Source organism: Physella acuta, unplaced genomic scaffold (assembly GCF_028476545.2).
Source record: "Physella acuta isolate Inbredline_101_S28 unplaced genomic scaffold, ASM2847654v3 ptg001669l, whole genome shotgun sequence".
Lineage (NCBI taxonomy): Eukaryota > Metazoa > Mollusca > Gastropoda > Physidae > Physella > Physella acuta.
In genome coordinates this window covers 148,508-220,596 of record NW_026733182.1, presented here as the reverse complement: position 1 = coordinate 220,596, position 72,089 = coordinate 148,508, and the positions used below count along the sequence as shown (strand labels likewise).

The 72,089-nt window shown below is 33.1% G+C and overlaps 4 protein-coding genes across 4 annotated transcripts; all 4 read right to left on the bottom strand.

The window, feature by feature from the left end:
• Positions 1-23,859: 23,859 nt before the first annotated feature.
• On the bottom strand, positions 23,860-25,603 carry LOC131929751 (uncharacterized). The gene is made up of 2 exons (XM_059286099.1): positions 25,418-25,603; positions 23,860-24,511 (listed from the first exon to the last, which is right to left on the bottom strand). The coding sequence occupies exons 1-2, from the start codon at positions 25,549-25,551 to the stop codon at positions 23,860-23,862; spliced, it is 786 nt and encodes a 261-aa protein (XP_059142082.1). The 5' UTR covers positions 25,552-25,603.
• A 17,276-nt stretch (positions 25,604-42,879) lies between these two features.
• Positions 42,880-49,148, bottom strand: LOC131929750 (putative ankyrin repeat protein RF_0381). Its single transcript, XM_059286098.1, has 4 exons — positions 47,823-49,148; positions 44,084-44,500; positions 43,554-43,617; positions 42,880-43,181 (listed from the first exon to the last, which is right to left on the bottom strand). The coding sequence occupies exons 1-4, from the start codon at positions 49,146-49,148 to the stop codon at positions 42,880-42,882; spliced, it is 2,109 nt and encodes a 702-aa protein (XP_059142081.1).
• Positions 49,149-50,198: 1,050 nt separating this feature from the next.
• Positions 50,199-50,969, bottom strand: LOC131929749 (putative ankyrin repeat protein RF_0381). Its single transcript, XM_059286097.1, has one exon. It carries the CDS (start codon positions 50,967-50,969, stop codon positions 50,199-50,201), a length of 771 nt encoding a protein of 256 aa, XP_059142080.1.
• Positions 50,970-63,596: 12,627 nt separating this feature from the next.
• LOC131929748 (ankycorbin-like) lies at positions 63,597-68,416 on the bottom strand. Its single transcript, XM_059286096.1, has 3 exons — positions 67,676-68,416; positions 65,448-65,864; positions 63,597-63,791 (listed from the first exon to the last, which is right to left on the bottom strand). Exons 1-3 carry the CDS (start codon positions 68,414-68,416, stop codon positions 63,597-63,599), a joined length of 1,353 nt encoding a protein of 450 aa, XP_059142079.1.
• Between the last annotated feature and the right edge of the window lie 3,673 nt (positions 68,417-72,089).

Genomic DNA, 72,089 nt, shown 5'->3' with positions numbered 1-72,089 from the left:
TTTGTGACGATGTGTGATGAGGGGGAGGGGGGGGGGTTCAGATGGTGCGACGTCACATTTTTGCATTATAAAAAAGCAATGTTAGAAAACGAATTTTAGACGTTATTTTGCGTTTTAGATAACTGTTTTAATAAATTGTAAAAGTTTAGACAAGATTTTTGAAAAATATCGATGTTTAAAAAAAATCAACTGCAATTTTGAGGGGGGTTATAGGTTGAGGTGTGACGTCATTTTTGGGGGGGGGGGGGGTCTGGCTTTTTGTGACGACGTGTGACGGAGGGGAGGGAGGGAGGAAAAATTGCCAAAAAAAGCGTGACGTCATTTATGGATGACCCCAAAAGCTAGAGTTCCACCTTATGCAATGAGGGATAAAATTGAAAATGAGCTAAGTAGATTGGAATCTAATGGCATCATAAAGAAGGTAGACTATTCCGATTGGGCAACGCCCATTGTGCCAGTGTTAAAGAAGGATGGTTCTGTAAGAATTTGTGGAGACTATAAAGCTACACTGAATAAACAAATAGAGCTAAATAGGTACCCTATTCCTAACATTGAGGAAATTCTTTGAATTTGGCAGGAGGAGACAAATTCACTGAATTAGACTTTAGTCATGCTTACACTCAACTAGAACTGCATCCAGATTCAAAAGTCTATACAACAATAAACACATATAAAGACTCTACCAATATGAAAGACTATGTTTTGGTATATCATCTAGCCCTAGAATTTTCCAGGCTGTCATGGACAGTATTTTTCAGGACATTCCAAATGTTTGTGTTTACTTTGACAATGTGTACATAACTGGTAAGATTGACACTGAACATCTTAAAACACTTGATACAGTCTTGAAAATAGTTGGTGAAAAGGGTTTAAAGATTAACAAAGATAAATGTCAATTCATACTGACAGATATTAGTTTTCTTGGTTATATTTTGAGCAAGCAAGGTCTCAGACCTCAACCTGAGAAAACAAAAGCCATTAAAGAAGCACCCAAACCTGAAAATACCCAACAGCTAAGAGCTTTTTTGGGCTTGATAAATTACTATGCGAAGTTCATAGGGAATCTGTCTGGTAAACTATCACCACTGTACAAACTGCTGCAGAAAAATGCAACTTGGCACTGGGGTAAACAACAAGATGCTGCTTTTAATGCAGCAAAAGAAGCTTTGTCTTCTGACACCTTACTAACTCACTATGACCCAGGGAAAAGACTTACCTTAACATGTGATGCTTCACCAGATGGTGTAGGAGCAGTGTTATCCCACATAGATGAAAATGGTGACAGACCCATTGCTTTTGCCAGTAGATCTTTGAACCAGGCTGAGAAAAATTATTCTCAGTTAGATAGGGAAGGCTTAGGCATCATTTTTGGTATTAAGAAATTTCACAAGTTTCTGTTTGGTAGGGAGTTCATCATCTTTACAGATCATAAGCCATTGCTGGGTTTATTTGGGGAAAACAAACCCCTGCCTGAGCACGCCTCACCAAGGATTCAAAAATGGGCTATCACACTAGCCGCATACAATTATGAATTGAAATACAAACCTGGATCTGAGAATAGTGCAGATAGTCTTAGTCGTTTACCTTTAAAGAACCAAAGCCTTAGTTATGTACCAGAAGATGTATTTGTTCTTTTCACTATCATGGATAACTCCAATATAAATGTGAATGATGTTAAAAGAGAAACACAAAAAGATGAGTGCTTGATAAAAGTACATGAGTACTGTAAGAAGGAAAGAGTAAACAGGTTCTTAGCCAAATACAGCACAACTCCTCATATAACAACAGGTGTTGCACCATGCGAATTTTTATGTGGTAGGAAAATTAAAACTCACCTTGACCTACTACATCCAACTGTTCAAAGGTCTGTTTCCCAACATCAACATACACAAAAAGTAAATCATGACAAAACATCCATTGAGAGAGAATTTGGAGTTAATGATAATGTGTATCTGAGAAATTATGGGAGAGGGGAATAATGGATGCCAGGTCAAATTGTTCAATGTACAGGACCTGTGTCTTATAAAGTAAAAACAAATGATGGACTTATTGTCCGTAGACATGCAGACCAGTTAAAAATAACTTGTGCAGATAATAAGTGTGAATCTATCAATCCCACCAAATCTGACCGGTTCACACCAACTCAGTTTGTTCCACAACCAAGTTCTGTTGATATGAGTGAACCAAGTAGTCTAGAGTCAGAGAATGTAAATTCTGGAATTAATGATTTAGATCCTGGACTTCCTGAGCTAGAGAGTCCAGATGGTCAGAATCTTGAGTCACCAAATCAAAAGCCACTGAGAAGGTCAAACAGGACAATCAAAGTCCCAGATAAGTTAGACCTATGATTTTAAAGGTCAAGGGGACTTTGACATCATTGTTTTGTATTTTAATTATGTTGTAGCATATTTTGCATTTGTTGGTTAGGGTGTAATCTACCAAATGATTCAAATCATATAATGTTCATGTTACAATATATTTGGTGATTTTAGGTTACTATCATTTGTTCTATTGAGAGCTGTGTTGTTGTTTACTAAGGGTAAAGGGATGTAATATATTGAAAATTGTGAAGTCAAGGGAACTCACTCTTCTTGTATTAGTCTTATATTTATAATGTTGTTTTGAGTGATGTCCCTTGTATGTTATGCCATGTGTCTTCCAGTTTCGAATAAAGCTAGATATACATCAACGTGGCTCTATCGTCCAGTGTATCATAATAAAAAAACATCAATCTATTACAGAATGAACATTTTAAATTCCTGTAATAAAAGACATTAATGGCGCCTAATGTTTAGAACTTTTATTTATTTCCCAGTCTAGAGCTATCTCGGTGAAGCCTATTAAAACGTTTTGTGTTTTTAATTTTACGGACGACCATGCAAATTATTCATTACAGACTCGGGCAGATGAGGCTAGTTAGCTGGGGACAACCACTCTTCTAGGAGAGAAAACTCCAAAATCAAATCAAACAACTGCTGCTTTGTAGCTTGTTCTTGGTTGTACAAAGGTTATCGAAGCAAATCCAAAAAGAAAAGCAGGCTGAAATTGGAGTAAATGGCCTCAATGGCGAAAAACCATTTGACACGTATAATTAATTGTGTTGGAGGGGATCCCTTCCAAAACTAAAATTATGAACGAAGAAGGAGAAATTCATTATTGAAATACTGCAGCACTGTAAGAAGCATTTGGACTTTTTTGGTTGTGGGAGGATAAAACTCGTCTGGGCATCTCTGTCTATAATCTTTATCCAAGGAATATCTAATCAGTTCGTAGTGGAGCAATATTTTTTTTTAAAACGCCATTGCTCTTCAGTGTTTGAAGTACATTTTTTGCACATAAAAAAGAAAACCAAAAAGTATAACAAATCAAATTTCTTTGTGTGTTATGAATCAAATGGCAATTTCTATCGACTTGTGCATACACATACATCTATTTTTCCCATTCAAAACTACAATTAACTATTTTCTTGCATAGTTTAATGTTCTTTAACAATTTTAAACGCGTAAAATGTCTAGATGAAAGAAAAAACGCAGACATTTTGGTTTATAAAGTTTATTTTAAACAGAATACAATTTAATGCATACATTTTTACGTAAGAACTACTTAATTTCCTCTGTAAGAGTCGTCCATTAATTATACATTGTTACAAACGTAGGGCAAGCGAGAAGTAAAGACAGGGGGAGGGGGAGTGTGTGGGTGTGGAAGGGGCAGTGTGTGGGTGTGGGTGTGGGCGTGGGAGAGGATGGTAACTGGACTTTTGTAGCACTGTCTACGAAATGATTGTAGACGGGTGATTCTGTTCCTTTTCTTTTGTTATGTCCTTGATTGTTCTTAGTTAAGTCACACAACTTCAACTCTAACTTTAATATAAATATAAATGTTAAACTACTACTTTTGTAGAAATGAATCCTAATTAGAACCAGATAACCGACACATGCAAACTACAACTGGCCAGCAAATCGGTTATGCTGAACAAAGATTTGATTATTCCATCCCTTGTGTTGTCTGATGATGTGACCTCTGATCACTTGACTTTTTCGTGATCACCGATTGGTTGGTGGGGTTGTTCTAAAACGCCAACAAGGACTTTCATGTTGGCCTGGGGTCGCGTTACGTTGTGAAATCATAAGGGGTTGAAATGGCCCCTAAAAGTCCCCCCCCCCACTTTCTAAATCCTCCAGTGAACCTAAGATAATGATACAGATGATAACATATGTACTTAAATGGTTTCATATAGATTTCTTAGTATTACACATGCAAAAAAATTGTACGCTTGTTAACAATGAGAGGGTAACTCTACATTGCTGGTTTCACTTATCGCAGGAGGTTCAGGTCCATATTAACCACGATATATGAGGGATGACTATATATATATATATATATATATATATATATATATATATATATATATATATATATATATATATATATATATATATATATATATATATATATATATATATAAATTATATATATTTGGCAACTTTTGTAACTTTCGTTATATTGTTGCTTACTATGGAGGAGTGTTTACGGTTTGATAGGACTTTGTGAAGTCAGTTCATGTAGGTGGATTGGGAAGGTTCGCATTTTCGTCTTTGTGTTAAGATACGCATGACTGGGAAAAATTGGCTAAGTAATGTGACGTCAATCACGAGACACTTATCAAAGTAATATATGAATAATGTAATAATTTAAATTTAAAACTGTTAATATAAATATAAATGTGAAACTACTACTAATAAAACAATAATCTTACTAAATTACGAATTAATTACTCTTATCGTATAAATTTAATATTTAGTTTTATCAATCTTACAAGACAATATAGATTTAGAATTGCTTAAATATATGTGTAGTAATTAGTTCCTTCGAAATTCTTTTTCAGAATGTAACAGTATTTGACATTTTAGTTTAAAAAAGAAGACATTACATATTGTATACTGAAGTACTGTTTATCCCTTTAAACCAACTTCAACGTATTTAACTACAAACTATAAACAGCAAGCTAATAAAGTGCATAATATACAATTAAGTTAAAATATAAAAGCATTTATGTATTGAAAAACGTACAGTAAATACATTACTACAAAATCTACTTTTGTATAAATATTCAAAACAAATGAATTAATTAAAAACGGGTTAAAGTAATTTTTGTTAAGAAACATACAAATATTTAAGAAAGAAAAATTTACATTATATTTTTAGCAAATTTTTAATTGACTAAAATTAACTTTACCAAAATGTACAAAAAGAATTTTAAAATTTAAATATAAAAAAAAAATTGAAATAAATGTTGTTACGTCCGGCTTTGGTTGTATTGTAGGTTCTTTGTGACTGCATGGTAAGTTGGTAGAGCTTACGACCACTAACCCAAAGGTTTAGAGTTCGGATCTCGGGTTTTGGTCCGTAGGAAGTCCCATATTCCACACACCTCAAGTCAGGGAAAATAATTACAATTGGTCCTAAAGGTATCCACTTTAATTTTTTCTCAGTTTACATAACAAGTGAACTCTACATCATTTGCCATATGGATCGGAAGTTCAATAGGGGATGTGTAGGTTCGGCATATAAAATGTAACATCACAAAGAAAAATTTAATTAAAGTTTAATATTATAAACTTATAGTTAGTAATCACACAAAAATATATTTATCTTTATAACGTTATTCGAATTTTAACAAATTAATGAGTTAAATTGTGATTTTATTCTTTCTAAATACAAATTGTCCAAAATCCCACTGTATCATAGTACGGAAAGTTTAAAGTAAAACACTGTAGGAAAAACTCAATTTTATGTGTATAAAACACAGAGCGAAAAAACACTTCTAAAATTCAACATCATCATATAAAAAATATGCATTAAGATACAACTATCTTAAAAAGTAATAACAAAGTGTGCTGAGATTGAACCACATTATACTAAATAGTATCGCTTCACAATATTGTGACTTATGTATCTGAAACAACTTCATCTTATACTTACATTTTTACTAAAAATCTACGATCTCCCATATAGGCAGGTAACAGCAACTAATCAAATTGAATGAGTTCATTAACCCTCAATATACGCTCATTAAAACATCACCCTAATCGGGATAAACATCGCATCCCATTCAGAACTGACCCAATTACTACAAGAACTAGTATCTTCAAGAGTTACGATAAACGAGAATAGTTTTCATACAGTAAAAAATATTACATAATAAACAAAGAAAAAACTAAAAGTTATGACCAGATAATATTCAACTATACATTTTAACAATATAGAAAGTTGTACTTTTAATTTTATTATTAATCACTATTTTTATCTTTATATTTTATCGTCATACTTTTGTAACCTATCCACCACCTGTGGATAATCTTTCCTTAGAGAATTTATAAACTCGGGAAACGCCCGTCTGGGTCCCGCACGAAGAATTAAATAAAGCAGAGCTTCGGTCCGCTCTGTACGTGTCGGTTTTGAATTCACTTGCTGCATATCATCTTCAGAGATTATGTTCTTAGAAAACAAATAACCAGTTAAAAACTTCCCATCAATTTCATCAACTAAATAAGGGTAGTTTTGTTGAAGGATTTTGTAGTGTCTCTCTTGTAGTCGCCCACGTATCGGTGCTGTTTGGTCTGTGAAGTTACACAATAAATGGAAAGATAAAGTTTAGTGAATATGTTTATAATCGCTTTGTACTATTCTCTGGATGACGTGTTCGTAAATAAATGCGACATTCTTGTGTGAAGCCTGATAATATTATAATTTTTCGAATTGTATTTGAGCCAAACAAAGTGTACATCATGTTCATGTAATTTCCATCGTTATATCATCATAGATAACTATAGTACATTTTCATTTTAACAACCTATCAAAGATAATACTGCTTAAACTACGCACACACAAATCTATAATTGTAAAACAAAGAACACACACACAACAAAAACAACCCATTTTAACTAAGGTAAGCAGATTACTTATTGTATTAAAAAAATACTTATTGTATTAGGAATAGATAATGTAACCACAGATCACACGTTTTAGTCACCACTTGGTATAAGATAAATGTATCAAAAACAAAGACCGAAATGTGTATCAAATCAAATAAACCGAAGGCTTTACAACGACAAGTTACTTAAATTAATGATTTTAAAAAAATCAAATAAAAATACTTTCTAAAGCTAAAACTTTCTACTATCTTACACTCATTAGGCAACAATCTGTCTGAGTCCCTCACTCTAGCTCAGTTGAATGCTGCCTTTTGTTGGATAAAGTAAAGACAGCAGGACAAAGCGCTGACCACCTAATCGTTCTACTTTCTGAGAATATACTCTATTATGCATTTTAGACAGTATGCTTAAAATTATAAGTTATGTTCGTAATGGCCAAATAAACTACTAAACAATCGAATACTATTACCTTCAATTCCTTGAGATTTTGGTGTGGTAGGATATTTCTTTGTATCTTCAGTTTTTACCTAAATAGCCGAAAAGTTAACTAATTACTTATTAGGTTGGACGAGGTATTAGTTATTAGTATACAGTTGATCAGCAGTCATTAATCTAAAATAAAAGTCATGAATAGCGAGTAATAAGCGAATTGTCTACTGATATGAAATATTATTTGTAAAGATAATTTAAAATGTTGACCTAGAGAGAAATTATGTCTTAACTACAAACAAATAAATTATTCGTGGTTTCATCACGTTTGATTTAGCAATAAAATCGCTATTAGCTTTCCTGTTAATTTTCATTTAAAATTAAAGTTATCAATTTTTAAAATTAAGCCATTATTGGTAAAACACATTGGATGATAATTCAATATTTAAAAGTATTTTTTTTTACTCGTAATCGATTTCCATGTTCACCACAGTATGAAAATCTATATTTGCATTATACGAATAAAATGTATAACTATATTGAACATAATATAAACTTTTAACTATGTGCAATGAATTTCCTTAAGACCTTTACTAAACTAAGAAGGTAATAGTTTAAGCGAATGCGAAGGATGCTTATAAATGAAACAAGCTGTTGAGATTAGCTTGATTAAAAACAATATCTAAAACCAACAGATAACTATGATATGCGTCTATAAACATCTATGAGTTGGCTTTCAACAAAATACAAACGACTGACGACTTTTGTAATCCTATCCATTTTAAAACAACTTAAAGAACACACCTTGAAGCCAGCCTTACTTTATAACTATAGGAATTTGTTAAAATGGTTTATTTAATTGATATTTATTTAAAATCTTGACACATTTTTGTTTAGTTTTAACAATATTCTATTTAACTTGATTCATCCGTCGTCCATGAAGCAGAAATTGCGAGCAATAGTTCGATAAATTATACAACACCGATTTTTGCAAACTCGGCACGTGGGTCAAGACCTAACGGCAATGCAATGTGACAAAAGTTTTAATTATGATAGGCTGCAAAGCTGATATTTAAGCATTGAAATTATATATATATATATATATATGAGTATGCGTATATATGAGTATGCGTATATATATATATATATATATATATATATATATATATATATATATATATATATATATATATATATACGCAAACTCATACGCATTCATATACATACCTTGATAATAACAGCTAATATTACTATGTAAGAAAGATTTTTTTTTGCTTTAATTGGAGATTTGCAGATCGGACAAACGTCAACATCAAAACCACAGTTGCTACACGACAGATGGCCACAAGGTTTAAATTGTGTGTCCACATCCTCATTAAAGCATTTTCTACACCGTAGCAGCTCCTTCACCTCAGTATCCCCCTTCTTTAATTGAGTTGAGACCAGGGGGTCACCATATAAGGACGCGCTGGGCCTTCTTATGTTGTCTTTTAGTATGGACTCAATCAGGGCTTCTGCACTCTCAAACTGTGTGCCTTTAGCTTCCAGCCTTTTCTGTAGAGTTTTCTTGACCAGGTCTTCTGATATGTCAAGGCTAAGCACCTGCTTGACTATATCATCTTCTTTCGATGGTTTGGGTTTCACCTGCGAGTGTTAAGAATAGTTTTAAGTTTTAGACACACAGAGACAGTGGGTATGTTAGTAAATTGTGACTTGCAAATTCTAATTATGTTTATAACTTTTTTTAATGCATCCAATCTTGACTTATATATATATATATATATATATATATATATATATATATATATATATATATATATATATATATACATTGCAGCCATTGCGTTCCAGATACATTAATGTCTTCTTCTTCGTTTGTAATTGCTATTTTTGATGTTTTCCTCACCATTACACAACTCGACAATGTATTAATAAAGTATTTTATGTCTTGTTATGCGCCATTTGACCGTTGACTCATACTTCAGCCTGCTTAACTTTTTCCCACGTTTTCCTTTTAACTTGCTTTCGCGTCTGTTTGTTTGTTTGATAGGTTCTCCAATCAAATCTTGCAATCGAAATTTCGGGCACTTCCCAGTTAGCTAGCGCGCTGAAATTTTCAGGGAAGCTTTGTTTCCGATGACAATAAAATATTCAATTGTTATTATTACTAAATTGATCCATGGAAACATTTTATTGATCATTTTAGACCCCTATATATTTGTAAAAAAAACGTGGGGAAAAAGGGACATAACCCAGTAATTGTAATTTGATGAAAACAAGATTCGGTACTCTCCCTCTTTTGGCGTACTGAGTAGTGGTCACGCGGTGTTTGTGTACAAACAACGGTGAAAGAAACGGCAACACAGAAGAAACGTCGTTTGGAAAAGGCACGTGTTTTTTACGAGTTGTCTTCGTTTACCCAAAAAAAAAAAATATGAATGCGAGAAGATAAAATCGATAGCAAGATTTGAATGCAAACAAACAGACAAAGACTAAAAAGTGGAAAATAATTATCATTAAAAAAGTTTTTAAAATCCACGTTTTCTGATTGAACTAAAAAAAAAAGAAAATAAATGCTATACATCACAATAATGCAAGCGATCACTCTACTATAAGCGATGAAAAACGTGGGGCGCCGTGATTTTCTTACAGTTTCTAATACTGTTGACTCTCTACAAGCTCCCCAATAAAACTCAATAGTATTATCTAATCAATAGTAAAATAACTTTTAAATCTTATATTAACAATGACCGATAAAAAACTTTTACTTCGGCGCCCCACGTTTTTCATCGCTTATAGTAGAGTGATCGCTTGCATTATTGTGATGTATAGCATTTATTTATTTTTTTTAGTTCAATCAGAAAACGTGGGTTTTTAAAAACTTTTTTAATGATAATTATTTCTGGGTTTGCTTTCCGTGGCTTTTGTTCACTAAAAAAACAAAATACTACGCAAGAATCTTTGTTGTTATTTTGTGCGTTTTCTCTCCTACATGGCGTGCTGTCCCTATCTATCAAGCCCGAGAGTTTGGACTAGGAGATTTTCACTTTACCGACCCGACCACACTGACCTCTTACATATATATATATATATATATATATATATATATATATATATATATATATATATATATATATATATATATATATATCTGATTTTATAACTCTGACATAGTAATCATATACACAATATGAGTGACCTATTTATAAATATATATAAATATAATTATTAATTAATTAATTAATTAATTAAATATATAATTTGTAATTATTAAAATTATTTTTCCATAACCAATCTAAAACTGATTCAAGGTATTTAATACGTGTGTTTGGCGAGGGGTGGGAGGGGGGGTTGTAAAGCTAATATTCTCTGTATTCGTTGGACGTATTTTAATAATCTATTTTAGCATTTATATTATTAATTAGCAGTGTTTCTTCAAGACTTTTTTCCCCGGGGGGCGGTAGACTTTCTTCGGAGAGGGGGGGGGGGGGCCGGACACTGTTAAAAGTATATATTTTCTATATAAATTATATAAATTTCATTTCGTTCCCCGCAGAGATACCTGGAAGAAACTCTGTTAATTAGTCGTTATAACTCGTTAAATTTCATTTCCCCTTTACATAAAAGATGTGCTGTTTTCGTTAGGTGACTTCCATGACAGACTATGAAAGATACGGAATTTTATAAAATGTGATGTACGACAAACTTAGCGTCGCGATGACCGCTGTCGTTAAAATAAGCCACCTGATCACTTAGGTGTGATCGACGTATAACTATTGACTTTAGATGCTAGTTGTATTGTCCATGGAGGGCGGATGTCTTTTCCTTAAGGCATGCCTCTGCCATCCAGGCGGGCGGCCACTTTGATACTAAGATGTTGTTATTTCATTCCCTTCCATCTAGTTTCGTCCACCTGACGTGGTAGGATTGTCTCATGTTTGGCAAGCCCACCTACGCTGTGTATTGAAGAAATTTCTTTAATCTTCGCCTACTATATTAGAAATATTAATTTAAAATGTTTGGAGCAATATGACACATTTATGTGGCAAACAATCCTTTAAATTACTTAATATGCTTACAAACAATATTAAATATAGTAAACAATACTATATGACGGTCAATAAAAATGTTCAGATTAACTAAAATCATCCAAAACACTATTACAATTTTGCTGTTAGATATTTTGACTGAGATATTTTGTCTTAGATCATTTGTCTATGGTATCATTTATCCTGATATATTTTGTCCCGGTATCTTTTGTCCGTGAGATATTTTGCCTGAGATATTTTGCCTGAGATAATTTGTCCTGTCAACACACACACACACACACACACACACACACACATATATATATATATATATATATATATATATATATATATATATATATATATATATATATATATATATATATACTAGCCGTCCCGGCCAGGCCCTGCTCTGGCTTCTGTGAAAAACCTTTCCGTTAAAGACCATTACCTGTGTGTTTAGAAATCATCATAAACCCGGCATTGCCCACCCAAACCACAACCAACCAAAACAACAAAACGCAAACATAACGCTAACACAATTAGAAATACAAACGAAAACAAAAACCTAACAACAAACCCAACCACAACCACAAACACCAATACAAACACAAAGAAAAAACAAACGAAAACAAAAACCTAACAACAAACCCAACCACAAACACCAATACCAAAAAAAAAAACAACGAAAAAGCAAACGAAAACAAACCAAATCCAAACGCAAAACCAACCAAAAACACAAATACAAACCCAAACAAAAAAAAAACACAAACAAAAACGAAAAAAGAAAGAACAAAAACGAACCAAATCAAAACGCAACCACTAACGCAAACCCACCTAAACACAAAGAAAACACTAACGCGAACATAAACGCCCGGGGCAGAATCGCCTGTTTTAGCTTAATAAACGACTATAGTACCCCAACTTATTCATAGTTTTTGCACTCACTTAAACGAACGCGCCTGTTTCAATTTAATGAACAATTATAATACTCCAAGCTTATCCGTAAAATACCTAAAACATTTGCACTTGATCAATCCCCGCTAATTATGTAATTATTTTTTTCCCAACACCAAAACAAAGTAATTAAAAAGTAAATGCTTTTCAACTAATGCTATGGTTTTATAAAGGGAAGTAATTGTGTTTTGCCTAATTTATCAAAGGGAAGTAAGCGCTATAGGACTAAATAAAAACATAATTAGAATTTTTGTAAAAGATGATATTTTTTTAAAACTTGTGTTTAATGAACATGCCGACAATTATTACTATAATTTGAAAAATGAAAATGATTTCCCAACACTTTTAATAGTAATTTTTTAACTCATAAATTTAGACAAATGCGCACGATAATTGATCTAACACTTAAATCCGTAGAAATGCCAACGACAAACATATGCGTTACAGAATTGAGCTTTATATATTAGATATATATATATATATATATATATATATATATATATATATATATATATATATATTTATATATATATATATATATATATATATATTAATCGCTGTTTTTTTTATCAAAAACAATGTCGACGTAATTTAACTCTTTACATGCAGCATATGAGTGTTTAAAATATTAGTACGTTGATGTTGAATTCAACTAGGAACAGAACACCACCACATCCCGCTCCAATCCACGCATTTTCAACAGTCGATATTTTTGGAACAAATCTGTGTTCGGGCGTCATAAATTGGCAAATTCAGTATTCCTAAGGGGCCTGGGCAATATTATGGCGAAATACAAGTAACGAACTGGGAAGGCATAGTTAAGCCCTACTTCTATATTAGATGCAGTTCAATTATCAGCAGGGGATAGCAGTTTACGCAATCAGCTTTCCCGCGATAAAGAATAATTTTCGGTTGATGTCAACACTATATTTCATTTATTTTATTGGTCCCATAGTGTTAATCATTAAAATCTTGTATACAAATCACCCTCCGCAATAATGAGTACGAAGATATCTCGGCCACATTTCAATGTCAAGAACAAAATGTACTTCAGAACAATTGGTTAAGCTAACTCAGGGGCGCTGGGTGTCAGCCATTGTTCGTTTTAAACATCGTATTGGCATACCGTATCCTTACTGTAGGGCACTCTTTAAACAAGTATAGGTGACAGTACATGGTTTATATACACATAATTTTATGCATTTCATTCTCAGTACTTACCGAAACAACATTTGAGTTGTAAAAGGAGTTCAAAAACTCAACAATATCTTTATGGCCATACTTTGACGCTATAGCTAATGCATTGTCTCCATCTTTATTCACGGCTAGAAAATTACATCAAAATTTCACTAAGAGCTCAACTGTTTCTTTAGCTCCACTTTTGGCGGCGTACATTAACGCACTCCATCCATATGTGTCGATAACGTTAATATCAAATCCAGGTTTAATTAATCGTTTAGCAGCTTTTTCTTTGCCAATTAAAACTTCAGCTTTAGTACTAATATAATTATTACATTTAACGTCTTTGGTTTCATATTTTTTAGCCTTCCATTCGCCGATTTTTTTAAAATCACTCCCTCTATAAATTAACAGAGCTACAGTTTTATCTTGTCCTTTTAGAGAAGCCAACATTAATGCATTCCTTCCATTATTATCTACAGCGTTAACATCACTTCCTTTGTTAATTAACAGATCTATAGTTTTATCGTGTCCATTTAAAGAAGCCAACATTAATGCATTCCTTCCAAATTTATTTACAGCGCTAACATCACTTCCTTTGTTAATTAACAGATCTATAGTTTTATCGTGCCCATTTAAAGAAGCCAACATTAATGCATTCCTTCCATTATTATCTACAGCGTTGACATCACTTCCTTTGTTAATTAACAGATCTACAGTTTTATCGTGTCCATTTAAAGAAGCCAACATTAATGCATTCCTTCCAAATTTATATGCAGCGCTAACATCACTTCCTTTGTTAATTAACAGATCTACAGCTTTATCGTGTCCATTTAAAGAAGCCAACATTAATGCATTCCTTCCAAATGTATTTACAGCGTTAACATCACTACCTTTGTTTATTAACATATATACTGTTTTATCGTGTCCATTGAAAGAAGCAAGCATTAATGCATTCCTTCCATTAATATCTACAGCGTTAACGTCACACCCTTTTTCGATTAAAATGTCTATAGTTTTATTATCTCCGCGACGAGAAGCATCTAATAATGCATCTACATCTTCACGTTTAGCATTAATATCACTCATGATATAATTAGTTTTACTTTATTTAAATACACTTTTAAAGTTCCAAAAGATTCAATACAGTGTGTGTTTTAATGTGCATTAATAATTTTATTAATAATCAAATTTAAAAAAAAATATTTCTAGTTCTTTGTGCTCATGACGCCTACTTAGTGAGATTGTCATTTTTCGTTATAAATAGAAATAGTCTGTTATTTTTCTCCACATTGTATCAAGAAAAAAAAAACAGCCTAGTTTAGCAAACATTGCTAATTTTGTCATCATCAAAAATCTAATTTTAATCGTTTCGTTAAACCTGACAATTTAGTTATTGACAACTATCAGCATGTACAAAATTAATTATAGTTCTCCAATGCTTTTTTATGCTTTTTTTCCCAAACACAATTGTAAAACTCGATTGTTTTCTTTATATCCGACTTCATAGTATTATCCACAGATGATTGTCTGTTAGGTGCCGTCACATGTTTATCTGGATTTAGAAAATATATTAAAAGTATGTAATACATTCTAAACAATATGTAGTTGGTGTTTCGAAACTAAACATTTGCGCTTGTCAAAATATAAAGCCGTTCTCACATCACATATTTAAGGTTACGTTGTTTTAATAAAACAAAAAAATATACGTGTGTATATCTTTCAATTCACTCATCCTGCAACATAATTTTAAACTTAGGCAAAGATCTCGTTCCCTTTGAAATGATAAGCTGCGTTAATTGATGCGGACGTTTTTTTTTTGTTAATGGCGAACTCGAGTGCTAAACGTAAGATCTACGTTATCATCAAATAAACTAAAATTTCAGGATAGGTAACTTTTTCACGGGGCATCAGCTTTCTCGTTTGAATGGGGCTAATAAATTTATAGGTAACGTTTTTTTTTATAAAGTAAAGCACACTAGTATTACTAATGAAAATAGTGTACAATTTAATAGTTACAAATTTGAAATCGTGTTTTGAATACGAAAGGTAAATGTCATTTTGTTGTTTATTGGGCTGTACTTGATCAAGTCAATGTGCATGGACTGAAAATTTATACTTAGTACACATTGATGATGATTACCTTGTCTTTACAACGTTAGTTATTCCCCCCCCCTCTCCTCCACCTAGTGGTTTTAGTGGTAATCTTGTATTGTTAAGGAAGTTGATTTAAAATCAAGTGCGCATTTTTTCCTTGCCAGTTGAGTTTATTAAAAGAAATACTTGTGAATTTACATTTACAGCTAACATTGTCCTTGCTGTTTCGTTGTTAGGTGCTAGAATTTAACACTTCGTCAATCAGCTCAATTTTACGGAGTGATGTAATACTGCATAACTAGCTCAAGCAGAGGGTGGTAAGGATAATAGAGTAGAATTTCAAAACACAGTGAATTACTAACGTCCCTTAATTTATCTTTATAAACCTTAAACTATAGTCTGTTGTCTTTTGAATAAAACCTTCAATAACTGTGCAATTCTGTAGCACAGTTACTATTGGGAGACTAGTGACTTATTATATTGTAGTTGGAACTTAAAAATTAGGGGATATTAAAAGACAAGGAAAGGTAAGAAGAGGCAATTTTTATTCAGTCATACTTTGGTTGTCGTTCACAATTCCTGTCATCCTAAACGTCACTATTCATGTGCACTCCTGTGGAGCATAGAAACACTACCACAGTTCCCCATCGTACCCACTTTTGGTCGACTCCTCCAGTTGGGTCCAAGACATTCCGGCCTCTTCTGCTTCACTGACTACTTTTTTTTCTTGGTCTGTTATGATCTACCTACTTTACTCTTTCTTTGGGGAATCCAAACTGGTGCCCGTCTGATGATGTTGCTAGTTGGTTTACGCAAGGTGTGGCTAATCCATCCCAATTTGCACTAAATAATCGCATAGTCGTCTTTAAATTTAGTCATCGTTTAAGTCGTCCTGTTAAGTTAAGTTTTTGTCGAATTCATGTACTTCAAGTGTAATAAAGAACGAAGAAACATCTACGGGTTTTGTTTTACTCGATTGATGCTATGTTATATTGGGTAATCGAACCTGTTTCTCAACACTTACTATGTAGCAATATTAATGCCTCAAATTTAACAGCCACTAGGTTCTTTCATCATAACAATAATATACTATAAAAGAGGAAAATTCAAAGACAAAACCAATTCGAAATAATACGTAATTTCTAACACCAAGAAACAATGTGTTATCAAGTCAATTATTAAGAAACATTCAGCTGTGCTTACACTATAGAAACAGTGGGGTAGCCGATGTCTGGATTAATTAAACTGCGGACGATATCTTCAATGAAAAAAACAACATCGGACTAAATAAATGTGTTCTAGGCAAATTAAACAGAAATCAGAATGTTTAAAATACATTCGAAAATTTCAGCTTGTGGCTGCTCATTGTAATGAACATTGTATTTTTTTTAAAACAATAAAAAATGGAAAATTAAAATGTTTACTCACCAAAAGTAGATAGAATACTAGTGATTTTAATCACAGTAAATACTTTGTAACACACAAAATCTAGTGAAAATGTAATTAAACTAGTAACATTTTATTTTTACTTATGTTGATGTAAGGGTATAAGATAAGTCTACCTTGAAATAACCTTCACTACAGCGCAATCTTACCTAAATATTTCTTTACAGCGATCTTGCTGCTGATATATGTAATCGATTTGGTTCCATTCAAGAAACCAGGAAGTTTCTATTGAACGTATAATGACTTCAAAAAATTCTTTGGCAGAATAATAAATCAATACATTTAAAAGTAAAAGCTTAAAGCTTAGGAGTAAAAGCAAAGTCCACCACCTCCGCTCCCTCTAACGCCACGGCATTTAATAAATGTACTACAGCTTTTTTTTTCTTTCTAGTAAAAAGAATATACAGGAACTATTGTAATCATGATTATTACTCCTTACTTTATCATATAAGAAACAGAAAGAATGCACTGTAATCGTGCAAAAATTCTAAATAGAGATTGTGATAAACTTTGACGTTTTACGTCATTCCCGAAAGGAAAAACTTGGTTATGCAATTTTTTAGTTCTGTATAACTTTTGAGCGATTTCCAGTAATGGAAGTGGTACATAGCCTACTCTTAAAAGCGATGAAAAACTAGATGGCCGTGTAAGATAGACGAAATTTCAAATAAACGTATTAAATTGTATGCGCAGTATTCTTTAAACTTTTACACAATTTTAGAATGTGGCTCTTATTTTCTGTGTGAAACTTTCATTTGAGTACTGTTTCATTTAGATAAAAACTATATAATTATATGATCTTTTATTTTAATCATTTTTCATTTTTAATAACCCGAAATGATATTTTACTATATTTCGGGCAACTAAAATAACGATAACTTAAGTACCTTTACTTTTTAAACGATTTCCGTTAACCGAATGTGACTCTAATTTTCTGCGTGAACACTTTAACGTGAGTACTTTTTCTGTTAGATAAAATGTATGTGATCTTTTATTTTAATAATTTTTAACTTTCTTGGGATCCCAGATAACAGGAAGTGGTATTTTACTCTATTTCCAGTTTCTAACTTAAGTACCGTATTTTAGATGAACGAAAATTATACATAGATATAAGATTTTATTATCTTTAATTTTTCAAATTTTGAATGATTTTCGGAAACTTATAGTAGTACTTTACGATATTTCCGATTTCTCAAAACAATATTTGTTTTAGTGGAACGATTTGCTTCAAATTTTTCTTGTATGTAAGGACTTAATGACAATAAACTGTGCCATAAAATGTGATTTAATTAGATGTTTAACGTTTTACAAAAGTAATCAATGTTTCTTTTATAAAGTATACTAATTTTCCACGCGAATATACCCATATTATTTGCCTTTTATTGCCTTCTTTTTACTTTCTCGTCTACAAAATTTAGGAAGTGTTGTAATCGCGCTACAAATAGAAGTTGAGATTTTTTACAAATCTCGACGTTTAACACCTCCTTGAGTCGGAAAAACTTAGTTTTGTAATTTTGTCCGTATATCTGTGTGAGTGTTTGTGTATATGTGTGCGTGTGTTTGTCTGTCTGTGAACATGATAACTCGAGTATCGTTACAGCTAGGTTGATGCAATTTTAGATATAAGTATTATTTCAAATTTGTAGTTTTTTTTCGAATTTTCGGCCTTTTCCAAGTAGCCGGGAGTGGAATTTATTCTACCGCGTTTTTTCAAACCCTATAACTTGATAAATAATTGTGATAACTAAATGAAATTTGACGTAGACTCTATAAGTAAACGATATAAATTACTGTTTTCTGTCAAATTTTAAGCAATATCCGTTTACAGGAGTTAGTACTTTACGCTAAATCTGATTTCTCAATTCTTTGTTTTTCCACTATATTTTATTCTTTTTAAATAAGTTAAATATTTAAAAAATTGATTAAAAATCATGTCTATATTCCAGGTTGCCATAAGTTAAGGGGAGATCGCTCTCGCTTTAGTTATAATATCCCATAGTGATTAACAATGGCTCAATCTCGGGATCTTTATCCTTCAATTTTTTCTTTATGAAAGTAAAACAATTTAAAAACGAATAATATAATGTGAGAACTGCAATGTAGGCTCACGCCTTAATTGTCATTATTTCTTGTATTCATAAAAACCATACCATCACATACAAACCTATTTTACAGTCACTATAACATCACACACAAATTATATTTCACACTCACAATAACATCACGTAAAAATTTATTTCATACTCACTATAAAATCACATATAAATGAATTTCAGTGAATGTCTATAAACCCTGGCTTTGATTTGTTATTATTGTTATAGGCTACTATTGCCAGTTTGGCTTCAACGTTTTTAACCTTTATACAAACAGGATTAATGTTTATCAATAGATTCTGCAAGCTAAGTTACAAAATGAGGTGTTAATGTTACATAAAGGATCGCGTGGCTTACGTTTCTAACGGATTAGATAGATTAACCGATCAAACTTCTGACAACATAAACGACTTGAATACTGTGTCACCACGCTGGTAGGTTGGCGATTTAAAATAAATCGATACAGGACACCGCTTTATCTCTTTCAACTACGAAACCCACCAGGTATGAGATTGGAATACAGGACATACAAATAAGGGCGCATAAAAATAGCGTCCTCTAGTCAACCCCCCCCCCCCCTCCGCCCCAACACCCCCCCCCCCCTCCCCCCACACACCAACTATACATGCCCAAAAATCTAGATCTTTTCGGCAAAATTAAAAGTATACTATATTTCTTATAAAAACGTGTTAATTTCAAGGTTTTTATTACAAGCTTTTATTTAACTCACTTCCTCTGTCGTCAGTCATCAGTCTAGATCGAAACGCAGGAGTGAAAATTCGGACACTTCTACTTGACCGATACGATTCACAGTTAGCACGTGGGTCAAGACATGAAGACAATGCAATCTGAAATTAAATTTGACTAAATTGCATGCCTAATTATTTTTATGAATTAATTAAAATTTGGACCGAATTAGTAGGCATGTCTATCCAACCACACCACACGCGTCATCACGTTCAATAGCTGCGCCATCACGTTCAATAGGCGCGCAATGGTTTTTAGTCATGTAACTCTATTGTAAATAAAACATGTAAAGTACTGAAAAAAACATTCATAAAAAACGTTTTAATAACAAGCTTTTATGTAACAATGCACTAAAAAGTAGAAAATAAATTATACACTTCTATTTAAATAACTATAAAGAAAAGCGTGGGTCTCTTCCTAAACATTAGTAAAGGTATCCAATAGATACTAAAGTGACCCACGCTTTTCTTTATAGTTACTAAATAGTAGTGTATAATTTAAACTTCATTGAAGGTAATAAATAGTTAATAAAATGACCCACGCTTTTCTTTACAGTTATTTAAATAGTAGTGTTATTATATATTAAAGGAAATCAAATATTTTCTCCTTTTAATGCATTATTTCATAGAAGCTTGCAATTAAAACGTTTTTATGCATTTTTCTATGGATTTAATTTTACAATAATATGTGACGTATTTGTTAAGTTGTAAAGGTAATCAATAAAACTGGTACAAGCTCTGTGCTTAAATGATACATTCAGTATACTGATAATTACTTTCCCTACATCGGTGTTCTTCGCTACTTAAATCTTACCATATTTTATAGATTTAACTAAATTCATCAAATTCAAAAGAATATTGGCAAGGTATTTTACACACTACGGTTGATTAGTAAAAGTGTGATCATAAGAATTGTATTCAAGTCTGCGCTAGCAGGCAAAATCTGTAGAGTACGAAGTTGTATTGCAGTCACAGATAATATCCAAGTCACATTATCAATTTGTATTAATATATTTTACTCTAATAAAACTATGAGTAACAAAAATCTACACTGGTTTATTAAGTAACTTTAATGAAAGCAGCAGAAAATGTAACAATACATTTTTAGAAAATCTTCATTTAATTATACCTTATTTTAGGTTTGTATGTAGGCCACAGTTTCTTCCAGGCATTTCCTCAGAAAAGTCGATCAACTACACTCTACGGAACAAAATGGAATTTATATAGCTTTTTTATATAGAATTTAGTTCCCCCCCCCCTCCCCCCGAAAATATCAAGTGCTCTCCACCTCCTCCGCGAAGAGTCTGAAAGAAACACTGTATGCCCTGCAAATATCAGTTAAATTAATACACATCTACCAGAAAGAAGTAAAGACACTTAGTGACAGTTACAAAACAAAACTTTAAAAAGTACATTTAGTGAAACTGGCAAAGTAATACGTTACAATGTAAATTACTTTTTAAATCCGTGGTAAAGTTGCCTTTTTCAACAACCGACTTTATAAATTCATTAATTCCCGCACAAGTCAAATACAAAGATAGCCACAGTAGAAACTAAACCAATGTAAACGTGTTAATTAAACTTGAAACAAATAGCAAATGTATCCAAGTACCAGAAGTTACCGTTTACCTAGCTGTGATGATAGTGTAATTGATACCATGCGGGTGGTACGGGTTCGAATAATATGTGAATGATTAAGTTGCCAATCAGGACTTGACAGGGCACGGGGCAGGTGAGGTAGAGTTCACTTGTTTCTGTCTTTTCAGCATATGAAGGGATAGTGTAGTCAGACCCATGCTCAGCCTAAATAGGTGTTTTTAAAAGACAAAAACAACATAACTACTATTGAACAGCCGGGTTTAACGAAATCTTTAAAGCATTAGGGACAATTCAGCCTTTAACAGTTTTACGCAGCAAAGGATGGAGGGGGGGGGGGGGGGAGAGCAGCGAGCGGGTGGAGGGGGTTCTAAATTTTAGTATGTTATGACTTCATGAACAAACAAACCAAAGGTGAATCATACCAAGTGTAACAACGTGTATTTGATGATGTGACAATACGTTGTTATTGTGAGTTCTTTCTTCAATAGAGGCGATGAACAGTTCTTTCATTTTCCAACTTTCTTTACAGTAATAAGATAGACCCTTAAGGAATAATAACAATAAAGATAATCCACGAATAGTCAACATAGTGACCTGGTGACGGCTTACATTCTTCTGTACAGGCACTGTCTAGTCCACCTTACGCTCCCCTTTTTATATCCTTCATTCTCTCCCTTAACGTCAGTGAGCGATACGACAAAAAGCATGGAAAAACATGATCAGTCGCTCATACAGTCCTCCCGTCGGCCAGGTATTCTACTTTCATACAAGTTCATGCTAAATATAACATAAATAAACAATACCAAAAATACAGTCTGTTACACCAAGTGAAAATACTACTGCTTGTAATTATTACTCAGGGTATTATGTCGATGAAATAAGCAATGAAGGGCTTGGTACGTTGGTGTTAGGGGATGACCTGGTCAAAGAACGCCACAACTAGTCATATAAGAGAGTCGGATTAGACAAATGAATGGGTACCTGACTCATGTTAAAGAAAATATCCCTTCATATGCCGAAGTCAATGAAACGGGTGAACTCTACTTCATCTGCCCAATTGGACCGTCAGGTTCATATGAGTACTTCACTTCCTGGACTAGTCAGCCGAGCGTGTAGTGCACCACAATTCACCTTTGGTTTTTTAAAAGTAGCTAGTTCCAAATTTAATATAGTTCCATCCATAAATGACGTCATCCTTTTTTAAAAACTTATTTTCATTTCTTCTTTTCCCTATCGCTATCATGACACATCGTCATAAAAACCGACACCGACCCCTCTCTTAAATGATGGCACATTTACAATATATCCTGAGTTATTTTTTCTTCTTCTAAATTTCGAGAATGGGAGAGAACCAGTTACGGGAGACTTTTACCTAGAGATTTATTGAGTCGTGCCCCTTTGAGTGGAAAACTGCAACGAGGTAAAGGTTTAATTCAAACGAGCCGACCCGCGGCGTATCATACGCCGCTATTTAGTTGTTGTATTTTCTACTTTTCAGTAATTCATAATTACTGTCACAGTAAGTCATTAAGGACGATGACCCCCCCCCCCCCTCTATTCCCCCAACCCCTACCCCCCCCCCCCCCGAAAGCAGCCTCCTCTTAGTTACCTCCCCTAAGTTTAAAATCGTTTCAAACTAAATTATCTTCCCCTAATAGCCGTCACTAAACCCGGCTCTACGATAGTAAACATTTAACGTGAACCACAGCTCACCTGACTTCCTAGAGAGGAAGAGAGGGGACTGCAAGGCGCGCTTACAGCTTGTTTTCTAATGTCTCCCATAAGATAATTATATATATAGATGATTATATTTTATATTTAAATCATCGCAGTTGATTTTGCCGACAACATTGCTAATCAATATTTTTTTTTTATATTCAAATTTTAGCAAATTATAGTCTAGAATATTTACATTTTACTTTAAACTGTTTTACAATTTAAATATTTAAATTACGTTTACAATTCAAATTTTAAATCGTACCCTTTTCTTAAAAATTGCCAATGTGTGTACTTCACATTTTTAAAGATCATCGCGCTTTCTAACGTAAAACATTGTCAGCGAAGTCTGAATTACACTCTTATCCCATGCTGTGAATGTCAGCAATAAGCCGTACTAGAGTACTTTTTAAAATGACCACAACATGTAGTTTTAAAACAATTAGACAGGAAATAAATCTTCAAAGCTACTTTAATAACTTTTCGGTTTCAAATGAATTTTTTTTTGCGTTTACAAATTTTACTATGTTTCTATATATTTAATTTAATGCTGTGATTTAATTTGAATGAATTTTATTAATTTAATCCTTTTAATTAACAAGAAAACTCTAACGTAAACAACATATTTGGGGGTTTATCTGGTGTAGTAGCAGAGTTCGAGAACTACGTTGTTGAGCTGACCATCCGGGTGGTACTCGCCGAAATACTGGTCGCTATTGCCACCGGTGTCCTCCGTGTCGAACACGATGGTCTCGGGGGTCAGCTTCATGTTGGCCACCTGCTGACACACCCCACCGAACCGAAACAGGTAAAACGGCTTCGCTGTCGGCAGGTACATTGGTTTCTCCGGCTTGCCGTCTCGGCGGCAGCAGTAGTAGATTCTGGAATCGGCGCCAAATCCGGCCGTCGGGATGTAACCACCGTACCTCCCACCGTATTGATTGTTCTCCTCATCCCAGTAGATGCTGCCGTCATGGAACCCCGGCGGGCAGACACCGGCGTACATCATGACACAATAGGAGCCGGTCGGCCAGTTCGGTCCCTGATGTCCACCAGCGATAGTGCAGAAGCTGAGGAGGATGAAGTAGTTGCTGCCTGTCTTCAGCTGGTAGGGTTTCTTCAAGTGGGCGTTGGCCGTGATGTTGTCCTGGTTCTGGGGGGACGTGGACTCGGTGTGGAACTGCCGGTACCCGTCGGTCTTCCAGTCCAGGAAGGAGAAGCCCATGCTAGGGCAGCCGGTTTCCGGTTGGAGGAGGCTGAAGTACCCTTCTGGCCACACAGTGCTCCTGTAGAAGATAAATTAATGTAACATTAGATACCAAGGTGCTCGCGTAAAACAGAAAATATTGTAACTTTAGACACCAAATTGCTCATGTAGAAGAGAAATTAATATAACCCTAAACACCAAGGTGCTCATGTACAACAGAAAAAAAAATTAACATTAGACACCGAATTGCTTTTGTAGAAGAGAAAGAAATACAATCTTAGACACAGAAGATGCTCCTATAAAACTTAATTTAAAGCATTGACACCAAAGTGCTCCTGTTAATCAGAAAGTATGAATGTAACCTTTGAAACCAAGGCTCCCCCAAGGAAATGATTATTCACATTATTTACACACATAAATTTACACACAAAAAAGTAATGACATAGATTTCTTGTTAAAAAACTATAAGATAACTATATTAAAGTTTAAGTTCACTTTTAAAAAGACCGCATATTCAGCTCTCCATTAACTATGAACATTTTTGTCTCTAAACAAGAAGTGTGTTTGTGAATGAAATCCTCGTCTGTTGATTCAAGTAAGTAACTTCACACTTTCTGGTAAACATGAAAAAACTCGTCTCTAAATTGTTTTCAAGTCCCAAAAAGCTGAACTCCAGATTCTTTATGTTTTAGTTGTAAATGTAGCCAACAATTGTTTACCTGAGGTCTGAAAGCTGTACCTGTGGCCTACAGTTGGTTACCTGAGGTCTGAAAGCTGTACCTGTGCCCTACAGTTGGTTACCTAAGGTCTGAAAGCTGTACCTGTGCCCTACAGTTGGTTACCTGAGGTCTGAAAGCTGTACTTGTGGTCTACAGTTGGTTACCTGAGGTCTGATAGTATTTACCTGTGACCTACAGGTTGTACCTGTGACCTTCAGGCTGTACCTGTGTCCTATCGGCGTTACCTTTGGCCTACAGTTGTTTACCTGAGCAGCTGATCCCCATCCAGACCACCCAGCCCCCCGTCCCCGCCGATGTTGTAGTTGTTGGTGGTGGCGGTGACAGATTGTTGAATCTCGTTGAGTTTCTTGTCGTATTTGTCCTCTAGGATGGAGATCATGTCAGTGCACCCGCATTCTCCGTAATCTTTTTCTAGTTGAGATGAGACGGTCACAGTCGCCTCTCCTTTCGCAGAACCCTGTAGAAGTTAATCTATCTATTTATCTTTATATATATATATATATATATATATATATATATATTATATATATATATATATATATATATATATATATATATATATATATATATAAATGTATGTCTGTGTGTGTGTGTCTGTTTATCTGCCTTTTATGCATTACCACACCTTTCATCCGAGAATACACCTGAGGAGATTTCTGCGAACAAAAAATTTCAAAATCGAAGGGGTGGCGCCCCGACAGGGCGCGATTTGTTTTTTCTCAATATACGGTATATAAAAATTAAAGTTGATTGTGTTTTCACACCATTAATCCGATCGCCATCGAACTTTGGGGAGTTGATTAACACACTGCAGATGAGCAGATGAGGTTTCTGAAAAAAAATCCTTTTTAATTTTGCAAGGGCGGCGCCCCGGGGATGGTGCGATTTTTCTCTATATACGGTTTATAAAAATAAAAGTCGATTGCGGTTTCACACCGTTCATCCGATCGCCATGTGAGGTTTCTGTAATATAATCTTTTGTAATTTCGCAAGGGCGGCGCCTCGGGAGGGTGCGATTTTTCTCCCATATTTGACAAATAAAAAAAAATGAAAGTCAGATGCGGTTCGACACCGTTTATCAGAGTGCCATAAAACTTTAGGGAGGATAAATACCGATGAATACCGAGATAGTTTCTGAAGAGGTGTTATTTAATTTCGCATGTGCGGCCACCGGCAGGATGCGATTTGGCACCCTGGTCTTTCCCATGAGCGCTATAGCGATTACGTTTGTTCTAAACAGTGTTATAAACAATGGATAAAATGGTAGCGTTACAGTCGCTCACTATATTGATTCAGGCGTGTCCGCCGGGGCCATGGTAGGGTGCAATTTGGCTGCGGACAAAAATTTCAGTTTTGCCCCTAAAGGCTCACATGGGCCGCTGAGGGCCCTGCAATTTTTAATGATCAGATAAATTAATCAAGTTTAGATTATTAACTGGGTTGTTTCCTTTTGTCCGTAAAAAAATCTAAACAGTTTCGTCACTTTGCAAATGATGCAATCAGCATCTATTTTTATACTATCCAATCAAAAATTGAGATCGAGCTTCTAATAATACACCATTAGTAATGCTAAAAATATCATTGATGTTTATAACACCTCAAATTTTTTTCTACGTGTAAAAGAAAAAACCCTCTTGATTTGTGTAACTTTAGCGAATGACGCAATCTGAATCATTGTTTCAGAATGCTATGTGGCGCTCTGGGTTGTACTGTGAGCACTATGGCGCCTATGTTAGTTTTAAGGAGCAAGGGGCCGTACGCGGCGCCTCTGCGGTAGTGTAATCGAGGGGCTCCAGAGAGCGCCCCTCTACGTGCCTGACACATGTGCGGTCACCGAAGTGTGTTCTACCTCATTATTTTAGTGAGTGATTAACGTATACTCAAGGTTTTCATGCAGTAGTGTAGGTAAACCGTGTCCCAATATTTATAATCCAAGCGCAGGCATCGTTTACATTTAAATAACTCACTTTTAAAAAAACAAGGTCACGCGTCAAAAAATATAGTATTGGTAACGCATGGATGAAACCCTTCTTATATATTTCGTCAGACTTTCTTCTATTCCCGCGGCATCGCGCGGGGAAGGGTACGCTAGTTATTCAATATATTATGAATTTTTAATACAAATGTGATGCCACTAAAGCTTAATTTAAAAAAAGGTTTTGAAAATGGAATACATATCAGTAGAGGTTTAAAACATACGAGCTGGCCCGTGGCATAACATACGCCGCTATTTAGTTGTTGTTTTCTCTACTTTTCAGTAATTCATAATTTGTGAATTCGACAGTACCAACGCTGCCACTGAAAATATTTCTTTAAAACACTATAAGTAGCTCGTTAAGGACCATAACCCCCCCCCCCCCTTACGTTTAAAATCGTTTTAAACTAAATTATCTGCGCCTAATAGTCGTCACATAATTCGGCTCTGCTTGTAAACATTTAGAGTGAACACAGCTCACTAAGACCATGTAGGGGTGGGGAGGTAGGGAGTGCATTTACAGCTTGATTTTTAGCGTATCCCAGAAGAGAATTATATATATAGATTTTAACAATTTAAAATATTTTTTGCTTTAAAGAACAACCAAAGTACTTGCCCCTGATTTAGCCAGGCCATTGACGACACATCTGAAATTGCCGTCTGCTACGCCAACCGTAATCTGCACTGTGGATGGTGCGCCACTCGTAGCAGCCATCTTGACACTTCTTGACGTCAGAAGTTTGCTGAACTCTGAGGGGCTGCCTTTCGTGTATTTTAGTAACAGCTGGTAGTTGTTCGCCTTAAGTAACGTAGCATAGATTTTATTAAACAAAGCAAATAAATATACAGGCTGTGTATAGATACTTAAATTATTCGGCAAATGAAAATTTAAAAAAATTAATTTCCTTAATAATTCTATTAAGTTTAGAGAGAGAATAGTTGAAAATGAGACCGAGTCCGGCTTTTTGCAGCGACTTGACACGATACAATTTTCACAGGGAAGGATGGTTGTTCTAAAAGGATCTGTCGTCTTGTGCCCATTTCGATGCAAATGAGAGATTCCCACAATACAACGCATTAATTTTTTTTAATCTTACGGTAATGACGTTATGTAGTAGCTAGTCCGGTAGAAGAATATTCAACTTAAAATGACAGAGATTAAAACCAGCACGTCCGCTATGGCAACGAGAAGTGACTTACCGATGTTTCTCTCTCAATCACGAGGCTGGAGACGGAGTAGAGAGTTCCAGAACCAGACACAGCGCATTTTAAAGACACAGCGCCATCTTGGGGGACAGCATCAAACGTGATACCTGACGACTGTGCATGTACGGAAGCCGCAGCTAGGTAGACCACGCATTGGGTCACCAAAAGCCAATTCATCTGGGTAACAAAATGATCTCATGTTTATATTGTTTTAAAAATATAATCTTGTAGCCTTCAAAGATATAGCATTAATCTAATTCCAATTATTTAGTTTTCATTCAAAATTCGTTAAAATATAAAGTATATTTTTTCCATTTATAGTAAATCTCTTTAATACTGGATTCCTCTATACTTGCGTTCTTTAATATCCTATAGATGTCACATGTATTTGATTTATAACATATAATATAAACTGATGTAGCCTACTCTGTGGCAAACATATCAGGGATTTCATGTCGAACTACAACGTTCTTAAATCTTTTGAAAGTAGGCTAATATCGTAGTTTAGACTAAAGTTCTTTTTTTTCTAAAAAGTTATTTAAAATTTTGTGATCTTGATGAATTCTATACTTGGCGTGCGCCTTCTACACATATGAGATTTTATGGTGTATTTTTTCTTGATTTTTGTTTGTTTTTGTTTTTAATCTTCTTTGCAAATGACTAGAATAAAACAGTTTATAGCACGGCACTATGAGGAGATGAATTCTATAAAAATAAAAAGACGTCTTTAAATTTTTTGATGCGAAATAAAAATGTTTTCTTTCTTAACACATTTTGTGAAATCTTTAAAATTATCTGCTTGTGGAAACTTTAAAATTACATACATTGTAAAAACTTATAAATAACATGCATTGGAAAACCAATAAAATAACCAGCATTATAGCTTTTACAACAAGATACATTATTTCATGAAAATCAAATTGTTTCATGCCATGTTATATAAAACTGAATCAACAACTAAAATATACTGCCGACGTCTGAGGAGATGTAGAGAGTGAAAACAGTTATCCAAATAGTGTGTATTGTTCAAAATAAACTCAAATCTCTAACTAATTTTGTAAACTCTTTTTAAATATTTGACACTTTTTAAAACTAAAAAATACATCGCTATCATGGATAGGAAATACAACAGTTACCATGAAGATTAAAGCGAAGCAGACGACAAGACTATTGCTGTATTTACTCTATCAGTTGTCCTTGTGCTACTGTTGAGTTTCCACTGAAAGATAGAGCCCTTGCTTTGCATATATACACTCCCATCACCATGTTACGAAATGCAACCGGCACTTAAAACGCATTAAAACCTCATCTTTATTAATTCCGATGTCTCGACCGGAAATAAATATGTGCATTTTTATGAGAGAATTTCAAACCTGTTGCAAGTTGTTGACAAGATGAGGAAGCTTGCCAGATGTTGTTGTCTAGTTTAAATGATAATGCTAAATTTGAGTAATTTGGTTTACTTTGCTAATTGAATTTTAGTTTTTATTTTGATAGGACCCAGACACTTAAAAAGAAATGTTGGCTTTCTGAATTTACAATAACTACCTTATTGTTTGTAATATCAAACTAAAATTAAACTAAAATGTGTTATTGTGTAAAATCAAAGATTTTTTAGGAAAGAAGAATATTTATTAGAAGCATATAAATGTAGTCGTTAATAACGAAGGCAAATGATTGAAATGAATGTAAAAGTTTGTGAATCTTAAACATTGGCAGCTTATAATAATAATAAGCAAAAACTTTTTCAAAGCAACGTTTTCATAAAGCAGTTTTTTATTGAAAATTTCTAAAAATAAAGTAGCTAGTTGATAACTGCTTGTAGATCGTAAAATAACTATTGTTTTTTTTCGACTCAGAGAGGTGTAAAACTTCGAGATTTGTAAAAATCTCGATTTTTTTTTGCACGGTTACGAGACTTTCTCTATACTCTGTATACGAGAAGGTAAAAAGATGCACTTGAGTCAAAGATACGTGACTAAACTAACTGCACATTTAAACGGGCGGAGGTCACGTTAAAACACTTAGCTCCCGACCCCTTAATCTCCATTCCCATAGGTTTCTGTGCTAAATGTACATATAACAGACTATTTAAAAATAATAACAAAGAATGTAAAAAAAAAACAAGCTTAGTTTTATTATTTTAATGACCGTGTGTACGTGTATCATCGTCGATAGATGTTCTTGGTATGCCAGACAAGTTAGAGCCTTCTTTCAAACTTAGGTGTGGACATAGGAAGAATGACTCTGGTTAAAATTTTCAAACCGTCTTTTCTTTGTAAATTACAATTGATAAGTTAGGTAGGTTTGCCTGTCGTCCCTACTAGGACATAGGCCGCTGACAAGAGCTTTCAAGACGTCTCTGTCCTGGGCAAGTCCCCAGGTGTATCCAATCTTCTTGATATCTTCTTCCAGGTCACGTCTCCATGTCTTTCTTGGTCTGCCTCTCCTCCTCCTGACTTGTGGATTGGTACCTTGTGTACCCCAACGACCCCCAGAGCTATACCAGCGGGAGTGTTAACTCCTGACAGGTTCAGACAAGCTGGGAAGGTCTGCGCGGGTAGGGATCAGACGAAAGCAAGCACCATGGTCCTCCAGGTTGGGGGTTGAGCATAAGGTCAGCAACCCCAAATTACTCGCTACTGAAACGCAGACAAAGAGAAACAATTGATAAACAGAACAAAGAAATTGTGAGAGCAGCCATAACAAAAACTGGGTAAGGTTGTTTCTCCCGGGGGCACGGGGTTTTGAGACACGGGCCGAAAAAGAGGTACTACAGATTCAAATGTTTAACTAACCATTTTGCGACCAGCAAGGTTATTCAATGATCAACAGTTGTATACAAATCAACAAATTAGAGATAAACATATTATCATTAAAGTATTCAAATTGGCCAGATCTTATTTATTTAATACATTTTTGTAAAAAAAGGCAATATTTTCAAATCCTTATTAGGGTACTTCTATAGAATACATGGGGATTGAATCCTATACGTAACAGAAGAAAACGTTTGGTAAACAAACTTAAAAAAAAAAACACGTTAGCTTCCAAATATGGTTTTATTCGATCTATTTAAATAAAAGATACATTCCTAAAATGTAGAATTTTTAGGGGAATATTATACTACTTTAAAGCGAAACATTACTCATTAGTGTAATAATTTAATTACATGTTAACCTAAGTGCGCCTACACTCACGTCATAATCGCGAATCGTTGTGTGCAGCAGGCTTCACTTTTTGCGCAGACCTAAAATCAATAGTTACGCGTTTTATTTAAATCTTTTACATGAGCGATTAAACGAATTGTTCAAGATCGGTGATTTTAGTATAATTTTGCGACTAATTAATCCAGTCCAAAAAAATACTGCTTCGCTCAGCAGAAATGTATCACATTTATTTTCAAGGTTACAGCTCATAGAACTGATGAATGCAGAGGTGTAGGTAGAGGAGCTACCGCCCCAGGAGCCGACCCCTAAAAGGGTACACATAGGATTAAAAACTAATTTCAAGCTGCAAAATCAAATAATTTACAGCAGTGTTAAAAATACACGGCTACACTATTTATTACAAAGATATAGATGAACAATAATAAACTTCATCGCCATAGTGTTATATAATCTAAAGTGCTAATCGTCTAAATTTAATGGTATAAAATTAATATGGAAGGTGTTAGAAAACAATTTTCATTTTCCAAACTTATAGTGTTCATTGACGGCATGTACAGTAAACAAAATTAAAGAAAATGTATCACCCTTCACAAAAATCCTAATTGTGTCTGAAAATATTAACTTTTAGTCTTTCAGCACTCATTATGTCCCTCGAAAATGTTGGAAACAAAATTACTTCCCTTTAAAAACATTACATCGGGGGAAAATTTACTTTTTATTACTTTGTTTTGGTGTTGGGAAAAAATTACATTATTAGCGTGGATTGATCTATTGCAATGTGGTAGGTATTTTAAATAATGCCTTTAATTTATTTTATACACTGAACGTACTGTTTACCAGTTATTTTTTAAAATCAATAACAATTTAGAAGCCAGCTCCTAGATGCACTCTATGTTTACCTCTATCTTTCCGTTTGCGTATAAGCTTGGGGTATTATGGTCGTTCACTAAATTGAATCAGACATGTCCACCGACGTCCCGGTAGGCTATGGATAAGAAAGGTTTCTATAATCTTTAACTAAATATAATCTGGGCGTCCTCCGGCGCCCCGACAGGGTGCTATTCGGGGCCCAGGACCTTCCCGAGTTAGCTATGGCGCCTATTTTCGTTTAAGTGAGTGATAAAGACTAGGAATAAGTTGGGTTTCTATAGTCATTTACTAACTTCAGTCAGGCGGTGCGATTTTGCGCCCTGGGCTAGAGAGTGAGCACTTTGAGTTTATGTTTGAGTTTGTGCTTTCTTTGTGTTTGGGTTTGGGTTTGCGTTTGTGGTTGAGTTTGTGTTTGTGTTTGGATTTGGTTTGTTTTCGCTTGCTTTTTTATTTGCGTTTGTGTTTGTGTTTACTTTGTGTTTGTGTTTTTGTTTGTGTAATGTTTGCGTTTTTTGGTGTGTTTTGGTTTGGTTGGTTGTGTTTGGTTGTGGTTAGGGTTTTTTCGAAAAGTAATATATTACCTAAACCGGCGCAATGCTCAATATGTGATGATTAATTAACACACAAGTCATGGTCCTTTACAGATATGTTTTTTACAGTGGCCAGTACAGGGCCAAATCCGGACGGCTAGTAATACAGTATACATATACAATCAGGACTTGCAAAATGCAAACAATATTAATATTATTTAAAACCTCTCCCTAATGTGGACTTCAGTATTAGTCAATTTTTTCGCTGCCCATGTTTAGTGTTTTGTCCAGACTTTTTTCTGGGCACTTTTCGGAGGGGCGGACTATAATGTCGGGGGGGGGGAGGGAGGCTGACAATGTTAAAAGTATATATTTTCTATATTAATTCCATTTCGTTCGGGAGGGGGGAGGTAGACTTTCTTGGGGGGGGGGGGGAGGGTCTCGCCCCTCAGAAGAGATGTCTGAAAGAAACTCTGCCAACATTTATTATGTTGTGGCCTAATGACTGGCGACGCCGCCCATCAATATTTTTTTCTTAGAGCCCGAAAAAATCCTAGCTACGTCACTCGTCAAAACCAACATACAAGCTAGCTTTAATTTGATTAGCGCATGACTTGGGCTTATTCTAAGTCTTAACCTTGCCAATATCTTTTTTAAACTGTTTAACGTTCCCTCATCCCTTGCCAAAAAACCCCATTGCGCTAATGTTTTTGTTGGCTGAACATTGGATACGTAACAGGTGCCTTTAAATTAAACAGCTGTGGCTAATACGGTTGAAAGGAAATAACTAATTCTTTTCTCATTTTAAAACAATTTCCATCAGACATTAAAACTAGGGATAATTCCCAGGGTCACTTCAGGCTAAAGATAGTTATTTAACTTGAAAACAAAACATTTAAGTTAATTTATCTAACAGTTTTGTCTCATGTTTGGCAAGACCACCAACGCTGTCTATCGAAAAATGTCTTTAGTCTTCGCATACAATATTAGGAATTTTAATTTTTAAAATGTTTAGTGCAATATAATAAGTTTATGTGGCAAACATAAAAATTATGTAGGCCTATAAGCAATATTAAATATAAAAAACAAAACCACGTGACAGCCAATAAAAAATGTTCAAAACAATTAAAATCTTCGTGTTCACCACTAAAATTTTGCTGTGAGATATTTTGTCTGAGATATTTTGTCTGAGATCATTTGTCCTGAGGTCATTTGTCATGGACAGGAGGGTTATGTGAGGGTTCTTCACTGCCTAATGTATTCATTCTACTTCTAATGAGCGCTCCTTTCAATTTGTCTGCATGTATTGCGGCTAGTTTTATTTCTATTTTATCCATTTCATTTAGTGTTTCTTTCTGTCATAATAAACTATGTAGTTTGTGATGTTTCTATTTGTGACTTCTTTTGATGTTCAATTGTTTTGCAAAGTTGATGGAGTGTTTAGTAATGTCCATTTTGAAATCTACCAAATACTCTAGTAAGGTTTCTGAAACATAAGAACTCTACTTCATCTGCCTTGTGTGTCTTGGGCACAAACAGGAAACGATTATGATAACAATTGGCTACACAATAAATTATAGAGTACAAAAATCAGGGGTTTAGCTAAAAGCTAGTGCATGCAAAGGCACGATTTTAATTGCTAGTTATTTCCCATTTGAAAAAAAGTAGTATAACAAGAATACACAACTTGCAAAAAGGATCATCAAATTGCCGTAAATAATTAAATATTTAATAGATGTAAACAAAACCATTGCGATTTAAAGTTCTTATGTCAGTATATATATATATATATATATATATATATATATATATATATATATATATATATATATATATATATATATGTATATATATTTTAAACATTCAAAGAATAATTTTCAAACAGCTAAATAACTGTTACAGTTAAGATTTCATGACTTCATTATGGTTCAAACAGAACTCGAATATAGGTATTTACTTTTTAATTAGTAAACAACCACACATTTCAAACAACATATGTTAGGTCAAAATTTTCTCATTCAGGTAGTAATTATCCACCTTGACTTTCTTCGTATAATTAATGTACATACACCAGGGGCGGAACTACAGTGCCGCCAGACCCCGCAATGCGGGGGGGCCCACGCAATTTAGGGGCCCACAGCCGACCATAACTATTTTTTTAATTGTCAAAATTTTAAAAATTTTCTTGCATTTTTGACTTGATTGGTAGTTTTGTAAAAAGATTACCGTAGCTGCGGTTGGATTCTCTTTATTCTATAGACACCATCTGACGCTGTTGTATATTCTTTTTCCCTTTGTTTTTAAAGAATTTTGAAAGCCGAGTCCTCTTTCTCCTACAATCAAACTTATCAAAGATAAGCAAACGTTAAAGCCACTTCGATGACTTATTTCCCTTTTTTTAAATAGTCACATAGGGGTGCTCATAAGCTCCTTTTAATAGATTTGCACTAAACAAATTAAAAAACAATTACTTCTCAAAATTATTATTTTTATATTAATTACTTACTAAAGAATGCCATTGTATAAAAAGGAAATATATTTAAAATTAATAATAAAATACAAAAAACATAAATAAACATAACACGAGACACCATAACTTATACCAAGCTTTCATGTTTTATATTCTTTTGACCGACAAGTTAATTTGAGGTTTTATACTTATAGCCGAAAGAAAATAAAACTGATTTTCACAAAACACACTAATGCACTTACACACATGACATGGTGTTGTAATTTGTTTTAATTGAATTTTTTTTTCAAAACCCGAACAGGCCAGCAATGAGAAATATGTTCGTATTTTGTATGTATATATATATATATATATATATATATATATATATATATATATATATATATATATATATATATATATATATATATATATATATATATATATATATATATATATATATATATATATATATATATATATATATATATATATATGTTCGTATTTTGTGTTTGTATATATATAAGTATATATATATATATATATATATATATATATATATATATATATATATATATATATATATATATATATATATATATATATATATATATATATATATATATATATATATATATATATATGGGGCCTAAAAAATTTTGTTTGCGGGGTGGCCCTATTTTTCTAGTTCCGCCACTGACATACACTCTATAATCATGTCTATACAATTGTACAAAATTACAAAATTAAAATAATTATTTGTTAAAAAATAGGAATCGTAGGAAGACTGCTGTGAATATAGCTATTTAAAATGGAAGAACGTATGAGTATTTTCGTCTCTTTCTACTCCACATATCATCCATTTATATTATTATTCTTTTACCCGCAATCTATTTTAGTTCGAGTTAATAGCCAATACCCCATTAACCCATCCCACCGAGAAACAAAAAATTGCCGTTTTACTATTTTCTTTTTAAATATTTTTTTTTACCTTTTTTTTCTACTCAGGACATTTTATCACAATTTAATCGCACGTTTACATTTTCAGGTTAAAAAATAAAATTGAAAGCCGACTGAATTAGAGACACAAACAGAAACAGCAACAGTGATGAATGAAAGGACATAGCAGAAAGAGATACACAGTATATGACAACCCTAACACAAGTTAACACATTATATGACATCCCTAACACAAGTTAACACATTATATGAGTACCATAAAACACGTTAACACATTATATACCTGGCCTAACACATTTTAACACTCTTTAGGACAGCGCTAACACATGTTAACACATTTTATGACAGTTGTCATAGAGTTTGTTAATCTCGTTTTCGATTTTTTGCACGATTACAATACTTCCTCTATACATCGTATATGAGAAAGTAAAAATACATCTGTCAAAAGTATTTTGCTTGCTGTCCCAACAGCTAACTGTATCTCGAGCTTGTCTCCACTCTGTCCCAACAGTATCCCAATCTTGTTTACACATATTCTCTATGTAATTAGTAAAACAACACATAAAGCCTACATATTTTTCTTTTAAGTTCTTGCATATTTCTAAGTATTATTAGATCTAACTAATGACGCTGTGAAAAGAAATTGAGTGCCCTAATATATGCCTGGCAAATAGATCCACGAGTTGTAAAGTAGATCAGTACAGGACACAGTGATATCTCTTGCACATAGACGCCCCATTGTGTAGACGGTTAGCAACCAGGAACTTGAACAAGGAAGTGGGAGTGGAATGGCGCAGGATTCTCTAATCGTTGTGTAGAAAATAAACGCTCCCTTGTATAATACACAGACAAGCAGTTAATAAGAAACACTTGCTGTTTGTTAAATTAGAAGTACGGTTAACTTAAAGAAAAATGGGGACTGGGGGGGGGGGGGGCTTTTATTCTGGGTGCTGGCATTTGGGACAATTCAGCTTAAAACAGTTTTATGCAGCAAAGGGGGAAGGGGGGAGAGAGAGATAGCAGCGAGCGGGTGCAGGGGGTTGTAATTTCTAGTAAGTTATGACTTCATGAACAAACAAACCAAGGTGAATCACACCACGTGTAACAACGTGTATTTGATGATGTGACAATACGTTTTTATTGTGAGTTCTTTCTTCAATAGAGACGATGAACAGTTCTTTCATTTTCCTACTTTATTTACAGCAATAAAATAGATCCTTAAGGAATAATAACAATAAAGATAATTCACGAATAAAAAACATAGTGACATGGTGACGGTTTATATTCTTCTATACAGGCACTGTCTAGTCCACCTTACGCTCCCCTTTTCTATCCTTCATTCTCTCCCTTAACATCAGTGAGCGATATAACAAAAAAAAAATCATAAAAAACGTTTTAATAACAAGCTTTTATGTAATGATGCACTAAAAAGTAGAAAATAAATTATACACTACTATTTAAATTACTATAAAGAAAATCGTGGGTCACTTTAGTACTTTAGTACCTATTTGATGCCTTTACTAATATTTGAGAAGAGACCCACGCTTTTCTTTATAGTAATTTAAATAGTAGTGTATAATTTATTTTCTACTTTTTAGTGCATCATTACATAAACGCTTGTTATTAAAACGTTTTTTATGAATTTTTTTTTCAGTACTTTACATGTTTTATTTGCAATAGTGTTACAAGACTAAAAACCATTGCGCGTCTATTGAACGTGATAGCGGAGCTATTAAACCTGATTGAACGTGACGACGTATGTGGTGTGGTTGGATAGACATGCCTACTAATTCAGTCCAAATTTTAATTAATTCATAAAAAAATAATTAGGCATCCAATTAAGTCAAATTTAGATTCAGATTGCATTGTCTTCATGTCTTGAACCACGTGCCAACTGTGAATCGTATCGGTCAAGTAGAACTGTCCGAATTTTCACTCCTGCGTTTCCATCTAGACTGACGACAGACTGTCGACAGAGGAAGTGAGTTAAATAAAAGCTTGTAAAAACGTTTTAATTGCAAGCCTCTATGTAATAATGCATTAAAAGGAGAAAATGTTTGATTTTCTTTAATATATATAAAACACTACTATTTAAATAACTGTAAAGAAAAACGTGGGTCATTTTTTATTAACTATTGAATGCCTTTAATATAGTTTAAGAAGCGACCCACTCTTTCCTTTGCAGTTATTCAAATAGTAATGTATTATTATATATTTAAAGAAAATCATTTATTTCTCTGTTTTTGGTGCATTATTTAAAATAAACTGGGAGTGATCTCCCCTAAATTTTCTCGAATATTTTTATATAAAACAACAAGGGATGGGAACTTGGGATATAGTTATGATTTTTAATCCATTTTAAATACTTAAACTTTTTAAAATAGAATAGAATCTCATAGAAAAAAGAATTGCGCACCAAGCTAACGCCAAAACAAAATGTGCATAATAGTGCGGAAAAACATGATTCGTCGCTCGCAGTCTTACGTTGGCCAGGTACTCTACTTTCATACAAGTTCATCCTAAATATAACATAAATAAACAATACCAAAAATACAGTCTGTTACACCAAGTGAAAATATTACTGCTTGTAATTATTAAACAGGCTATAATGTGGATGAAATCAGCAATGAAGGGCTTGGTGAGCCGGATTAGACACTTATGTTGATTTATTGGTTTATTAACAATAAATATAATTTGCTGCTGTAGTGTGGCAATAGGGCTGGTAAGTAGGTCACCAACCATCTCTATGGCTCCTGCAAGTTTTATTGAGCCGGAGAACTGGTTGGTGACCTACTTACCAGCCCTATATTGAATTACTCAGTTCGTTGTCAGATCTAGAGTAATGATAAAATGCCTCTGGCATATGTTCTTATTAAAAAAAAATATTTTGTATAGCTTACAAGAAGGGGCAGTTTCGAATTTCGAATCCCGGGTCTTTGAATCCACCCAACTCTGATGGGTACCTGATTAAAGGAAATATCCATTTATATGCCGTTCACTAAAACAGGTGAACTCTACTTCACCTGCCCCCATGGACCGTCAGGTTGGAAGGTGTACTTCACTTCCTGTGCTAGACAGCCGAACGTGTAGTAGACATCCACGACAAAACATTTTACATTTGGTTTTTTTTTTTTAAAGTAGCTTGTGCCAAACGTGCTATAGTTCCATCCAAAAATGACGTCAGCCTTTTTTTTTTTTACCTATTTTCATTCCCCCTTTCCCCTATCGCTATCATCACACATCGTCATAAAAACCGACACCGACCCCTCTAATAAATGATGGCACAATTACAATATATCCTGAGTTATTTTTTCTTCTTCTAAATTTTAAGAAGGGGAGAGAATCAATAGGGAGATTTTTACCGAGAGATATATTGAGTCGTGCCCCTTGGCTTGGAAAACTGCCACGAGGAGAAGGTTTAATTCAAACGAGCCGACCCTCGGCGTATCATCATATGATAAGATACGCCGCTATTGTTTTATTTTCTACTTTTCAGTAATTCATAATTTGTGAATTCGATAGTACTACTGCTGTCACTGAAAATATTTGCTTTAAAACACTATCAGTAAGTCGTTAAAGACGATAACCCCCCCTCCTTTCCCCTAACCCCTAACCCCCCTCCCCCCCCCCCCCCCGCCCCCGTGAAAGCAGCCTCCTCTTAGCTACCTCTCCTAAGTTTAAAATCGTTTCAAACTAAATTATCTGTCCCTAATAGCCGTCACTAAACCCGGCTCTACGATTGTAAACATTTAGCGTGAACCACAGCTCACCAGACTTCCTAGAGAGGAAGAGAGAGGACTGCAAGGCGCGCTTACAGCTTGTTTTCTGACGTCTCCATGAAGAGAATTATATAAATAGATTATTACATTCTAAATAATCGCAGTTGATTTTGCCGACAACATTGCTAATCAATATTGTTATAGTCAAATTTTAGCAGATGCGGGTCTAGATTATTTGCATTTTACATTAAATTGTTTTTACAATTTAAATTTTAAATTACTTTTACAATTCAAATTTTTAAATGTACCCCTTTCTTAAAAATTGCCAATGTGTGGACTTCACATTTTTTAAACATCATCTCGCTTTCTATTGTAAAACATTGTCACCGAAGTCTGAATTATTGTGAATGTCCACCATAAGCCGTACTGGCTAGACCTTTTTCTCGTGGAGTTTAATGAGCGGATATTCTGTTGGGAGTCATATTGTCGATAGCCATTTGTCGAAAGTTCAACTCTGACAAGTAGCAGACATATCAGAAACTACAAAATAAATTTAAAAAGTATAAATTTAATATAAAACAAGGTTCATTGTAACAGAAATATAAAACAAAATTCAAAATTAATATACACTATAAAAGAAGACACAAAAACCACTGGAACTGATGTCCTATCTATTATAATACACTTATCTACCGTAGGGTAAAAAATGTTTCACGTATAAAAAACAACTACTGACTACCCTACCACACACGAGAATAAATACAAGAATTATCGCCCGAAAACACTAATCACGTGCTTCATTAATTGTGACACTTACAACAAGGGAGGTAACATTTCCCCCCTCTCTGCAGGTTCCAAGGGAGGTAACATATCCCCCTCACTATAGATTCCAAGGGAGGTAACATATCACCTTCTCTACAGATTCAAGGGAGATGACATATCCCCCTTCTCTACAGATTCCAAATAATAGACCAAACATGAAGAATTTTAAGTTGATAGAGTGAACAGTGAAAATAATTGTTTATTTTTTAAATTTCTAAGCCTTATTTAACTTTAAATTTAGCGATGAAGTTGTTTACGTTCATTTAAAATAATTTATTCAATTTCGGCTGACTTTGAAAAAACGATCTATAAAACGATCTATATATATATATATATATATATATATATATATATATATATATATATATATATATATATATATATATATATATATATATATATATATATATATATATATATATATATATATATATATATATATATATATATATAATACTCTTCTTGGATACCCTATAAACGCTTAGCAGCCCCCTCTCTTCCTATCTAGGCATATCCCTACCACCCTCACCCCCACATGGTCTGGTGAGCTGTGGTTCACGCTAATTGTTTACAATCGTAGAGCCGGGCTTAGTGACGGCTATTAGGGGCAGATAATTTAGTTAGAAACGACTTTAAACTTAGGGGAGGTAACTAAGAGGAGGATGCTTTCACGGGGGGGGGGGGGGTAGGGGTTGGGGAAAGGAGGATGGTTGTAGTATCGCCCTCAACGAGCTACTGATAGTGTTTTAAAAGCAAATATTTTCAGTGGCAGCGCTGGTACTGTCGAATTCACAAATTATGAATTACTGAAAAGTAGAAAATAAAACAACTAGAGGCGTATGATACGCCGCGTGTCGGCTCGTATGCTTTATTAGTCCAAATGGCTCATCCGCATAAAACAAAACGTTATAGTATTGTCTTCTGTAGGAGGAACTGTGCAGTACCTTTTGTATTAGATCTATATATAAGTAAACCATCTTAAATAAATGAAAGTAGGCTACAAGTAAGAAAGAAATATTACTATTGTAAATCTGTATCTTTTCACGTTTTCTCAATTTTTATCTATAGTATAAAAAGTATCAACATTGCATTTATTAAACCCATTTAAACAATAGCCACGATATATCAATAAAACAGTATGAAGTCTTATAAATATAGTAAATAAACAAACTTTTAAAAACAATAAATTAACCTATTTATTAAAAAAAATTACCAAAAAAATACAAAAAACAAAGTTAGACAAGAAAAACAAATGCACAACTGTTTTTGTTGCGCATTTTAGAATATACTAAATGACCCAGTTTCCATTTCGGAAACGGTCTGCCGCTTACACTACACATTAAAAACCAACTTCCCAACCAATACCAGTATTTATAATTTTTTAACCTTAAATAAATCCCCATTCTTAAACTTGAACTCTCGTCCAGTTCCTTTGGAACATTCATTATGACATCATTGCTGGGTTGGACGGGCGAGGGGGTGATAATAGTAAAGTCGAGTTTTGTGGACACTTGATACACAAAATAACTACCAAAATATTTATTTATATATTAATGAACAAAGCACCAAATTACTTTATTAAATACAAAAACACATTCATTGCCTTAAATAATTCCGTTAATTTTTGGTATTTGAAAAAAAAAATGTTTTCTTGTTTTATCTCCTGCAGACACAAAAAATGACTTAAAAAATTAGCGCCTTCATCAGTAAATAATAACTACTCGCTTTAGGCTCGAATTAGAAGATCTGTCAAATGTATTCTAACGAAAAGTGTTAATATTGGTGAAATTTACATCTAATTATAATAGGAATAACAAATTAATGTATTTAAAATATTAGAAATTATTTACATTATATCAAATATTTTTTTAAAAATCCGACTGTATGGGTTTCGTATTTCCTCACTCAATTTTCTTAACCAAATTACAATAATTCGACTAAAAGCATTTTTAAACATTTATTCAGTATAAATTGGAGAAAGCAAACATAAAGTAATCTATAATTTTGCCTCATAACTCATCGTAAAGTGTTTTTGCTATATGTGGATAATGATCCTTTAGGGAGTTTATAAATTCAGGAAACGCTCGTATTGGTCCAGCATTTAGTATTTTATCCAGTAGAGCTCGGGTTCTCCCACTCCGTGTTTGTATGGCCGTTACTTCTTGCTTGTCATCGAAACTTATTATACTTTTGGTAAATAGATGATCAGTTAAAAATTGTCCATCAATTTCTTCAACTAAATATTTGTAATTGCTTCTAAGTATGTTATAGTGCTTCTCTTGTAGGTTACCATTAATAGGTCTTTGTTGGTCTGCAAAGTAGAACAATGTATTAAAATAACGATAATCACAATTTTACGATTTGAACAAAGCTCCTTAACCTGATGGTATTGTTACTATTAATTTTAGAATGATACTTGTCTCATGACTCACAAACATTATCTTTTCAGTCATCAATGAATAGGTACATAATTATAATGAATTTTTTAGTTAAAACGTCCATTCAGCACATGCAAGCTTGGAGCAAAGTCGGCTGGACATAGCACTGACTACACTATCACTTGATTAATCCTGGCAATAGAAGAACTATATTTATTCTTTGCAGAGGAACATGTTCTAACCATGAACTTCTAAAACTCTGATTCTAATGTTACAGGTCAATACATTATGAAACACTTAAATACCTTTCAATGTAGCTTCTGGGTATATTGACGGCAAAGTGTCTATCTTTTCATCTTTAACCTTTTCCTATTTTGGCGAAACATAAAAAATACGTTTTAAATATTGATAATGTACTAAATTAACTACAGTTATACTTATCAAAATGTAAAAGAATAAACGTAGCTTTAAATAGAACTCCTTCGTGTAAGATCCACATTAAAGCTGAAAGTCAGTCTAATGCGGTAGGCGATTGTCTAACTCTTACAATGTTTCACAAAGTGCTACATAAATGAAGAGATCTCCCACTGCTGATAACCCAACAGAAGACACACAATTTTAGTTCTTTGTAATTTCATTCACGCCTTGTGTATATGTCTGTTTGTCCTCTGTCCTTCTGCTAATCATGTCTCTACTTTTTCCGTCCCTTTTTCTGCCTTATGTCTATCTGTTCTTTATGTTATATATATATATATATATATATATATATATATATATATATATATATATATATATATATATATATATATATAGGTATACGCATTTATTTACATACCTTGATAATAACAGCTAATATTATTATATAAGAAAGATTTTTTTTGGCTTTAATATGAGATTTGCAGATCGGGCAAATGTCAACATGGAAACCACACTTGCTACAAGAAAGATGACCACAAGGTTCAAATTTTGTGTCCACATCCTTATCATAGCAGTTTCTACATCGTAGCAGCTCCTTCACCTCTATACCACCCTCCTTTAATTGAGTTGAGACCAAGGTGTCACCAGATAAGGACGTACTGGGCCTTCTTATTTTGTCTTTTAGTATGGCCTCCGTCAAAGCTTCTGCACTCTCAAACGTTGTGCCTTTATCTTCCAGCCTTTTCTGCAGAGTTTTCTTGACCAGGTCTTCTGATATGTCAAGGTCAAGCACTTGCTTGATTATGTCATCTTCTTTCGATGGTTTGGGTTTTACCTGGGAGTGTTAAGAATAGTGTTACGTTTTAGACACACATAGAAACAGTGGGTATGTTAATAAATTGTGACTTGCAAATTATGTTTTCAACCTTTTTGAATGTATCTAATCTTGACCTAGAATATATATATATATATATATATATATAAAAATATATATATATATATATATATATATATATATATATATATATATATATATATATATGGTTCCATGACAAATTATTTCAGACAAAATATCTCAGCCAAGGTCTCAAATCTTTATAATTTTTTTATATGATTTAGCTTTTGGGCACTGAATGAAGGAATGACTATAGTTTTTTTTTTTTTAAATCAATACTCTTTAAAATATCGATTTTTTTAAAAACGTCCCATAAATGGGACGCTAGCAACGAACGGCCCCATGTAAATGTATTGCAAAAAACAATAACTTATCACGAAATATGGCTAATCACGCGAAAATTAAGTTGTATACTGAGTTTGTATTGTTAGACCAATGATTACATTGTTTACGACATCTAAAAATACCAATAATGTTCAATTGGGTTAGCCATAGTTTTTTTTTAATCTTGTGTCGATCAAACTGAATTGCACTTCGACATAACTAAAGCTGTGACTGGTACATTTAATTCTACACACATGATCACAAATATTGTTATTATTCATCAAAAATGTAATAGAAATAAATAAATATAATTAATTGATTTTTCGGACAGTCATTTTATATATATATATATATATATATATATATATATATATATATATATATATATATATATATATATATATATATATATATATATATATATATATATATATATAATAGTGCAAATGTAATTTTTATTTTCTCGTATATACGAAGTATAGAGAAAGTCTTGTAATCGTGCAAAAAAAAATCGAGATTTTTACAAATCTCGACGTTTTACACCTCACTGATACGGAAAAACATAATTTTGCAATCTTGTCCGTATGTCTGTGTGTCTGTCTGTCTGTCTGTCTGTCTGTCCGTGTGTAAACACGATAACTTGAGTACCGTTACAGCTAGGTTGATGAAATTTCATATATAAGTATTTTATCAAAATCGTAGATCCGTATCAACTTTTGAGCGATTTCCGATAACCGGAAGTGGTACTTTTCCTACTTTGAATTTTTCAAAAGCCTATAACTTGAGTACTATTTCAGATAGATAAATGAAATTTCACATGTAAGTAAAAGATCAAATTCTCTACTTTATGTTAAATTTTGAGTAATTTCCGTTGACTGGAAGTAGTACTTTACGCTACTTCCGATTTCTCAAAAAACTAATGTAAATTTTAAAAGTACTAATAATATTGCGCACTATTATGCGTTTTTTATTTGGCGTTCACTTGGCGTGCAATTAATTTGTCTACGAGATTTTATTCTATTTTTAAAACTTTAAGTATTTAAAATGGATTAAAAATCATGTCTATAGCCCGAGTTCCCATCCCCTGTTATTTTATATAAGAATATTCGAGAAAGTTTAGGGGAGATCACTCCCGGTTTATTTTTATATGTTAAGATGTGGATCATTACATTAGACATTTTTTCACACATCGGCAGCCCCTACTTTTGATAAACAAGTGATGAGTTGATGATACAATTGGCCACAAAGAATGTCTACTGAATTGAGTCATTTTTAATTGATGGTATATGGCTTTGCAAAACACCAGAACAAGGTCGTTATTCTGGTATATAAATCTACAATCAGGCAATTGAACCTCATTTTATCAAACGTTATCAGCTTAAGACTTGCAGATAATTACGTTGTATAGAGCAGCTATACTATTCTCATCTATATCTGTTGGACGGTTGTTGGGGAACCGCGGTTGCCTCTTCCCTAAAGCTCCGTCTGGTCTTCTGAAGCCATCAGTCGTGTTCTTTGTTCTCCCATAAGTGGGACGCTAGGACAGGGGTCGGCAACCTGCGGCTCGCGAGCCGCATGCGGCTCTTTTGATATCAAGATGCGGCTCTCCAGCTCCTTGAACAAATACTAATAATCTTAATAAAAAAATAAAATATTTGAAATAAAAAAAATGTTAGTGGCTCTTTAAAACCAGGGAAATTTTGAAAATTGTAACTTTTGGCTCTTCCGCTTCAAAAGGTTGCCGACCCCTGCGCTAGGAGAATATGGGATATATATATATATATATATATATATATATATATATATATATATATATATATATATATATATATATATATATATGTATATATATATATATATATATATATATATATATATATATATATATATATATATATATATATATATATATATATATATATATATATATATATATATATATATATATATATATATATATATATATATATATATATATATATATATATATATATATATATATATATATATATGACAGGACAAATGATCTTAGGATATATATATATATATATATATATATATATATATATATATATATATAAATATATATATATATATGTATATATATATATATATATATATATATATATATATATATATATATATATATATATATATATATATATATATATATATATACATATATATATATATATATATATATATATATATGACAGGACAAATGATCTTAGGATATATATATATATATATATATATATATATATATATATATATATATATATATATATATATATGCGTATGTGTGTGTGTGCATGTAAAGACTGTTGTCAACTTATTGACACACCGTGGGTTTACGGTGTTCTTGACAAAAGTGGGCTATTAAAATTCAATACAACGGGTAAACTATAGCCGTCTCAATAACTGAGTTTTAAGTGACCGAAAATTGACCCAGACTAATCGCGGCCTTATATAAACTATACACTTTTTAAAGGTCTTGAATTAGATCGACCATTTGCAGATGCTTTAAGCACCTAGATTAATACCAGGAGAGGGAAAGTAGAAACCAGCTATTTTCTGTTTAATGATTTGACTTATGTTTGTTATATCTGTGATATTGAGGAAAGGCGTGTGATGTGTGGGTTAATTTTTAAAACGACATCATGCTGCTGGTTTTAGCGTAGCGTTATGTAATGCTCTTTATTTTCTCTTAAAATATTTGCAAAGAAACATACATAATATATGCGTTGACAGTCACATTTCGACGTCGATAAAAATGTCTGTAGCAATGCCTAGACGTAACGGTTACTATAAATATGTTGTTTATTACTAAAATTAACACTAGTTGGTTATATTTTTTGCTTGAGACATTAAGAAATAGTATCTTTTATTTAAAAGTAAAAGTAGACTATAACTATTTCAATCTCTATAGTCTACTTACCAAAACCTTTTCACGATCTACGCGTTTTTTTATTCCATCAGTAACATTTGTGTACCTCGAGAACCTCAAAAACTCAACAATATCCTCATGGTGAAACCTTGACGCTATATCTAATGCATTGTCTTCTTCTTTATTCCGGGCTCGAAAATCACATCCATATTCCACTAAGAGCTCAACTTTTTGCTTAGCTCCACTTTTGGCAGCATACATCAACGCACTCCATCCATTTTTGTCTATAAAATTAACATCAGCTCCAGATTTTATCAACAGCTCGATAACACGTTTAGCTTGAATACTGACATCATAATATACACCTTTTAAATAAAAACACATAAGCCTGCTATCTGAAGCGTACATTAATGCATTCTTTCCATTTTTATCTACTGCTTTAATATCACTCCCACTATTAATTAACAAATCTACTATTTTATCCTTTCCATTCTCAGAAGCGTACATTAATGCACTCTTTCCATTTTCATCTACTGCTTTAATATCACTCCCACTATTAATTAACAAATCTACTATTTTATGTTGTCTACTGTCTAAATGCAACATTAATGCATTCTTGTTAAATTTATTAAAAGCTTTTAAATTACTCCCACTATTAATAAAATAATCTGTTACTGTATTATGTCTACTATCTAAAGCCAACAATAATGCATTCTTTCCAAATTTATCTACTGCTTTAACATCACTCCCCCTATTAATTAACAACTCTACAGTTTTATGATATTTCCACCTAGAAGCGTACATTAATGCATTCTTTCCATCTATATCTACAGCTTTAATATCACTTCCCTTATTAATTAACAACTCTACAGTTTTATCATTTCCATTGTCAGAAGCGTACATTAATGCATTTTTTCCATCTTTATCTACAACTTTAATATCACTTCCCTTATTAATTAACAACTCTACAGTTTTATCATTTCCATTCTCAGAGGCGTACATTAATACACTCTTTCCATTTTCATCTACAGCTTTATCATCACTCCCCCTATTAATTAACAAATCTACTGTTGTATCTCTTCCCATTTCAAAAGCGTACATGAATGCATTCTTTCCATTTTCATCTACAGCTTTAACATCACTACCTCTATTAATTAACAAATCTACTTTTTTATCATGTCCACTCATAGAAGCGTACATTAATGCATTCCTTCCATTTTTATCTACAGCTTTAATATCATATCCCTTATTAATGTACTCATCCACTTCTTCATAAGCTCCACCCGCAGAAGCCCACATTAATGCATTCATTCCATTCTTATCTACAGCTTTAAGATCACCGACTAGATAATTAAACAAATTTACAGGTTCATCCATTCCCCTTGAATAAGCTAACTTTAAAGTATTTAGTTTTATTCACTGCTTTAAAATGTCTTTATTTTTTTTGTCTCCGCAGTAAGAAGCATTTAGTAATACTTCTACATCTTTACCATTTAAATCAGTCATAATATAATATTTTTAGTTTATTAAAGTCTACACCTAAACGATTCAATTTATTCTTTGTTTTAATATGTATGAATAGTATTAACAGCTTTATCGTTATTAAACATTTAAAAAGTTATTCCTATTTCTTTGTGCTTATGACGCCTACTTATTGAGATTGTCATTTTCGTTATGAACAGAAATAGTCTTTTATTGTTTTTCTCATTGTATCAAGAAAAAAAACAGCATAGTTCAGCAAACATTGTCTAATTTTTACTTAGCAAATATTGTCAACCTCGGAAATCTAACTTTGAGTGCTTCGTTGAACCGACAATTTAGTTATTGACAACTGTCGGCATGCACAACATTAATTATAGTTTCACAATGTTTTGTTATGCTTTTTTTCCAAACACAATTGTAAAACACTATTGTTTCCTTTATATCTGACTTCATCGTATTATCATCAGATGATTGGTTGTTTGGTGCCGTCACTTGTTTATCTGGATTTACAAAATATATGAATAATATGTAGTAGCTTCTAAACAATATGTAGTTGGTGTTTCTAATCTAAACATTTGTGCTTGTCAAAACATAAAACCGTTCTCATATCACATGTTTAAGGTTACTTTGTTTTACTAAATTTAGACGTGCCTATATCATCTCTAAAATCAATCATCCTGCAACATAATTTTAAACAATGATTCCGCTCCCATTGAAATGATTAGCTGTTTGAATTGATGCGGACGTTTGTTTTATCGATTGAGAATACTTAAGAGGTAATCATTAGGCCTACATCATCATCCAATACATTTTCAGGATAGATAACTTTTTCACAAGGCAGTAAATTTTTGGTTTGAGAGCATGAGGTCGTAAAAAAGAATAGAGTAGAATTTTAAAACACAATGAATTACCAACGTCCCTTTGTTAATCTTTATTAACCTTAATTTATAGTCTGTTGTATTTTGTATGAAAACGTCTATAACCATGCACTTCTGTAGAATAGTTACCGTTGGGAGACAAGTGACAAATACCCCTATTAATTAACAACTCTATTGTTTTATCATTTCCACTCTCAGATGCGTACATTAAAGCATTCTTTCCATTTCTATCTACTGCTTTAACATCACTCCCTTTTTTAATTAACAAATCTACTATTTTAACATTTCCATTCTTCGAAGCGTACATTAATGCATTCATTCCATATTTATCTACAGCTTTAACATCACTACCCCTATTAATTAACAAATCTACAGTTTTATCCTTTCCACTCTCAGATGCGTACATTAATGCATTCTTTCCATTTTGATCTACAGCTTTAACATCACTACCCCTATTAATTAACGAATCTACAATTTTATCCTTTCCATTCCGAGAAGTGTACATTAATGCATTCTTTCCATTTTCATCTACAGCTTTAACATCACTACCCCTATTAATTAACAAATCTACAGTTTTATCCTTTCCACTCTCAGATGCGTACATTAATGCATTCTTTCCATTTTCATCTACAGCTTTAACATCACTACCCCTATTAATTAACGAATCTACAATTGTATCGTTTCCCCCTGAAGAAGCGTACATTAATGCATTCACTCCATAAATATTTACTGCTTTAACGCTAATCCCTCTAGCGATTAAAAAGTCTACAGTTTTATTGTCTCCGCAGCGCGAGGCCTTAAGTAATAAATCTACATCTTTACCTTTTAAATTAGTCATGATATAATATTTTTAGTTTATTAAAGTCTACATCCAAATGTTTCAATTTTTTCTGTGTTTTAATATGTATTAACAGTATTAACAGTTTTATCATTAGTAACATTTTTAAAAATTATTTCTATTTCTTTGTGCTTATGACGCCTACTTATTGAGATAGTCATGTTTGTTATGAATAGAAATAGTCTGTTATTGTTTTCCTCATTGTATCAAGATAAAAAACCAGCGTAGATTAGTAAACATTGTTAAATTTTTACTTCGCTAATTTTGTCAGCACCTACGAAATTCTTTATAGTTTCCCAATGCTCGTTTATGCTTTTTTCAAACACTATTTTAAAACACTATTGTTTCTTTTAATTCTAACTTCATAGTAGTTGATTACTTCTTTAGTTTTGTGTCGTCAATTGTTTATCTGGATTTAGAAAATATATTTTTAAAAAGTAATAACTTTTAAACAATATGTAGTTGGTGTTTCTTATATAAAAATGTGCGCTTGTTAAAATATAAAGTCGTTCTTATATCATATATTTAAGGTTACTTTGTTTTACTAAATCTAGACATGTGTATATTTCTCAATTCACTCATCCTGCAACATAATTTTAAATATAGACACTGATCCCGCTCCGATTAAAAGGATTAACTTGGTGAATAAACACGTACTTTTGTTTTGTCAATAGCGAACACTTGAGCGCTAAGCATTAGATCTACGTCCTTATCAAATTAACAATTTCAGGATAGGTAACTTTTTTACAGCGCAGCAGCTTTCTCGTTTGACTGGGGCGTTTACAGGTCAAGGGTTTTATTTTTATAAAGCAAGACACATTAATATAGATAATGCAGATAGTACTCAATTTAATGGTTACACATTTGAAATAATATTTTGAATACGAAAGGTCAATGTCATTTTGTTGTTCATTGAGTTGTACGTTATCACTTTAATGTGTAGGGACTTAAACTTTATACTTAGCACAGAATAGAGGTGATTATCTTGTCTTTGAAACGTTAGTGATTACCCCCCCCCCCCCTCCCTCGCCCATGATGTTACTGTTAATCTTGGATTGCTCAGGAAGTTTATTTAAAATCAAATCGTTGCTGTTTCATTGTTAGGTGCTAGAATTAAACACATTGTCAATCAACCCCATTTTACTCAGTGATACAATACTGCATAACTAACTCGAGCACAGAATGGTAAGGATAATGGAGTAGAATTTGGTAAAACACAATGAATTATTGACGTCCCTTAGTTTATCTTTATAAACCTTAAACTATAGTCTGTTGTATTTTGTATAAAAACGTTAATAACTGTGCAATTCTGTAGCATAGCTACTATTGGGAGACAAGTGACACATTATATTGTAGTTAGGACTTAATAATTAGGGGATATTAAAAGACAAGGAAAGGTAAGAAAAGGCAATTTTCATTCAGTTATACTTTGGTAGTCGTTCACAATTCCTGTCATCCTAAACGTCACTATTCATGTGCACTCATGTGGAGCATAGAAACACTACCACAGTTCTCCATCGTACTCACTTTTGGTCGATTCCTCTAAGTTTAGTCCTCGACATTCCGGCCTCTTCTGCTTCACTGACTACTGTTCTTTTCCAGGTCTGTTATGACCTACCTACTTTACTCTTTCGTTGGAGATTTCAAAGTAGAGCCTGTCTGATGATGTTGCTAGTTGGTTTAGACAAGGTGTTGCTAATCCATCCCCATTTGAGCTAAATAATCATATAGTCGTATTTAAGTTTAGTCATCGTTTAAGTCGTCCTGTTTAGTTAAGTTATCGTCAAGTTCATGTACTTATGTGTAATAAAGAGCGATGAAACATCTACGGGTTTTGTTTTACTCGATTCATGATACTTTATCTTGTGTAGTCGAACCTGTTTCTCAACACTCACTATGTAGCAATAGTAATGTCACAAATTTTACAGCCACCAGGTTTTTTTCATCGTAACAATAATATACTTTAAAAGATGAAAATTCAAAGACAAAACCAATTAGAAATAATACGTAATTTAAAATATAAAAAACAATATGTTATCAAGTCAATTATTACGAAATATTGAGCTTCGCTTACACTATAGAAACAATGGGGTAGCCGATGTCGGGATTAATGAAACTGCGGGCGATATCTTCAATGAAAAAAAACAACATCGGACTAAATAAATGTGTTCTAGACAAAATAAACAGAAATCAGAATGTTTAAAATACATTTAAAAATTTTAGCTTGTGGCTGCCCATTGTAATGAACATAGTAATTTTTTTAAACAAAAAATAATGGAAAATTAAAATGTTTACTCACCAAAAGTAGATAGCATACTAGTGATTGTAATCACAGTAAATACTTTTGTAACACAAATAATCTAGTGAAAATGTAATTAAAATAGTTACATTTTATTTTTACTTATGTAGATGTGAAGGTACAAGATAAGTCCACCTTGAAATAACCTTCACTATAGCGCAATCTTACCTAAATATTTCTTTACAGCGATCTTGCTGCTGATATATGTAATCGATTTAGTTCTATTCAAGAAACCAGGAAGTTTCTATTAAACATATAATGACTTCAAAAAATTCTTTGGCAGAAAAAAAAATCAATACATTTAAAGTAAAATCTTAAAGCTTAGGAGTAAAAGCTAACGTCCACCACCTCCGCTCCCCCTAACGCCACGGCATTTAATAAATGTACTACAGCTTTTTTTTTTACTTTCTAGTAAACAGAGTATAGAGGAACTATTGTAATCATGATTATTACTTCTTGCTTTATTATAAGAAACAGAAAGAATGCATTGTAATCGTGCAAAAATTCTAAATAGAGATTGTGACAAACTTTGACGTTTTACGTCATTCCCGAAAGGAAAAACTTGGCTATGCTATTTTTTATTTCTGTATAAACTTTTGAGCAATTTCCAATAATGGAAGTGGTACATACTCTTAAAAGCGATGAAAAGCTTAGAGCGCCGTTTAAGATAGACGAACTTTCAAATATACGTAGTAAATTGTATGCGCAGTATTCTTTCAACTTTTACACAATTTTAGTTAACCGAATGTGGCTCTTATGTTCTATGTGAAACTTTAATTTGAGTAATGTTTCAGTTAGATAAAACTATATAATTATAGGATCTTTTACTTTAATCATTTTTAATATTTAATTACCGGAAATGTTATTTTACTCTATTTTGGGTTACTAAAATAACAATAACTTAAGTACCTTTACTTTTAGGTGAACAAAAGTTATACATATGTATACGATTTTATCATCTTGAATCTTTCAAATTTTGAATGATTTTCGAAAACTTATAGCAGCACTTTACGGTATTTCCGATTTCTCAAAAAAAAAAACATTTTTTTTACTGGAACAATTTGCTTCAAATTTTTCTAGTATGTAAAGATTCAATGTCAATGAACTGAAACATAAAATGTGATTCAATTAGATGTTTAACGTTTTACAAAAGTAAAATCAATGTTTCTTTTATAAAGTTACTAATTTTTCACGCGATTATACCCATGTTATTTACCTTTTATTGCCTTCTTTTTACTTTCTCGTCTACGACATTTAGGAAGTGTTGTAATCGTGCTACAAATAGAAGTTGAGATTTTTTTACATATCTCGATGTTTTACACCTCCTTGAGTCGGAAAAACTTAGTTTTGTAATTTGTCCGTATATCTGTGTGAGCGGTTGTGTGTATGTGTGCGTGTGTGTCTGTCTGAACATGATAACTTGAGTACAGTTACAGCTAGGTTGATGCAAGTTTAGATATAAGTATTATTTCAAATGTGTAGTTTTGTATCATATTTTCGGCCTTTTCCAGTAGCCAGAAGTAGAATTTATTCTACTGTTGTTTTTTCAAACCCTATAACTTGATAAACAATTGTGATAACTAAATGAAATTCGACGTATAAGTAAACGATATATGTTACTGTCAAATTTTAGGCAATTTCCGTTTACAGGAATTAGTACTTTACGCTAAATCCGATTTCTCAATTCTTTTTTTCTACTATATTTTTTAATAAGTTAAATATTTTAAAAATTGATTAAAAATCATGTCTATATTCCGGGTTGCCATTCCTCTTAGTAGGCCTATAAGAGTATACAAGAAAGTTTAGGGGAGATTACTCTCGCTTTAATTATAATGTCCCATAGTGATTAACAATGGCTCAATCTGGTGATCTCTATCCTTCAATTTTTTTCTTTATTAAAGTACAACATATTTAAAAAACGAATAATAAAATGTGAAAACTGCAGTGTAGGCTCACGCCTTAGTTGTCATTATTTCTTTTATTTACAAACACTACAACATCACATAGAAACGTATTTCACAGTCATTATAAAATTACACAAATTTATCTCACAATCACTATAACAACACACATAAAATTAGTTTCACAATCACTATAATATCACTTACAAATGTATTTCACAATCACTTTGGCATTACTTACAAATGTATTTCAGAATATCTATGAAGCCAGGCTTCGATTTGTTATTATTGTTATAGGCTACTATTGCCAGTTTGGCTTCAACGTTTTTAACCTTTATACAAATGGGATTATTGTTTATCAATAGATTCTGCAAGCTAAGTTACAAGATGAGGTGTTAATGTTACATGAAAGATTGTGTGTCTTACGTTTCTAACAGATAAGATAAGATTAACCGATCAACCTTCTGACGACATAAACGACTTGAATACTGTGTCCCCACGCTTTAGGTAGGTGCCCTAAAATAAATCGATACATGACACCGCGTTATCAATTTCAAATACAAATCCACCAGTTAGGAGATTGGAATTCAGGACATACAAATAAGGGCGTATAAAAATAGCGTCTGCTCCCCCCCCCCCCACCCGACACCCCCCCCCCTCCTCATACCAACTATACATGCTTAAAGTTCTAGATTTTTCGGTAAAATTACAATTATACTAGGCACAAATAGGCAATGATTAACATGTAACATAAAACCTGTTTCGTTTCCTCAGTATAAATTACATCCGTGCAAAATATAGCCAGTTTGTTTAACAGTAATATAGAAAACAAAGTATAGATTTTGTTACTTCGTGCTAAACAGTGTACTAAAACGTTATTAAAAACTTGCTTCATCGGTCTTTCTGTTGTCTTCATATATCGAAACGTGCGAGTGAAATTTCGAACACTTCTAACTGACCGATTCGTTTCAAAGTTGGCAAATGGATCAAGACTTAGAAACAAAAATGCAATATATGACATCACTTTCTAATTTTCTGAAATTATTATGTTGTTTACTATTGTACGCGGATTATCATGTTGATTTGGTGCGCAATAGTTTTTAACCATGCAACTATATTGTATTAAATTTTTGAAGTACTGTGTTAATTGCAAGCTTTTATTTAATAATGCACTAAAAACAGAGAAATAAATGATTTTTTTTAAAATAAATAATAATACATTACTATTTAAATAACTGCAAAGAAAAGCGTAGGTCGCTTCTTAAACTTTATTAAATGTAATCAATAATTAATAAAATTACCCACGCTTTTCTTTACAGTTATTTAAATAGTTGTGTTGTTATATATTTTTCTCCTTTTTAATGCATTATTACATCAAATCTTGCAATTTAAACGTTTTTATACATTTTTCTATAGATTTAATTTTACAATAATACGTGACGTATTTGGCCCCCCCCCCCCCCCTTTCTTCAAAAAAGTATACCCCCCCTGCGAACGAAATGGAATTTATTTAGAAAATATATACTTTTACCTGTGTTCGCCCCCCCCCCCCCCCCCACACCCCGAAAATATCAAGTACCACCCCCCCCCCCCCCCCGCAGAAAAAAAGTCTGAAAGAAACACTGATGTAGGCTCTGCATGTTAAATGATTGGACAAATGTATAATGCGCTGGTTGAAAAATAATAGTGACATTAATACACATATACGTTAAAGAAGTAAAGGCTTCCAGTGTCAGTCGACCATAAACATAGATAGCCAATGTAGAAACTAAACCAATGTACACGTGTTCATTAAACTTGTACCAAATAGAAAATTGATCAAAAAACTAGACAGCATCCATTTACCTTGATGATTGTGTTTCATCATAGTAGTGGAGCAAGGGACAATACTCATCTCATATAAAATTAACTAACAAATATGATTTTCTATAAACAAGTAGGCTATAGGTAAAATCAATGAAATATCATTATGTCAATATTTTAGCATATAAACATATAACAAAATATATATTTGTTTAACGATTTGTCATAAATACCGCCCCAGTTTAGATGCTATGTGTGGATACGGTTTCTTAAGAGAATTTTCAAACTCTGGAAACGTCCGTCTTGGTCCTGCATGGAGAATTATATCCAGCAGAGCGCGGGTCCGATCGTTAGGTGTTTGTAAGGATGTAACTGACAGTCTGTCCGGGTACGATCGTTAGGTGTTTGTAAGGATGTAACTGACCGTCTGTCCGGGTCCGATCGTTAGGTGTTTGTAAGGATGTAACTGACAGTCTGTCATCTTGACTGATGATATTTTTAGAAAACAGAACATCTGTTAAATACTTGGCCTCTATCTTTTCGATCAAGGAAGCGAACTCTCGTCGTAGTGCCAGCTGAAGAGGAGATCCTCCATAGAAAATGGAAATAAATTGGCCACACACTCAGGAAGCCTGTATCCAGCATAACAAGACAGGCCCTACCTGGAATGCACAAGGCAAAAATAAAAAGAGGTAGACTAATAAAGACACGGAGACCTGACCTAGAAGAAGACACCAAGAAGATTTGACTAGCCCAGGAGTGAGATACATTAAAAGCTGTTGTCAGCGGCCTATGCCCCAGGAGGGGCGACAGGCAAACCTAACCTAACCTAACCTAACCTAACCTAACCTAACCTAACCTAACCTAACCTAACCTAACCTAACCTAACCTAACCTAACCTAACCCAACCTAACCTTAAGCTGCCAAATTTATGTACGACTTATGGCTTTAACAAAAACAAAAATATGAATTAATAGTTCTTTAGATTTGATTTTTATTTGTTGTTGATTCGTGTAAAAATGCATCTACAGTTTTAATACTGATTTAACTGTTTTCTACCTTGATTAAAACATATACTCTTAAGAAATAGTGACCGGCAAAACCGCTTTCCAGCTTTTCCTAGATGGGGGCGCTTTTTCGAGACTAAGCTCGGGAGAATTTAAATTAAATTGGTGAGTCGATAAACGTTAACACTTATAACAGAAACCAATTGTATTAAAGCGTATTGTACGATTGTTTAACCGTAAAATATGTTAGTGAATTTTATCAAGATGGTGCAGGGGTGGGGGTGCTTTTTCGCTAAATAAAATCACAAAATTACACTGGATTGATGAGTAAACTTTATCACTTAGAAAAGAAACTAATTGTACTAGAGCGCATTCTAAGATTATGTAACACTAGCAGTGTTTCTTCCAGACTTTTTTTTCCGGGGGGGGGGGGGGGGGCACTTGAAATTTTCGGGGGGCGGTAGACTTTCTTCGGGGGGGGGGGGACAATGTTAAAAGTATATATTTTCTATATAAATTATATAAATTTCATTTCGTTCGGGGGGGGGGGGGAGGGGCGGTAAAAGATGCCTGGAAGAAACTCTGAACACTGTTTTATTCTAAACACGGCATATGACGTCATTAGCTAATGTATAAACATTAGTGACGTCACTGTTTCATGCATTCTTTTTCACAACTATAAACGCTTTTCCTGTTGCATAATTAAAACTGTTTTTCTACATTCGAATACGCCTTTAGTTTTTATTTTTCTTCTTTAAATAAAATGTCGGTTATACATTTAAAACATCTACCATATTTTTTTCAACAAAAGTCCGTATCTAGTTCTCTATATATCGCTGAAGATTCTGATGTGATGTCCGGCGAAAATATTTTGCGGACAGAGAGAGAGAGAGAGATAGAGAGAGAGAGAAGTGCGTACATGGGCTATTATATATTAGGATTTTTAAAAAGCGTTACGATAAAACCCGCCCTACAAACTCTGTCCAAGAAGGTCGGGAGGTGTGTGTACTAAATTAAATAAACCATGTAAAGCATACAAGCTTAAATAGTTTATTTACTGCTATATAATTAACCGCATGTTTAGGCGACATTATTTTACACACACTCGACCCCTGTAAACACAAATTGTGTTATACTAAGTCATATTTCTGTCAACCTCCACCTTCACAATTTTCATAAACCTCCACACTTTTTAATTGAACACTAAGTTGAGAAAACAACTCCGTTGGACGTTGTCAAAAGATTTGAACATTTTAGCATTCATAAATTCATAACCCAACAGTTATTTCTCTTGTAAAAATCTTACACATCTGTTTTGACTTGATCGATCTAAATAAACAGTATGACTTAATCTCTAGCTTTTTGCTGTCTAGAAATGAACGTCGCGTTTTTACTTTTTAACACTGTCCCAATACGTAGCACTGTGCTGTCGTATACTGTATTATACTGACGTCAGGTCCGTGTAGAGAAGAAAATCAATATTGAACCAATGAACATTATCAGGAGCAAGTCAAGCGTATTAAATGATTTTAGGCCTAGACACTGCTAAAAGGCTAACACATTCAGAGCTTAAACCACAAAATGGAATTTAAAGGGTAGTCTCCATAGAAGAAAAGTCTTACTAATAGAGTATAATCTTACAAAATTTAAAGTAACTATATTGAATTATGTTTAAATTCGAACACATTTAATTAAATCTCGAATGACTATCACACTGACAGATATCAGCAAGAGTAGCTTTTACTTCAATTTATAGACTTGAATTATTGTTTTTACTCTAATAAGTCTCAAATTCGGAGATTAGAGACTGCAGTACTTCCCCGTGTTAAAACAGCTTTCTAAAACGCGATTTAACGTCTAAAATTCGTTTACTAACATTGCTTTTTTATAATGCAAACGTGTGACGTCGCACTATCTGACCCCCCCCCCCACTCCTCCTTAACACACACCGTCACAAAAAATACGGACCCCCCTCCCCCCAACGAGTGTGATGTCATTTATGGTCGACCGCTTAGGTAAATTAAGGTGGCTGGGCATAGCGTTAACCAAACCATCCCCTTATACTTCATTTACTCTATTGATCATTACTGTCTATTATTGTTAGATTACAATTTGTGCTACCACTTTGAAGCTTTCACTAAATGTGTGAACACCTTTAAAGTCTACCTAAACAACACAATCCTCCATGAAGGTATCCAACAATAGCTAGGTGCCGGCATTCTCTAATTTTTTTAATCGAGTTATAGAAATCAATAAGAAACGTATAACTCATGATGAAAACGGTATCCAATTGGCAATTATCTTTTTTTTTGTTTTTGCTTATCAAGCTTTTAAAAGAATTTTAAATCAATGGGGTTTTTATTTCGTTAAGCTTTTATGATAATGTGCTCATATTAAATGTTGACTATCTTCTCAAATTTCGGCTTTTATTAAAAGATGTTAAGATCTTATAAAAACTGTATTCTGTAAAGTGACTTCCTATGATCTAAATATTTAAATGTTTATAACTTTTATATATGTCGCAGTCAAGCAGCTATCTCAGCGAAGCCAATCAAAACGATTTAGGTTTATTAAATTTTATAGAAAACAAGTCAAATTTGTCAATACTGAAATACTGCAGCTCTGTAAGAAGCGTTAGGGGTCTTTTAATAAGTTGTAGGAGGTTAAAAAGCGTCTGTGCATCTCTTTCTATAATCTTTATCCAAGGAACTTATAATCAGTTCGTATTGGAGCACTAATTTTAAAACGCAATTGCCCCTCAGTGTTTGAAGTACATTTTTTGCACATTAACCTGAAAGTGCAACAAATCAAGTTTTTTTGTGTGTTACTAATCAAGTGGCAATTTCTATCGACTTACGCATACACACGCATATATTTTTAATTATTCAAAACAGAAATTGACCCTTTTCTTTCGGAGTTTTATGTTCTCTAACTTATTTAAACACATAAAATGTCTTGATAAAAAAGAAAACGAATACACTTTGTTTTATAAACTTTATGTTAAACAAAATACAATTTGATGCATACATTTTTACCTAAGAACTATTTAATTTCCTCTATAAGAGTCGTCCATAAATTAAATTTTGTTACAAAACTAGGGCAAGCGAGAAGTAAATACAGGGAGAGGGGGAATGTATGGATATGGATGTGGGAGGACTTTTGTAGCGCTGACTATGAACGGAACGTAGACGGGTGAATCTGTTGCTTTTCTTTTGTTATGTCTTTGTTTATTCTTAGTTAAGTCACACAAATTCAACTCTTATAATTCTCAGGACTCTATTATTCCTGCCCATAAAAAACACTGGCTCTTTTTATCAAAATGAATCCTAATTAGAACTAGATAACCGACACATGAAAACTACAACTGGCCAGCAAATCGGTTATACTAAACAAAGATTTTCCCATGACTGTCTAATCCCTTATGTTGTCTGATGATGTGACATCTGATCACCTGACTTTTTCGTGATCTCTGATTGGTTGGTGCGTTGATCTAAAACGTCTACAACAACTTTTAATGTTGGCCTGGTGTCGTGTTACGTTGTGTAATCATAAAGTGTGAGGGGGAGGGGCTCCTAAACGTCCCCCACCCTCATAATAAGATTATAATATGTGTACGTAAATGGTTTCATGTAGACTTATTCATATAACGCATACATAAAAGCTGCACGCATGTTAAAAATGAGAGGGTAACTCTACATCGCTGGATTTCACTTACCGCTTGCGGTTCTGGTCCGTATTAACCAAGATATCTGAGGGATGACTGTATATATATATGTATGTATATATATATATATATATATATATATATATATATATATATATATATATATATATATATATATACCGAGAGCAAAATTAACGTTAATGGAGGAGTGGTTACAGTTTGATAGGACTTTGTGAAGTTAGTTCATGTAGGTGAATGGAAGAAGATTTGCATTTTCGTCTTTGTGTAAAGATAGGCGTGTCTGGGTTAAAATAGGCTAAGTAATGTGACGTCAATCACGAGGCACTTATCAAGTAAAATAGACATGAAGTAATAATTTAAATTTAAAACTGTTAATATAAATGTTAAACTACTACTTTTTTTCAAAGGAAGCAATATAACAATAATCTTACTAAATTACGAATTAATTACTCTTATCTTATAAATTTACAATTTAGTTTTATGAATCTTACAAAACAATATAGATTTAGAATAGCTTAAATATATGGGCAATAATTACATCTTTTGAAATTCTTTTTCAGAGCATAACAGTATTATAACAGTATTTGATATTTTAGTGTTTAAAAAAGAAGACGTTACATACTGTACACTGGAGTACTGATTATCCCATAAAACCGAATTCAACGTATTTAACTACAAACTATAAACATCAAGGTAATAAAGTGCAAAATATACAATTACAGTAAGATATAATACAATTTATGTAATAAAGGCATACAGTAAATAAATTACTAAAAAATCTACTTTTGTTAAAATTAAAAACATTTGAATTAAATACCGGCTAAAGTAATTTCTGTTAATAGCCATGTAACAAAAACATTATTTAAAAAAAGAAAAGTTTACATTATATTTTTAGCAAATTGATAAAAATCAGCTTTACCAAAACTTTTTAAAAAGAATTTTAAAATTTGAATGTAAAATAAATTTGAAATGAATGTTGTTACGTCCGGGTTTGATTGTGTTGTAGGTTGTTTGTGACTGCATGGTAGGTTGGTAGAACTTACGACCACTAACCCAAAGGTTTAGTGTTCGGATCCCGGGTTTTGGTTTGTAGGAAATCCCATATTCCACACACCTTAAGTCAGTGAAAGTAAATACAATTGGTCGTGAAGGCAACCATCTCAGTTTACATAAACTGGTGAACTCTACTTCATTTGTCCTATGGATCGGAAATCTAACAGAGGACGTGTAGTTTCTGCGTATAAAATGTAACATCACAAAGAAAAATATAATTAAAGTTTGATATTATATAATTCTAGTTATTAATATAGTTATTAATCACACACAAAAAATATTTTATTTTAAAAATTTGTTCGAATGTCAACAATTTAGTAAGTTAAATTGTGCTTATACGCTTTCTAGATACAAAATGGCCAAAATCCCACCGTATCATAGTATGGAAATATTAAAGTAAAAAATTGTGTAAAACACGAGCGAAAAAAAATTCTACAATTCAACATCATCAGATAAAAAATATGCATTAAGATAGACCTATCTTAAAAAGTAATGGTAACAAAATGTGCTAAGATTGAACCACATTAAACTAAATAGTATTGCTTAACAATATTTTGACTTATGTATCTGAACCAGCTTCATCATATACTTACATTTTTACTGAAAATCTACCACCTCCCATATGGGCAGGACACATCAGCTCATCAAATAGAACGAGCTCATTAACCCTGAATATACGCTTATTAAAACAGCATCCTAATTAAGAGAAACATCGTATCCCATTAGTAGATTACGCAGAATTGACCCAATAACTACAAGAACCAGTATTGTTACATAACAAACAAAGAAAAAACTAAAAGTTATGACAAGATAATATTCAAATATACATTTTAACAATATAGAAAGTTGTACTTTTAATTTTATTATTATTCACTATTTTTATCTATATATTTCATCGTCATACTTGTGTAACCTATCCACCACCTGTGGATAATCTTTCCTTAGAGAATTTATAAACTCGGGAAACGCCCGTCTGGGTCCCGCACGAAGAATCAAATTAAGCAGAGCTTCGGTCCGCTCTGTACGTGTTGGTTTTGAATTCACTTGCTGCATATCATCTTCAGAGATTATGTTCTTAGAAAACAGAAAACCAGTTAAAAACTTCTCATCAATTTCATCAACTAAATAAGTGTAGTTTTGTTGAAGGATTTTGTAGTGTCTCTCTTGTAGTCGACCACGTATCGGTGTCGTTTGGTCTGTGAAGTTACAGAATAAATGGAAAGATAAAGTTTAGTGAATTTGTTTATAATGGATTTGTACTATTCTCTGGATGACGTGTTCGTAGATAAATGCTACATTCTTGTGTGACGTCTGATAATATTATAATTTATCGAATTGTATTTGAGCCAAACAAAGTGTATATTATATCCATGTAATTTTCATAATAATATCAGAATAGATAACTATAGTAAATTTGCATTTTAACAACCTATCAAAGATAATACTGCTTTAACTACACACACCAAAATCTATAATTGTAAAAGAACAACCAAACACAACAAAAACAACCCATTTTAACTAAGGTAAGCAGATTACTTCTTGTATTAGGATTAGACAATGTAACCACAGATCACATGTTTTAGTTACTACTTGTTATAAGATAAATGTATCAAAAACAAAGACCGAAATGTGTATCAAATCAAATTAACCGAGGGCTTTACCACGACAAGTTGCTTAAAATAATGATTTTTAAAAAATCAAATAAAAATACTTTCTAAAGCTTAAACTTTCTACTTTCTTACACTCAGTAGGCAACAATCTGTCTGAGTCCCTTACTCTAGCTCAGTTGAGTGCTGCCTTTTGTTGGATAAAGTAAAGACAGCAGGACACTTTATTGTTTTTTTTTTTTGAGAGTATACTCTATTATGCATTTTAGACAATATTCTTAAAATTATAATAAATGTCCGTAATAGCCAAATAAACTACTAAACAATCGAATACCATTACCTTTAATTCCTTGAGATTTTGATGTGGTAGGATATTTCTTTGTATCTTCAGTTTTTACCTAAATAGCCGAAAAGTTAACTAATTACTTATTAGGTTGGACGAGGTATTAGTTATTAGTATACAGTTGATCAGCAGTCATTAATTAAAAATAAAAGTCATGAATAGCGAGCGATAAGCGAAGTGTCTACTGATATGAAATATTATTTCTAAAGATAATTAAAAATTTTGTTCTAGAGAGGTAGGCCTATTATGTCTCAACTACAAAAAAGTAAATTATTCGTGGTTTCATCACGTATGATGTAGCAATAAAATCGCCCTTAGCTTTTTTTTTTTTTTCCCAAAATGTTTACAAATCAAAATTTTTAAAATAATTAAACTTCAAAACAAACATTATTAATTAATTGAGTTTGTAATGTACATAGATAATCGTTAAAGAATGCAGCCGACTATCAATCTTTGTAATCCTATCCATTTTAAAACAACTTAGAGAACACATCATGAAGCCAGCCTTACTTTATAACTGTATGAATTTGTTAGAATGGTTTATTTAATTGATATTTATTTAAAATCTTGACACATTTTTTTTTTAGTTTTAGCAATATTCTATTTAACTGGATTCATCCGTCGTCCATGAAGCAGGACTTGCGAGCAAAAGTTCGATAAATTCTACAACACCGATTTTTCAATACGGCACGTGGGTCAAGATCTAACGGCAATGCATTGTGACAAAAATTTGAATTATGATAGGCTGCAAAGCTGATAATTACGCATTCATATACATACCTTGATAATGAGAGCTAGTATTACTATATAAGAAAGATTTTTTTTTGCTTTAATAGGAGATTCGCAGATTGGGCAATCGTCAACATCAAAACCACAGTTGCTACAAGTCAGATGACCACAAGGTTCAAATTTTGTATCCACTTCTACATTATAGCAGTTTCTACACCGTAGCAGCTCCTTCACCTCTGTATTGCCCTTCTTTAATTGAGTTGAGACCAGGGGGTCACCAGATAAGGACGCGCTGGGCCTACTGAAGTTGTCTTTTAGTATGGACTCAATCAGGGCTTCTGCACTCTCAAACGTTGTGCCTTTATCTTCCAGCCTTTTCTGTAGAGTTTTCTTGACCAGGTCTTCTGATATGTCAAGGCCAATCACCTGCTTGACTATGTCATCTTCTTTTGACGGTTGGGATTTTACCTGGGAGTATTAAGAATAGTATTAATGTTAGTAAATTGTTACTTATATATATATATATATATATATATATATATATATATATATATATATATATATATATATATATATATATATATATATATATATATATATATCCGTGTGTGTATGCACGTAAAGATTGTGTTGAACTTATTGACACACCGTTACGTGTAAGTTTGGTTTAAGCTGTTTCTCAGAATAACCTTATCGTGTATTAGCAGGCTAGTTTAAGAGGAAAATCTCTTAACAAAGTGGGCTATTAAAATTCGATTCAACAAGATAACTATAACCATCTAAATAATCGAGTCTTAAGTGTCTGAAAACTGACCTAGACTAACCGCAGGCTTATTTAAACTATACACTTTTTAAAGGTCTTGAATTAGATCGACCACTTGCAGATGCGACTCGAAGTTGATATTTTCTGTAAGCACCTAGATTAATACCAGGAGAGGGAAAGTAGAAACCAGCGATTTTCTGTTTAGTGATTTGGCTGATGTTTGTTATATTTGTGATATTGAGGAATGACGGGTGATATGTAGATTAATGTTTAGAATGACATGATGCTGCTGTTTTTTTAGCGTAGCTTTAAGTAATGCTCTTTATTTTCTCTTAAAATATTTCCAAACACTTGGGCGTCAAATGTAACGCTCACTCAGTGGGAATGCTTTTTACCCACTGAGGTGTTGTGGTTAAAAGTGGTGACCCTGAGATTTAGGACTAATTGAAGCGACGCTGTTGTCCGCTAATCGACTTTATTCAACAGTTGATGTAGAACAACATTAGTAAACGACGATTAGAGATGAATAATGAAACAAAACAAAAAGAAACAAAAGAAAAGAACTGTAGCCCTAAAACAAATGTAAACAAAAAGTTACATCAATGATAATACCACGTGTTGGCTACAAACATACACGCGTGCAATAAAATATGTTGCGGCCAGTACACAGTACTGCCAACAAGTACAGATAAGTAGTACAATCTGTGGCGTAGGCAGGGGGGGTTAGGGGGGTCATAACCCCCATAGACCCCTCGGTATATATATAAAATATGAGGGGGGGGGGGTGTAAATTGAAAGTTTGAGGGGGGGTGCAAATCGAATTTTTGTGGGGGGGGGGGGTGTGCAAATCGAAAGTTTGACGGGGGATGCAAATGAGACGATCCTGGCTACGCCACTGACTACAATAATAAATACTTAAATAAATACTCAACCTAACTAGTGTGCAACATGCAGCACTAGCAGGAATACACAAATAAGTATTCTAACAATAAACATAATTTATATAACCACATTACCTTCATTAGGTCTACATTGTTATGTCTACCACTAGGTACCGTCACACTCCGTGTCCATAGACAGCAGTCTTGGGTCTGACTGACACGGCTAGGCACGAACTACCCATAATCCCATGTCACAGTAGAGCATGCAAACAAACTACATCAACAGGTTTGCGATCCCACAGGGGCCGTAACCCAATGAGTTAAAACTTTATTCCTTCACCCCCCTTGCCTGGTAACCACATGTGTTACATGTATATATATATATATATATATATATATATGTATGTATGTATGTATGTATGTTGTTTATTACACACACACACACACACACATATATATATATATATATATATATATATATATATATATATATATATATATATATATATAATGTTGTTTATTACTAAAATTTAACACTAGTTTGTTAGATTTTTCGCATAAGACACTAAGAAACAATATCTTTGATTAAAGGTATAAGTAGACTATAGCTATTTCAATCTCTATAATCTACTTACCAAACACTTAACACGATCCACGTGTTGTTTAGTTTCAACAATGACATTTGTGTTGTGCAAGGAGCTCAAAAACTCAACAATATCTTTGAAGCCATATTTTGACGCTATAGCTAATGCATTGTTTCCATCTTTATTCACGGCTAGAACATCACATCCAGATTTCACTAAGAGCTCAACTGCTCGCTTAGCTCCCTTTCCGGCAGCGTACATCAACGCACTCCATCCATTTTTGTCAATAAAGTTAACATCAGCTCCAGATTTTATCAAATAACCAGAGATTTTGTCAGCTAGAAATCTGGCATAAGACTGATTTTTAATAAAACAATCAAAATTGTAGAAATTATATGTACAGTTTAAACCGTAGATTAAAGCATTCTTTCCATCTTTATCTACAGCATTAACATCACTTCCCTTATTAATTAACAAATCTACAGTTTTATCATTTCCATTCTCAGAAGCGTACATTAATGCATTTTTTCCATCTTTATCTACAACTTTAATATCACTTCCCTTATTAATTAACAACTCTACTGTTTTAGTATTTCTACTCCCAGAAGCGTACATTAATGCATTCCTTCCATCTTTATCTACAGCTTTAATATCATATCCCTTATTAATGAACTCATCCACTTTTTCATAAGCTCCACACAGAGAAGCCCACATTAATGCATTCATTCCATTCTTATCTACAGCTTTAAGATCACCGACTAGATAATTAAATAAATTTACAGGTTCATCCATTCCCCTTGAAGAAGCTAACTTTAAAGTATTTAGTTTTATTCACTGCATTAAAATGTCTTTAATTTTTTTTTGTCTCCGCAGTAAGAAGCATTAAGTAATACATCTACATCTTTACCATTTAAATCAGTCATAATATAATATTTTTAGTTTATTAAAGTCTACACCTAAACGATTCAATTTATTCTGTGTTTTAATATGTATGAATAGTATTAACAGCTTTATCGTTATTAACCATTTAAAAAGTTATTTCTATTTCTTTGTGCTTATGACGCCTACTTATTGAGATTGTCATTTTCGTTATGAACAGAAATAGTCTTTTATTGTTCTTCTCATTGTATCAAGAAAAAAAAAGAAAAAAAAACAGCATAGTTCAGCAAACATTGTCTAATTTTTACTTAGCAAATATTGTCAACAACGGAAATTTAACTTTAAGTGCTTTGTTGAACCGACAATTTAGTTATTGACAAATGTCAACATGCACAAAATTAATTATAGTTCCCCAATGCTTTGCTATGCTTTTTTTCCCAAACACAATTGTAAAACACTATTGTTTTCTTTATATCCGACTTCATCGTATTATCATCAGATGATTGGTTGTTTGGTGCCGTCACTTGTTTATCTGGATTTAGAAAATATATGAATTATATGTAATAACTTCTAAACAATATGTAGTTGGTGTTTCTAATCTAAACATTTTTGCTTGTCAAAATATAAAACCGTTCTCATATCACATGTTTAAGGTTACTTTATTTTACTAAATTTTGACGTGCCTATATCATCTCTAAAATCAATCATCCTGCAACATAATTTTAAACAATGATCCCGCTCCCATCGAAATGATTAGCTGTTTGAATTGATGCGGATGTTTGTTTTATCGATTGAGAATCGTTAAGCGGTAATCATTAGGCCTACATCATCATCCAATACAATTTCAGGATAGATAACTTTTTCACAAGGCAGCAGATTTCTGGTTTGAAAGAATAGGTTCGTAAAGAGAACCAATTGTTTATCTTTATTAACTTTACCTTGAAGTCTGTTGTATTTTGTACAAAAATTTCAATAACCATGCACTTCTGGAGCTTAGTTACCGTTGGGAGACAAGTGACATATTGTAGTTAGAACTTACAAATTAAGGGATATACAAAATCAGGGAAAGGTTAGAAGAGACATTAAATTATCATTCAGTTATACTTTGGTTCTTTCAGTTATCCTATCATCCCAATCATCATCATTTATATGCAACCCCCCCCCCCCCCCGTGGGGCATACAAACACTACCACAGCTCTTTATCGTACCCAATACATGTTCGTTCCACGATATTCCGGCCTTTTCTGCTTCAATGCTTCACTGACTACTGTTCTTTTCAATGTCTGTTATGGCCTAACTACTTTAATCTTTCCTTAGGGATTCCAAACTAGTGCATGTCTTGTAACATTGCCATCTGGTTTACGCATTGTGTAGCTAATCAATCCCCATTTACGCTAAATAATCATGTAGTCGTCTCTAAGTTTAGTCATCGTTCAAGTCGTTTTGTTTAGTTTAGTTATTGTTAAGTTCATGTACAAAGGAAAACAGAACGCATACAAACACAAACGCAAACTAAAACAAAAACGTAAACAAACTCAAGCGAAAACACAAACACAATGCAAACGCATACGCAAACACAAATACAAACATTAAAGAAAACACAACGCAGAGAAACGCAAATACAAACTCAAATAGAGACGCAAAAAAGGAAACGCAACCTCAAGCAAAATCGCAAACACAACGCAAACGCAAACACAAATACAAACACAAAAGAAAACACAAACGCTATCAAACGCAAACACAACGCAGACGTAAACGTAAACGCAAACGCAATCGCAAACATTACATGCAAAGGCAAACACAATTACAAACACAAAAGAAAATACAAACGCATATAAACTAAAACACAAAATACAAAACGCAAACTAAATTTCAAATACAAACGCAAAAGCAAATACTTTATCAAATTACGCTTTCCCGTAGGTCTTCGCACAGAGAACGCCTTTCCCACACTCTTTAATTTAACCACCATTTTAAAAAACACCGAAAAAAAATAATTTTAAGAAGTTATAGAAATAAAAAACAAAATAATACTCTGCACTGACTAATCAGAAAATAATATCAATAATATTAATATTAATCTATTATAAGTATGAGCCCTAACATAATAATCACTGCGGTAGGATGAAAAAAAAAGAATTATTTAAATAGCAATATTTAGCGAGAGTTGAACTTTGCCGAGTATCTAAAAAATTTAAGTCGTTAAATAAATAAATCCTATTCCATTAGCTATAATAAGACAATTCGATGCAAGTAAAATGCACGGCATGTGTTGATGTTTACTTTTATGGTTCTAGAATCTATAGCGATGATGGAAGGAATGACTGACACACTACTTGGCCGCTTATATTATAGACTAGCTTATACCAGTGCTTCACTACGGTTTGGATATGGGGTTCTGAGGATTGGGGCGGATATTCCTTGGTGGCGATAGCCCTTTGATAGATATTCACGAAAATTAAGCTTCGGTTAACAAAAATAAAAAGGCACAACGCGCCCAAGTACGTCCGCCCAGATTTTCCTCCTCCATTAGACCCACGGCGTAATTTTAACCGCCAGCAAACAACATGCTTACCCGGGCATCCGCGCCCGGCATCCCCATGCGCGACCGCACTCTTCCACCTCTATGAACGAAGACAAAGTGGCTATACCGATATCGGAATGACGGAAGTGCGAGAAAGTGCGAATCGACACTGGCGGCTTATTTTCCCACGTTTTCTTTAACTTGCTTTCTCTGTGTGTTTGTCTTTCCAATCCAATCTTGCGATCAAAATTTATGGCACTTCCCAGTTAGCTAGCGCGCTGAAATTTTCAGGGAAGCTTTCTTTTGGATGACCATTGAATATTCAATTGTTATTATTACTAAATTGATCAATGGAAACATTTTATTGAGCATTTTAGACCGCTATATAATCTATATATATAATTCTCCTCTGCGTACCTCGCGCGCAGTGAAGCGAACGATCCCACTTCGCCACAGGCTTAGGGACAGATAATTTAGTTTGAACCGAGTTTAAAATTACACGAGGTAGGCCAGTTTGGGGGAGACGATATGGTCGAGTGGTTGGGCACACGATTGCTATCCCACTCGACACGGGTTCAAATCTATGTGTTCTAGTCAGTAACGTATTCACACAACGTGTTTTTTACGAGTTGTCTTTTTACGAGTTGTCTTTTTACGAGTTGTCTTTTTACGAGTTGTCTTTTTACGAGTTGTCTTCGTTTACCCAAAAAAAGTGAAAAGATAAAATCGATAGCAAGATTTTAATGCAAACAAACAAAGACTAAAAAGTAGAAAATAATAATCATTAAAAAAGTTTAAAAAAACCCACGTTTTCTGATTGAACTAAAAAGTAGAAAATAAACGCTATACATCACAATAATGCAAGCGATCACTCTACTATAAGCGATCAAAAACGTGGGGCGCCGTGATTTTCTTACAGTTTCTAATACTGTTGACTCTCTACAAGCTCCCTAATAAAAGTCAATAGTATTATCTAATCAATTAGTAATATAACTTTTACTTCGGCGCCCCACGTTTTTGATCGCTTATAGTAGAGTGATCGCTTGCATTATTGTGATGTAT

Coding starts and splice junctions, on each gene's coding strand:
- LOC131929749 (XM_059286097.1), bottom strand. CDS start 50,969: ATGACTAATTTAAAAGGTAAAGATGTAGATTTATTACTTAAGGCCTCG.
- LOC131929748 (XM_059286096.1), bottom strand. CDS start 68,416: ATGGATGAACCTGTAAATTTATTTAATTATCTAGTCGGTGATCTTAAA. Junction 65,865..67,675: donor TGGATCGTGTTAAGTGTTTG/GTAAGTAGATTA, acceptor TAATACTCCCAG/GTAAAATCCCAACCGTCAAA. Junction 63,792..65,447: donor TACTAGCTCTCATTATCAAG/GTATGTATATGA, acceptor CTGTTTTCTAAG/AACATAATCTCTGAAGATGA.
- LOC131929751 (XM_059286099.1), bottom strand. CDS start 25,551: ATGATCTCCATCCTAGAGGACAAATACGACAAGAAACTCAACGAGATT. Junction 24,512..25,417: donor GATGGGGATCAGCTGCTCAG/GTAAACAACTGT, acceptor TATCTTCTACAG/GAGCACTGTGTGGCCAGAAG.
- LOC131929750 (XM_059286098.1), bottom strand. CDS start 49,148: ATGGATGAACCTGTAAATTTGTTTAATTATCTAGTCGGTGATCTTAAA. Junction 44,501..47,822: donor TAGATCGTGAAAAGGTTTTG/GTAAGTAGACTA, acceptor TAACACTCCCAG/GTAAAACCCAAACCATCGAA. Junction 43,182..43,553: donor CCCAGAAGCTACATTGAAAG/GTATTTAAGTGT, acceptor TCTACTTTGCAG/ACCAACAAAGACCTATTAAT.